Source organism: Urocitellus parryii, chromosome 8, assembly GCF_045843805.1.
Source record: "Urocitellus parryii isolate mUroPar1 chromosome 8, mUroPar1.hap1, whole genome shotgun sequence".
NCBI classification, from domain to species: domain Eukaryota; kingdom Metazoa; phylum Chordata; class Mammalia; order Rodentia; family Sciuridae; genus Urocitellus; species Urocitellus parryii.
The window spans coordinates 107,421,790-107,492,529 of NC_135538.1; the positions used below are offsets into that span (position 1 = coordinate 107,421,790).

At 51.5% G+C, this 70,740-nt stretch overlaps 1 protein-coding gene across 5 annotated transcripts; it reads right to left on the reverse strand.

Annotated features, from left to right (window-relative positions):
• Positions 1–27,712: 27,712 nt before the first annotated feature.
• On the reverse strand, positions 27,713–42,824 carry Vegfa (vascular endothelial growth factor A). Of its 5 annotated transcripts, none has more exons than XM_077801864.1 (8): positions 42,666–42,824; positions 39,609–39,657; positions 36,390–36,586; positions 35,536–35,612; positions 35,154–35,183; positions 33,222–33,275; positions 31,960–32,091; positions 27,713–29,693 (listed from the first exon to the last, which is right to left on the reverse strand). In XM_077801864.1, the coding sequence occupies exons 1-8, from the start codon at positions 42,729–42,731 to the stop codon at positions 29,672–29,674; spliced, it is 627 nt and encodes a 208-aa protein (XP_077657990.1). In that variant the 5' UTR covers positions 42,732–42,824; the 3' UTR covers positions 27,713–29,671. The 5 variants fall into 5 exon arrangements, with proteins under 5 accessions (XP_077657990.1, XP_077657989.1, XP_026250244.1 ...); XM_077801863.1 differs by having other exon boundaries at positions 33,204–33,275; XM_026394459.2 differs by lacking the exon at positions 42,666–42,824 and adding an exon at positions 40,599–40,949 and having other exon boundaries at positions 33,204–33,275.
• Positions 42,825–70,740: the final 27,916 nt, after the last annotated feature.

Consider the following 70,740-nt stretch of genomic DNA (forward strand, 5'->3'; position numbering starts at 1 on the left):
TCCCCCTCTTTTTGAAAGTCTGAACCACACCTTCCTTGTATTAGGCGCCCACGTCCCAGGCTTCCTCAGAGAGGACCAAGTGGACCCGCAGTCTTGTTCACAGGTTTCCATCTGCCTGAAATGTCACTTTATGGGGAGAGGTCGCTCGATTTCACCCCAGGCACCCAGAGCCCCCTGAGCCTCTTTCCTCTACTGATGTGGCCCTGTCCTCTAGGTCTAAAGGGGGACAGCAAGAGCCCCATATTTCTTCATTCCTCATTGCATTTACTAGCAGGTCCAACTTCCGCCTCTTCCTCCCTTGATCTTTTTTTTTTTTTTTTTGGTACCAGGGGTTGAACCCAGGGGCACTTAACCACTGAGCCATACCCCCAGCCCTTTTTTTGTGTTTTATTTAGAGACAGGGTCTTACTCTCGCTAAGTTGCTGAGGCTGGCTTTGAACTTGCGATCCTCCTGCCTCAGCCTTCCAAACCACTGGGATTACAGGTGTGAGCCACTGCTCCCAGCTTTCCTCCCTTGATCTTGACCATCTCTGATGGATGCTTGGGTTGCTCCAGCCTCTCAGATGCCCTCTTTCCAGGCCCACAGCCCCATCCCCTATTTGTCCTTCCTCCCCAGCTCAAGCCTTCTGAACGCGGCCATCTGGCACACATGGATTTCCTTGGCCGCCTCCCCTCTTTCTTCATCACTGGGACACAGAACATCCTGTGTGTGATTGCACAGTCTAATGTACATTTTTGGTGCTTCCCAGCCCTCTTGAGACATCTGTCCCTCCCAGAGGTTCGTGCCATGGAATCCTGCCTATCTTGTCACTGAAATATTGACAACCTGACTTTGGAAAGTCTCCCCCAGGCTTGCAGCAGCTTTCATCTGGAGGGCTCCCTGCTCCTGCCTGTGCTTCTCCCAGCCTCTCCCAGCCTTGAGTAATCTGCCTAGAATGTGCGGATAGTTGAGCCTCTCCTCTTCTGGAACCCATTAAGACCCTACAGGATAAAACCCAAGGATTGCAGCCCGGCTTTCAAAGCCCACGTGGGCTGCTTTTTCTCCACCTCTCTACCTCTATCTCTCCCCCTCAGTCCCTTAACTAAATATCCCATTGTGTATACTTCTCTGGACACACTGTGTTATCTGGCATGTCTGTGCTTGGGTTCCTGTTGTCCTTCTCTGTAGGATGATTTTCCAACTGGCCTGTTAGGGCTGTTCAAGACCTCACTCAGGGGTCACCTTGAAACCTTCCCTGATCGCACCCCGCCACCCACCACAACGTGGCAGACACCACTCATTCTACCTAACAGCCTTCCCCTTGCCACCAGAACCCCTACCTTTCCAGGTGACAATGTGTCCAGGCCCAGGGGCTGAAGCAAGCTTCCTCTAACCTCTCATGAGCATCCTGACCCTACCTGCAGGGCCCCCCTCTTCCCAGCCTCCCTGGAGAATTTTCTCAGCTCTGGCCAATGAGACAGGAGGGGTCGTTTTCAAGGGGACTTCTGGGAAACACTTTTCTGATCAATATGGAGCTCCTGAATAAAATTTCAGAGTCACCGTAGCAGCTATCTGGAGACCAGGAGGCCACAAGCCCACAGACAAAAAAATTAACGTTTTGAGGGTGGCAGAGCAGAAAGACAGAAAAGGCCTGAGCTTTGATAACATCATTGATGTTATCCTCTCACCAAATCTGGAACCCTCTCCCCTCCAGACTTCCTGCTGTGTGAACGTGATAAATGTCTTTATTGCTCAAGCCGCTGTCTGTTGGGTATTCTGTTACTGGAGACCACATGCCTTCCCCGCTGATAGAGCAGGTCATATGAAAATGATCCTGGAGTCTGTTAGCCCGACTGCACAACCAGGAGGAAGGCTGTGTTGTTCATTTCCAAAGCCCCAGAGCATAAAGACGCAAATGACGGTTCCAGGGAACTAAACCAGCCCCTTGCCCTTCCCTGACTATTATGAATAAAGGTACAGGCTCACATTTATTCCAGGTTTCCTTGTCACTGCCACTCTGTCAACCAACCCACCCCCCACCTTTGGAGAGACGAAGTGGTCCCCAACACCAGTTGACAGTTAGTCGGGTACTCTGCCCAGGCCCGTCCCCCACCAGCATGAAGACAGCACACCTGTGTCCCACCATCCTATGACCGGAAGTGGGACACACCCTGTTAACCCAGCACACGGGTCAGTGCCTCCCAGCATCTCCATCCAGATTTCTACTGTTCTGAGGAATCTCACCTTCACTGTCTTTAAGAAAAGATATTCCTTGGGGCTGGGGTTGTGGCTCAGTGGTAGAGTGCTCACCTAGCATGCACGAGGCTCTGGATTGGATCCTCAGCACCACATAAATGTAAAATAAAGATATTATGTCCACCTAAAACTAAAAAATAAATATTAAAAAAAAAGAATAGACCTTCCTTGAAGGTAAAATCTTGACATTCAGACCCACCTGCAGGCCTAGCCATGTGTAGACACCTTTCCAGGGCTAGGCTTATGAAAAATGTTAAGATCCAGAGTGAGCATTCACCTCATTCATCCCTTAGTCTGGCTCATTAAATAATAAAGCTAATCATTTAAGGTACAAAAGAGACTTTTTAAACCTAGTCAATGTTGAGCACTTAAACTGCTGGTAGCATTTCAAATTGATTACTGAGGGCTCCAAATATGTACACTAAACCCTGAACAAAGAACTGCAAAGCATCACCCAGCTCTCCAGCCTGCACTGTCATCTGGTAAATGACCTTGCTGGGGACTTAACGGGGTAACCCTTCAATCCCTCCTGAAGCCCACAGATCAAGGCCTCTCTCGTGGGGGGGCTTGAGCCAGGGCCGCCCCAGTGTTCTCCTGGGTTGCCCATTTCTGTTTCCATCAGCCAAGCCAACTGTGTCCCAAGAACCATCATGTCTGTCCCCCAACCTGTTTGCCAGTTGCGCTTGTTATTGTCATTGCGTAATTTAATAAAATGTGACACAGAACAATAAAAATGAAATACGACTATGAGAAGAAAGTTGTCCTTTCTTAAAAATCCAAGCTGAATGCTTTGAAAGAGTTTGGTAACAGCAAACCGCTGAAAAAAGTTGAATTAGGGAGAAAAGAGACCATAAGGAAGAGAGGGGGCAGGTGGGGTAAGAGGTCTGTTCTGGTTGGTTCTTCAGAGCCACGAAGTTCTTGCTTCACTTTAAATAAACTCAAACTGGAAGCTAAGAAGCCAGAGTGTCATACATTGGTTTATACAACACAACTATCTGGGCCTCGGGAGGGCCTGTGCCCAGGGGAAGAAGGCCTCAGCCATATACCACAAGATTTTAGCAAATGTTAGCACAGACCAGGTCTCCAATTAAAATGCACTGTAAGTCTTACTTTCTTTATGACCTCCCTTTTATTTTTTCGTGTGTGTGTGTGTGTGTGTGTGTGTGTGTGTGTGCATTTGTGTATATGTGTGGTGCTGGCAAACCCAGGGCCTTGCACATGCTAGGCAAGCACTCTACCATTGAACTTCAGCCTCAGCCCTTTTGATCCTCTTTCCAGTCGGCCAACTGCAGCCTTCATGCCATTGGCTGGGAGGGCTTCACTGCAACAAGCCTAAGTCCTACAGCTAAGGTCTGGATCACTCTGAACCTCCATTTCCTTGTGGATTATCATCTGCCCCACCTCGGAAGGCCATGAAGATTAACTGGGATGGCGAAGAGGTTTGCAAAGTGCCAAGCACCGGTGAACTCTCCACTTCCACAACTGGCGTCACCATCCAACCAATTAAGCTAGAAATCTCAGAACCAGCCCCAGCTCCTCCCTCTCCACCCAACTCCTTCTCTCCCCAGCCTATCACTGAAATCCTCCAAGTCTACTGCCCCCAAATCTCCTGACTCTGCCCTGGGAGCTCTGTTCCCACGCAACCTCCTTGGACCAAGTTGGACCAAGCCACCACCCTCCCTCTCTCACCTGAGGTCCCTTCTTGGTCCTGCTCTCACTCCTACCCCAGACTCCAGCTTCCTCCAGCAGCAAGAGAAGTGTCTGAGAAACATGAATCTGATAATGTCACTCCTTTGCTTAAAACTCTTTAGTGACTTTCAAAATTCCTTTAAATAACCGAGAAAGCCCCAAACACACAAACGCACACCTGGCACACCAGTTGCACCAGCCACCTGTCAGAATGCAGTCTGCCCCCTTCCTACCTCAGGACCTTTGTACATACGATCCCTGCTACCTAGAACAGCCCTGGCCCATTCTTGACCTGATTAATCCCAACTCTTCCTGAAGTCCCCACCTCAATGCCCTTTTCTCAGGAATGCTTTCCCTTTCACTTATACCAATATATACACCCGCTATATGCTGGAAGGCATTGCCCAGGTCCTGAGAGTACAACTGTGAACAAGACAGACATAATCCCTGCCCTCACAAAGGTTATATTCACGCTGGAGGTGTGGCTTGGTGGTAGGGCATTCATCCAGTGTGCCCAAGGTCCTGGGTTCAATCCCCAGGACACCACCCACAGATTATATCCTAGTGGGGTAAAAAGATAATAACTGATTAAATAGACATTATTTTCAGACAGTGGCATTGAAAGCATCTGATGGAAAGGATTCATTTTATTATTAAAAGAGGCAAATCATTACAAAAAGTAATGCATATTTTTAAGAAAATTAGGTTTCCACAGTATATCAAAAGCATGCATTTCTACTAGCAACTGTTGAAACTTAGTTCTAGAATTGTGTGTGTGTGTGTGTGTGTGTGTGTGTGTGTGTGTGTGTGTGTGTAATTTTGAAGACGTGACTCTGGTGCATTCCCCTAATTAAAAAATAAAATAGAATTCAATGACACTGCTCATAGACACATATAGGAACACACATACCTCAAAACTGATGTGGAGAACTGGTCCTAGGTCTACACACATTTGTATACACACAAAGATATACACGTACATGCACAAAAGATGTGAAACATTCTCTCTCTCTCTCTCCCCCTCTGTCACACACACAGTCACAAACATACAGAAACAAGGGCCAGGCTGTCAGCAACTCCACGCACATCCCACCCCATGCCTCCCAGGCCCCCCTCCGGCCACCACCTGACCCTGCCTGCTGGAGGTACAGTGGCTGAGGGTGGCGAGTCTCCCTCCTCTCAAGACGTCATCATTCAGATGATAATCAGCAGCTGGGGTGGCAACCGAGGCCCTAAATTCTGCCCCCACTCCTAACAGTTACCCAGCAACCTAAGCCCTGGAAGAGGCTGAGGTTAAATTAAAATAAAGAGAGATCAAGGTACATTGTAATTTTGCGGTCATTCTCTACTCTGACCTCTACTCGCCCCCCAAGTCCCAAGCCCAGTATCACACTCAAAACCCCGTCCCCTCTCGGCACAGACCAGCCGCTGTCCCTACTGTCCCCAAGCTCCCACACTCCCACTGGCCCTGCCCGGCACCCACCCCTCCCCCACACGGACCCCCTCGGATCTGACACGGGCCTGCGCAACTGGAAAGTCACAGGCTCACAGGGTCTCCCCGTGCTTCGCATAACCCCCATCTTCACACTCCTACACCCACACCCCCAAACCACACTCCTACACCCACAGCCTATCCCACAGTGCATGCAGATGCAGGTCAGCCGCCAGCTTCTCGGAAGATGGGAACATCTGGGTGTGAACCCTGGTTCCCAGCCCCCTCTACACCACACAGTCCCCACGTCCACACCCCGCCCTCTCTCCCCACCGCTACCCAAGGCGTGACTCATGGCACCTACATCCAGAGCCAGCCACACAGGGCAGAGTGGTACCCCTCCCCCGGTCCCAGATCAGCCTCCGAGCCTCCCCATGGTCCCCTGCCACCTGACACCACCTGCCACACTGACCAGAGCATCTAAGGAAAGGCCAAAGTCTTCAAGGACAAGGTTCCTCCTGTGTGGGGCAGGGCAAGTCATAGGACCTAAGGTGACATCACAAGACTCGGGACATCAGGAACCTGGGGAGGGCTGAGCCCTGGGCAGAGGGCATAGTTAAATGCCTGGGTCTGAGAGGGCCTGGCACCTCCCCCCAGGGCACAGCTGGCCTGGACGCAGTGACCAGTGGCCGGAGGGCAGTGGGGCAGCCCTCAGAGGTATCAGCTGTTGCCGGTGGACACGGGGAGAGAATGGGGGTGTCCCTCTGTCCTCACACCAGGGCTTGCAGGGGCCACAATGGCAAGGAGCCAATCAGAGAGTCTCTGGAGGAAGTCAAGGCCAGCACCCTTTCAGAATGCCTCTGTGTCATGTCTCGATCCCATTGGAACCGAGAGAGAATAGCTGAGGTCTCTCAGTGGCTGCAGAATGCTCTAAGCCTCTGTGTTTTCGTGACTTGGGCAGAGGAATATGAGGAGAAAGAAATGGGAGAGTAGCAATGGTCCTGCAGCCCCTACCCTCATGACCTGCCACCTCCACCTGAGTCCATACCTGGAGAGGTGGACAAGGTGTGGCGAGATCTGAGGTTATAGATCTATCACTGCCGCCACCACCGGCCCAGCCCCTATCCCAGCCCAGAGCCAAGATCTGTTTCTGAAGGCTAAGAATCAGCAGTTTGCCTTCCTGGAGGGCCTCTTGCAGGGCTGGGGACAGACAGACCCATCTGTGCAGCAGGAGACCAGAGAAAAAGCCCAAAGTAGCTAGAGTTACAACAGCAGAAACTCAGGGTGAAGTGAGGAGGGACTGTCTGCTTAGCAAAATGACAATTTAATTCAAATAACAAGTCAGGACTGAGTGCTGACTCTCTATCTGCTGGGGCCACAGAGATGCAGGAAATGTGTTCTCTGCCCCCAAACAGTTGACACAATAATGAAGTCATAACAATAACAGCCAGCTCCAGTGCAGCATTTATGATGTGCTGAGCCCTGTTGTCAGGGTTTTACGAGTCATTTGATCCACACAACCAACCTTCTAAGCTAGATATTATTATCATGCCTATGGCAAAGACATCGGGGCATAGAGGAGTCAAGTAACTTGCCCGAGGCTGCCCAGCCAGGGACCAGGTTATGAAGGTGCTCCTGCCCTCCTGCCTCCACCTCTTGCTGACAGTGGCAGATGATCACTCGCCCATCTCCATAGTGCTGGGACCCCAAGTCCTCTGTCCTCAAACTTAGGTGAAATTCACCCATTCACCAAACACACGCTGAGCACCTGCTCTGTTCCTGGACCTGTGCTGGAAATACAGACATCAATCAGTGAGGCTGCATCCTGGCCCCTAAGGAGCTCTCTGCCCTGCGAGTGACATTATCCAGGTAAACAGATGTCACACAAGGGGAAACAGGTCTAGAGAAGGCATAGGCACAAGACACTTTGGAGCCACGGGGGAAGGAGCCACAGACAGCTCAGGAACTAGGGCCATTCGTGAAAATCACCAACTCTTGCACATGGCAAGACTCCATCCACAGACAAAAAGGCAAACTGGAGAACCAGAGAAAATGCTCGCAGATTGAATATCTGATAGGGGATTGATTTCCAGAACACCCAGAGGGCTTCTAAAACTCAATAAGAAAAAGACCAGGCAACTGGATTCAAAATGAACACAGTAGACATTTTTTCCAAAGAAGATAAATAAAAGGCCAAGCAGCACATGAAAAGCTCCTCAATATAATGGATCATTAGGGAAATGCAAATCAGAAACAATGAGAGTAGGATGGCCACCACCTAAAAACCAGAAAACGAGAAGGGACGATGATGGACAGAAACTGAAACTCGTGCACCATTGGTGGGGACGTGAAAGGGCACAGCAACTGTGGGAAACAGGAGGTCGGCTCCTAAAAACTAAACACAGAATTACCCGTAGCACGCACCTGCCATCCCAGCGGCTCTGGAGGCTGAGGCACGAGGATCGTGAGTTCAAAGCCAGCCTCAGCAACTTAGTGAGGCCCTAAGCAACACAGTGAGACCCTGTCTCTAAATAAAATACAGAAAAGGAGTTAAGTGACCCTGGGTTCAACCCCTGGTACCTAAATAAAGAAAGAAATAATTTTTTAAAAAAAGAATTACCACATGACCCAGCGATTCTATTTACATATCTATATCTACATATATCCACATATACATATCTATTCAGAAATATTATATATATATATATATATATATATATATATATATATATATATATATCCTCAAAACAATTGAAAGCAGGGTCTCAAAGAGGCATTTGTACCTACATTCACTATATCTGAAAAGTAGATAGAATGCAATGTTATTCAGCCTGAGAAAGTGAGGGGATTCTGGGGCTGGGTTGTGGCTCAGAGGTAGAGTGCTCGCCTAGCACATGCAAGGCCCTGGGTTCGATCCTTAGCATCACATAAAAATAAATAAATAGAATAAAGGTGTTGTGGTTTTGTAGTTATATATATACACTAAAAAAAAGTGTGTGTGTGTGTGTGTGTATATATATATATATATAAAAAAGTAAGGGGATTCTGATACAGGCTACAACTCAGATAAACCTCAAGGACATTTTGCTAAGGGAGATGAGGACATTATAAAAATGCTGGGCAATTCCTTTTATATGAAATAATTAGTCAAAACCATCTAGAGTCTGGGGGAGGGGCAGGAGTCGGTGTTTCGTGAACACACAGCTTCAGTTTTGCAAGATGAAGAGTCCTGGAGTCTGATGGTGGTGAGGGTTGCATAACAATATCTGTGCGCTTTATACTCGAGGAACTGAACCCTTAAAGATGGGTGAGATAGCAAATTTTGTTATGGTATTTTCCCACAATCAAAAGACTTTCAAGAAGAAGGCAAAGCCAGCCTCAGAGGGGAAAGCTCCCCAGGTCAGGGACAGACAGAGGCATGGAGAAGGCGCCCCAGGCGAAAGCTGAACGTGTGTGAGGCACAGCTGGCCTCGGCCACCAAGTCTGGCTTTGGATGTCTCACCTCCCTGTTTGAAGGCTTGGCTTCCTCATCCGTCTAGTGAAATCAGTAAAACCTGCTCTGATAAACCCAGGGCATTCAATGCAGGAGGAGCCCTGAGTGTGTGGCATCATGAAACAGGTGGCTACCGTTACAAAGCCACAGCTGGGAACCGGGCAGACGTCTTCAGACTCGAACACCTGAAAAAAGACCAAAGGGCAGAGCCTGGGTGATCGGCTCTGCCGATCCGAAGCAGAAAAGGGCTTGCACACACCTGAGGACCAACCTTCCCAGAAGGCAACCCCCGGCCCACAGCAACTTTCCTGTGAGGGTCATCTTGTCCATCTCTTTGCCTCCTCCAGGTCTGCCAAGGCCCTTACCCTGCCTCAGAGAGTCCCCAGGCTGCAGGGGTCCACAGCCTCCAACAGACACAGGGCCCAAGGTAGTAGCCCCCAATTCAGCCGGCTCAAGCTCAGGGTCACTAGATTCTCACTGGGAGGAGAAGGAGGGGACATGAGCTGGGTGGGATAAACTTTGAAAGTGTTCCGGAGGAGCGGCTGAGCCAGACTAGTGGGGACACGGCAGGGACAGAACCCATCGCTCAGCAGCCAAAGGCACAGGACTCTGACGGGACACAGAGCAGGGTCAAGTCCCCTCCACCTCTTGCTGTGTCTGATGGAGCCATTACGTAAGTTTTCTGAGCTTCCTTCCTACTCTGGCAAAGGGAGTCTCAGAACCTAACAAAGGGGCTCTTGCGGTCACTATCAGTACTTGTCCCCGGCTCCCTGAGGCTGGGAGCGGTCAGCAATGAAGGATAGAAGAAAGACTGCCAGGATGAGATGGGGGGCTTCTGGGGCACCTTCTGTGTCTGGAGGATGCACGTGTATGTGGGGGACAACGAGGAGGCCCCAAGGCCTGTCCTAGCCCAGGCCTGGCCTCCTCAGGTCCTGAAATTGTCCCCCGCATCTCACATTTGGCTAGGAGAGTCTCCCCTCTAGTGGGAATAAGCTTGGCAAGATTTTCCTTCTCCCTCATTGCTCTCCTGTCAGAGTTGGGGGCAGCACCCTAGACTTTACCCTCCCTCTGGGGCTCACAAGTTCCCTGGGCCATTTGCCATTAAAGACACACTTTCTTCCTCATGGCCCAAGGCCAGCCAGGGAAGAAGCAGCCCCTGTGAGGATGTATTCAAAGGAAGCCTCCAGCCTCCTCGGAGGGCTGGGCCACCCTTTTGTCACCATCTCACACCCATCCACCTACCCTTCTCACACACACTCACATCTGGGTCTCTTAGTAATCATTAACTCTGGGAGAGGTGCTGGCCCTTTAAGTTGTCCTGGGAAGAGATGACAAAATCACCCCCACTGGACTTTGTGCCTGAAGCTGGCGGCAAACAAGGCCTGGGAGCTTGTGAGAGCTGCCCGGGCAGGCCAAGGTAGGAGGCCCTGCCCAGGCAGCACCTCCACAGAGCGGGCTCTTCCCGCTTTCCACCTCTGCTGGGCTGGCCCTGTGCGGGAAGATCGGCTCTCGGCTTTGCCCAGCGGGGTCCAGGAGCATGCTCCCTGCCCGGCATCCTCCCTGCCTGGTTGTTAGACTTTGTTCACACCCCTCTTCTTTCCAACAAGTGTCTCATTCTGGACCACTCTTGCAATGTCCATCTGTATCTATGTGAGGAGGGGGGACCCTGGTACAGACTGGGCCAGCTGTGCCCAGGATCCAGTCAGAGCCCAAGGTGCTCACCCAGCAAAAAAGGTGCTGGCTAGGGGAGGCCACAGGAATAGCAGATAGGTGGGAGAGAGCACAGGGCGGGAGTCAGGACCCCTGGGTCCATGCAGGGCCTCCAGAGCACCTAGGTCCATCCTCTCCACCTGGGGGGTGACAGGCCCCCTCATGGCCAGCTAGCATCTGCAGCCCTCGAGTCGTGGCGATGGAGCAGGGGTGCAGCTGCAGGCAATGGTCGCCCTCTCCCCCTCCCTGTGAGCACATCTGGGGCTAACATCAGTCATCGCTCAGGCTAAGTGAAATGGGCACAGCTCTTAAACACCTCACTCCCCAAGGGGGGCTGTGTAAGAGTCTCTGAGGTGCCCCCATCTAGAGTGGGCTTTCTGGGGCTGCCCCAATCTTTGGTTTCAGTGTTGACAGTTGCTCTGTTAAGTACCCACCTCCCTGATGGTTGGTGACTTACCTGAGGCCAGAACCTGTATCCCGCCAACCCAGAGCCAGAGTGAGCCCGGGGCCTGGAGTGCCAAAGGCACACAGCAAATGTCTTTTGGGTGAATAAATGAATGAGCATCAGTGGTTTTAAATTATCAGCGCTGCACACAGTAGGAAGCCCCAAATCCGAGGTATCATGGACTAGTCCAGGCAAGGGTGAGCCCAAGTTCTTTCACAAGAAGTAGGCGACCTTCAGAAACCATCTGACCTTCCTGGTTTTGTTTTGGCCCGGATCCCATAGGCGAATGAGTTGGTGAGCATCCATTTATGGAGCTGCTGTGTGCAGGGCATTGGGTAGGGTGTCAGAGGATCACAGGAGAGAACTAGAAGACACAGACTCCCTGCTTTGCTTATGGTGGAATGTACTCATCTGGAATCATCTGAGACCAATAGCAAGAAAAAATCAGGACAGGATGGACAGATCAAAGGTAGGAATGGGAAGACACAAGGAACAAGGTGCAAGTTATCTCAGGAGGTTCCCAGAGAAGGTATGCTCTGATCTATAGACTCAGGACATGAATCCCATCCACCCATTCATTGAAATAAATATTAAAATCCAGGCCATGAGAATACAGCAGTAAACGGTTACAACCCTTCCCTTGACTTGCCTACAGCCTCTCTGAGGGCCAGCGTCTAAATTCAGGTGACCATGGTATCAGAGATAAGACCTGATAGATATCGTCCACATGCCAGAAGCTGGAGGAATGGAGCATAACTCAGCAGGGCCAATCTTGAAAGAATTCTCCAAAATCTACCCAAGGATCTGCGCTTCTACAGGAGCAGCAGATACAGGTAGCCAGAGAGGAGGCAGGAGGAGCCTGCAGGTATCCGACAGGTAAACAAGGTTAATGGTGACCTGTTGTTTTTCCAGGTTCTTGGTGACCTCACCTTTGACCAACAATTTCCTGGCACTGGCTCAGTCTGCCAAGGGGGGAAGAGGGGGAGGAAGAAGAGGGTAAACAGGAGGTAGGGCCAAAGGTGGACCTAGAAGGCAAGGGGCACATTCCAAAAAGTCTCCCCAGGCTGAGGCCTGCAGCAGAGCCCAAAGTCCAATAGGAAACCCACACCTGTGTTCCAGCTGTCGAAAATACCATAAATTCTTGATTACCTACCAATTATCCACCAGAAAGGATGCTTTGGGCTGCCTGAAACAGCTTCCCTGTCCTCGGTCTGCAGCCCAGCTTGCTGCCCCCCACTCCAGCTCCCCAGGTGCCACCTGTGCAAAGGCCTGGACTGGCTGGAGGGAGCTGAGGAGTTCCACCTGGGCATGACCTGGCCTCCCACCACCTCCTCCTCTTTTCCAATAACATTAACAGCTCTTAGGAGATGCTCCCCCACTCCACAGCCCTCAGCCCAGACGGTCCTGAGAACAAGGCCTTGCTAGTTTGCCATCCTGTGGCACTGCAAGAGGAGGCCCTGAAACTCCTCAGCCAGAAGTCAGGATCCTGGCTCACTCTGCCACCCACAGACTGAGTGACCTTGGGCCAGTCACCAAACCTCAGTTTTACCATCTGTGAAATAGACATGTACACGAAGAACATGCCCAAAGCTTTTAAAAGGAGATCATGTAGATGGAATTAAATTAGGCCTCATTATTCTAAACTCTGGGTGTTATTAGAGATCACCCAAGCTTTCAATTTTACTGATGAGGAAACTAAAGTTCAGAAGATTCAGGGACTCTCTCTTCTCACCTACCTCCTGCACCTCCTGTGACCTATCTTCTTAGCTCAGTCTGAATATGGGTCCCTGAGCTTTGGGGGACACAGGTCACTTCGAGAATCTGACGAAACCCAAGGACCTCTCTCCCCCAAACACATTCACCTGCATACCCCAGGGGGTGGGGTTCATGTGCCCCAGATTGGGGAATCTTGCTCTATGTCATTGCAGAAATGGGAGAGGCTATCACAGTCTTTAGGACACAGCCCCAAGGAAGCAGAAAGTTGTCACAAGGAAAGCCTGAATTTCCAAAAGCAAACCTCATTTAGAGTCCCCAAAGCCCAGTCTCAAGCCCCTGAGAAGAAAGTCCATGTGACCCCCCCAACTCCTCATTTCTCTGTCCTTTCCCCCCACTTATCATCTTTCAATCCATCTAAACCCCTCGCCTACAGCTTTCTCCTGATCTGGCGATTTCCGTTCTGGTCTTCGGAAGTCAAACAGAATCTCGGAGACCATCTGTACAGACCTCTTTATCTCTGCAGATGAGAACTGTAAGCAACCAAAGGTATGCTGACTCGTGGAGGTCTCCCAGATAACCAGGACAGAAGTCAGCCTGCACAAACCAGCTCAGCCCCACGAGAGCATGCTGAGGACCTACTGTGTGATCCGTGCCCGGCTGGCAGGGGAGGGCCACCAAGAACCCATGAGCTATCACTAGATTGGCTGAGCACATCTAAAATCCTTGGAATGAAAGTGCAAACAGGGCCACCAGGCTCCTGATTGTGTAAGAAAGGTTGCAAAATCTCTAGAAGTTCAGCAAAGGCAGAGCCGATCATTCATTCACTCATTCATTCATTCAACAAATATTTATTGAACTTCAAGCACTAAGCAATAAGATAATCACCCAGACAAGCTTCCTGCCCTCCTGAAATCCTGGAGAGGGAGAAAGAGTCTCTAAACAAATGAATGGAATTTAGCTAAAGATAAATACTACGGGGAAAATAAAAAGGGAGAATTGCAAGCCACTTGGAGATGTCACTCATGTTGGTTGGGGGAATCAAGAGGTGACATTTGAATTGAGTCCTAAAAGGTGAGAAGAGGCTTCCATGCAAAGGTGCGGAGGTAGAATGTTCCTGAAGGAGGGAACAGAAAGTGCAAAGTCCCTAAGGCAGACATAAAATTGATTGGTTCAAGGAAGGGAGAGATCGGTGTGTGAGGCCTTCTGGGAGGCTAGAGCGAGGGTCAGCAGCGGAGCAGGCCAGGCCTCAGGCAGGAGAGAAAGACAGGCTTCACACGGCATGAGGGGAGGGTGAGGCAGACAGGAATCAGGGTGGTGTCAAAGACTGTCCAGGTCGCTGGGAGGAGCAAGAATCATAGAGGCCAGAGGGGCACCAGGGAGCCCCCGAGCCCAGGCCAGGAGGTCGAAAGAGGAGAAAGAGCGATGGAAATATTTTCAAAGCAGAATTGTTGATGGCGTTGCACGAGGGGGTTGAGGCAAACGGAGTGACCCCATATAAATGCTGGTCTCCGACTGCCAGAGAGGTGGCAGAGCCATTGACAGACTAAGGGAAGCTGCAGGTTCACCTGGGAAGCCAAGGCCATTGGTGTATCCGGGGGAAAGCTCAGTACCCTTTGCTCACAAAACCTGTCCCCTCTGAAGGGACCATAAAACAGTGTGTCCTCTTGACAACAGAAAGTAGAGCCACTTGAAGATTTTGAAGGAGGCCCTGAAGGAGGGTGGGGAAACTCAGCTCTCAAAACATCCCAAGTGTCCAAAATGTGACAATCCCCAGTAAAATCCCCCAAGGACTTTTGTGGGCCGTGTGGCAGGGGAGCAGGCCCAGGGTGCCTGTCACCGGGTGGTGGTTCTATGACTCGTGTGGTCCCCCCTGACCCATCTCTATGTTATGGGGAGAGTGGCCATTGGATGTTGTTGTGGTTCTTTTTTTACGAGTCAAGAGTTCCTTTTTATTGGAGGAAAGTCCCATCTGGAATCATCTACAGAACCACCCTCTCCGCACCACACTCTGTGGGGGTCATGGGCATTGGGGCACTGGGCACGGCAGCTGGCACACCCACTGGCACCTGCAATTACAGGGTGACACTGACCATCTGCCCTGTTTCTGTTGGTGTAAACTCCAGAGGGAAATGCAGCTGAGGCCTGTCTCCAGGGATTCTGGTTGAGCAAAACCAGACTCCCTCCAGCCCTGGGGCCTTCGGATCTCACCAGACTCCAAGGCCTAGGCTTTGGGCCTCCACCAGCCTCACTCTCAGCCCCAGCCTCAGACCTGCCTTTATCCGGCACCTCTGCCGACCACTGCCATATTCTCCCTCTTTTCTCTCCCCATCCTGGCTCCTCTGTTTGGTCCTTCCTTACTTCTGACGGGAGAAGGCCTAAACTTTTTCCTCCTCGCTGGCCTGTTCTGGGTGCTGTCTTCCCTGACATCTGCCTCACATCCCTTCCACCGACACAACAAAGTACCTTCTCTGAGCCAAACAAGTGCTGGGGGCACACCTGTGAGCAAGACACACGTGATCCCAGGTCTCAGGGACCTGTCACTGCAGCTGGGGATTCAGCTCATAAACGGGGAGTGGACGGGTGAGTGGAGAGCCGGCTGGCGGAGGAGGCAGAGACAGAAAAGACCGTCCAACAGCAGCGACAGGTGCCATTTCACTGCTCAGCTTCCAGAGTACCCACCGTCAGGGGCTGTCCCAGGGACACATCAGTGAGCAGCAAGGACACCAACACGGTGCATCTTGCCGTCCAGATGAGACACCCACAGAGGACAAATCAGTCCATTTTGAAAAGTGACAATAGGAGAAGGTGATGCGTTCAGGAGAAAAAGATAAAATGGTATAAGGTAAAAGGGATGGAAATTGGGGCAAGAAAACTATCACCAGAAAAAAAAGGATGCTCAGGGCAGGCCGCACCTAGGTGATGTGTAAGCAAAGACTTGAAGAAGATGAGAGAGTGAGTCCTGCAGATATCTGGAGACAGAACATTCCAGGCCAAAGGGAAAGGTTGTAGAAAGACCCGGGGGCAGGAGCAGGCAGGCTAGATTGGAGTCAGAACATTCCAGGTGGAGGGGAGAGACTGTGCAAAGACCCTGGGGCAGGAGCATGCAGGCTGTGTTGGAATCAGAGAATCACAGATCCAAGTGAAAGGTATGCAGAGATTCTGGGGCAGGCGCCTGCCGACTGTGTTTAAAGGAAACACTTGTATTTTTCCTGGAAAGAGATCATGTCGGACCTTGAAAGCCATTGGAAGAACTTTGGCTTTGAAGCCGGGCACAGTGGAACATGCCTGTAATCCCAGCAGCTTGGGAGGCTGAGGCAGGAGGATCTTGAACCTTAGTAACTTAGGGAGGCCCTAAGCAACTCAGCAAGACCCTGCCTCTAAATAAAACATCAAAAGGGCTGGAGATGTGGCTCAGTGGTAAAGCACCCTGGTTTCAATCCCTGGTACCCCCCCCACAAAATAATTTTGCCTGCCATTGAACTTTACCTCCCAGTCTCTATCCCTCGCCCCCTCATCCTTCCTCCCTCCTCATCTCCCTCCTTTCCCTTCCCTCTCCTTCAGCCTCATCTCACAGTGATAGGGCCCTGCCTCCCAGAGCTCTCCGAAGGCAGTTGGGAGAAGCTCTTCACCTCTGTGGTCAGGAGGGCCGCAGATTACAGTGTCTGGGCTGCTGTTGCTCTATAATCACCCCCGCGGTTCAGGTGCACCAGGACCTCGGGGCACACCCCTGCTGGGCCAGGACTTTCTATCCTCAGCCAACCCCCATCCAACCCCCAACTCAGAGAGAGGTGGGAGAGGACAGAGAGAAGGGACTTGTGGGCCTTGAACTTTGCCCAGCCCTCAAGCCCAATGAGGACAGGGCTAGAGGGGACCCATGGTGCAGAGGACAGACCCAAGGGAACCGTGCCTTCCAGCTCACATGGTAAGATTTGAACCCAGGAAGCTGTCCACACCTCCACACCACTGACTGCTTCATCTTCTGGTCCAGGACCTGGGGATCAAGCAGTAGGTCAGTGGTCCCTACCTCAGGCCCAAAAGAGAAAGAGTTGTCTGTGGACGGACGCTGAGTTACAGGATGGGGGCAGAAGCCATTTGCTGCTGAATGCCGGCTTCCCAAGGGCCAGGGGAAACACCCCAGTTGAGGGTGACCCCAGTCCTGCATCACTGGGGCAGTAGGGATGGGTCAGGGCTGTTCAGCGACAGCCCCTCTCAGGAACCACTCAACAGGCAACAGATGGCAGGCTGTGGAGGTCAAGCAAGCCACAGGCCCTCTTGCCAGCCCCACCCCAGGCTCTGAGCCTGCAAATGGGACCCCTCTTGTCCTCTAGGAAAGAAAGCTCCAGTGTCAGCCTCCCGGGTCATCACCTATCAGGACAGATCCGGCTCCCTTTGGCTGTCACATGTCACGCGTGGCTGTGGCCTCCAGCACCTGAGTCATCTGTGATTCATCGCCCTCTGCCCTCGGACCAAGAGGGCTGGGCCAGGTGGATGGGATAAGGCCAGTCTGATGTCCCTAGTACAGGTCTGTCCCTCCCCACTCCACCCTACACTGGGACATAGAAGCCGGGTCCTTCACCAGGGACACCAAGGTGAACCCAGCTGCTCCTAGAGGGCCCCCCCACCCCATGTGCACACACCCACTCCCTTGTGGTGTCTCCCACTCGCACATGTGCTGGGGGACCCCACATTCCCCAGAGCACCAGATTGGGATTTAGGCTCATGCTGTGAATTACGGGAGTTCACACAAGACCACCCCCCCTCATCCCTCTCTGGGCCTCCTGTGACCTGGGGCTCAATGGTCTCCACAATTCCTTCCAGCCCTTAATCTGAAGAGAGCTTTCCATAAAGGGTTTAAACACCAGGGAGAGAGACCTAGGAGCCCATGGCAGAATGGTGGCCGGGGAAGGAGGGGCTCTCCCGCACCCCCAGACGACACCGCACCTCTGAACACAGGTAGCACAGCAGGGAGAGACGGCAACACCTACAAGAGTACCCCCACCCCCCTCCCCCTGCCACACCTGAGCCACCACCTCAGGAGAAGGATGGAGAAGGAGAAATCCTACAGGGCTCCCCCTTAGGCTGGGGCTCCCGAGGCCGGGGCCATGGATCCTCAGACTTTCACAGGTCAAGAATTTCTGCTTCACTTTTTTTTCCCCTAAATCTTCCTGTCTTGAATGAGCATCATGGTCACCCCCACCCCCAAGGCCAGTTCCCCTTTCAACCTGTTTTATCCATGCACAGATGCATAGAGGGCAGCTGCTGGGGAAAGCAGTAACTGTGTCCTTCCTGCCTCGGGTCCCTTTCGTCCTCAGACCTCCTGTGGAAATGTGGGTCACACCTGGATCTGATTCCCCAGAGGAAAGACAGGACCGAGGGGTTTTGAAAGCTGGGTATTTGGAAGGAATCACAGAGGCCATGGTGATGAGCCCCTGGCTCTCGCTCCGTGTGAATCTACTCACCTAGGTCCCTGGTAAGTACGGCCTCTCTGGCCCCAGGAAGGGGTTAAGGTGCCTAGGTCCTCCTAGGTTGGAGGGAAGTTGGGAAAGCTCCGGAGGGAGTATGTTTCTCCACTTGGCCTGAGCTTTGGTTTCCCAATCCATTATGATTACTGTGGGACAGAGCCAGGCCAAGCCTCAACTCTGTGACCAACAGACAGTAGGAGAAACTCAGATCAGACCTGAGGAAGAACTTCTTTCTCTCCAGACTACAGATCCCTTCACTCAAGCAGTTGCCTTCTCCCCTCCAAAGGAGGAGAAAACATGACCTGGGCTGGGGAAGGTGAGAGGTGGCCTTTGGAATAGGCATGTGACAGTGGGCAAGGGAGCAGGTGGCTTCCTTTCCTCTTCCCAACAACCATGTCAGGCCATTTGAGAGAAGCCAGTCTTTGGGAAACTTCCTGTTAGGCCAAAGCCAACAGCTGGCTTCTGGGGCCTGGGCTAGGAGGGGCAGCTTCCCTGAAGTTATGGGGCCTGGGGAGTCCTTCCTTCACACCTTGGAGCCAAGCAGATCCTCCCTGCACCACAGTGGACGCCCCTTTGGGGGTTTTAACGTGGCTGCTGTATCGGGGGGTGCCCAGGGTGTGGATGGGGTGGCCCCAGCCAGCCACGGTAAGAGGGCACCGGAGCTCTTTGGCCTTCATGGGCAGCACGATCCCTTCCCTGGTCCCAGGAAGGAGTCAAGCGTGGGGCCTGGACTGGGCAGAGGGTGAAAGCCAGGCGAGGTTGCATCTGGGAGTCAGCCTGCAGTCACGTGCTGGGAGGGGACTAATGTAGGGCCCCAGACTCAGGGCCCTCGCCCCGGCCAGCAGCTGACCACTAAGAGGGAAAAAGGCACTTCTAGAGGAAAGGAAATGGCTGGTTTGTCCCTGTGCTTGTCCACACACCCTCGGAGGGACGGGCCATCTAGAATGCTGAGCCTCTTTGATTCTGCAGGTCAGACCCCAGGGCCGAAGCACAGAGTTCACCCGCACCTCAGGGAGCACACAGCCGAGGCAAGAGCCCCTGCGCTGCCCTTGACACAATGAGGCAGCTAATTTGGTTCAAGTCACCCATTCATTCATCAACAAATGCCGTTTATATCGAGCACCCCTCTTTTTCCGTCGTGCTGGGGGTCAAACCCAGGCCTCTGCTCCTGCTAAACCAATGCTCTGCCACTGAGCTACACACCCAGCCCTACTGAGCCCCTCGTAAGCAGCTGCCACTGTATGTTCATTGTCTAATCGATACCTGGGAGGGAGGGAGGACCATGTCCGTACTGCAGATCAAGACCATGAGGACCAGGGAGATCAAGCAACTTGCCCAAGGTCACAGAGACAGAAAACTCTGGACTAATGTCAAAAGTAGAGCTCAGCTCTGTCCCATTTCAAATTCTCTCTTCCCACCACTCTATACCCAGTCACCTGAAAATAGCTAGCTTTGCCTGGGCCCACCCATGTGCCTTGGGACATCAGCATTCATGCCTATGATGGCAACACTAGAGCCCATGTCTGGTACTGGGAGGCCTCGACATGACCTGAAGCACACAAAACGCTAAAGATATCAGGGAGCCTGTTTTACAGATGACAACAGGGATTCAGAAAGGTAATTTTGTGCAAAGGTATAATTTAGAAACTGTCAGGGTCAGGACTGTGTTTGGGGGATGTTCAACCTCAGGGCCCAGAAGTAGCAGTCAAGATTTGAACCCCTGGTCGGGTGTGGTGATGCAGGCCAGTAATCCCAGCAGCTCAGGAGGCTGAGTCAGGAGGATCATGAGTTCAAAGCCAGCTTCAGCAAGAGGGGGGCACTAAGCAACTCAGTGAGACCCTGTCTCTAAATAAAATACAAAATAGGGTTGGGGGCGTGGCTCAGTGGCTGAGTGCCCCTGAGTTCAATCCTGGTACCCCCTCCACAAAAAAAAAAAAAAAAAAGATTTGAACCCCTGCAATCAGGTGGGCCAGAGTGTGGCAGGGTGTTATCAACCCGGCAGCTGCCAGATAGAGGGTTATTAATAGCCACGAGGTGCTTATTACTGAATAGTCAGCAGTTCCCAGAGGGCAGCTTGGGGTCATGGGACCCCAGCCAGGTCATCCCTTTCCCCCCTGCCCCCTGGTCCCAGGGGGGCTCGTCCTGAGAAGCTGGCTCCCCCAGCTGGGCCTCACCCTGCCCCTGGGAAGCCTTACCCAACCAGATAGCCACCCCGTGACTGGGCATGGTGACCCCTGTCACACTTGTGTGCTTGGGAGCCCTGTGGGTGTGCTCATGTGGAAGAGCACAGGCGACTGGCTCCAGGAGGAAGGATGCCTCAGGAGGGCAGCTGTGTGGGGTGGGCTTCCCCCACCTGTAAGACTGGAAGACCCCGCACCCCACGACACAGATCCCCAAAGAGGTTCTGATTTATTACCAAAGGCTGTGTGTTTATGTAGGTCTCAGGAGAGGCCGCAGGGCTGAGGCAGATAACAGGTCGCCCGTTTATTGGCAAGCTCTTCCAGATGTCAGTTCCGGGGCCCAAGAAGTGAATTCTAATGGGGGCTAAGGCTTCCTTCCCACCAGCAGGGTTTGAACATTGGCACCAGCGGGAACGTTCCCACCAGTGAAAGAAACAAAGAGGAGAAAGAGGGTCGTTAGACGCCATGTTGGGGTTTTTTCCTGGGGTGCTGCCTCCGATATATGTTTTCCCAACACCACCCAGTGCAAGGCCTCGAGGCCTCGCGGACCCAACAGGCCCAACACCAGCCCCGCCATCTTGTTTCTTTCTTAAACTGGAGAGGAGAGGGTCAGGGTAGAGCAGCTGGGAAGGAAGTCCCAGGGAGGGACTGCAGGGAGGCCTGGGGTGAGGCTGGAGATCCCTGTGATCAGCAAACAGCCTCCCTGAGCATTTGCCCTGGAGCTGCAGTTCACAGCTTCCCAAGAGGCCCCCGCCTCAGTCCCCGAGGCCTGCCCCATACCTGTGCTACAACCTTGTTCCCCCAGAGACCCAGAAACAGCCAGATTTTTATCTGGATGGAATTTCTGAAGATGGAATTTCTGAAACTGACACCCTGAGGACCTTCCCTTAAGCCCCTTGGAGGCAGCTGGCAGCAGGGCCCGCCCAGGACGCGGGTTTTCTATCCAGAGCCCACCTGTGTGCCAGGCTTCCTCCCTCAGAATGGTGTGCTTGGGGTGACAGGAGAGAAGACTGGCCTGGCGTCCTGGTTCTGTTTCTTCCCCGTTGACCCCACAAATGCTCATGTCACCCACTTGTGCCTGGCCCTGGGCTCAGAGCCACGGCTTCCCCAGCCCCACCCCTTCCCTTCATCCTGGACTCCAGGGCTGAACCTGCCCTGGCTTGCCTGCCCCCTCAGCACGAGAAGGGTGTCGACCCAAAAGATGACTACGAAGCCAGCCAGAGGCTAGGGGCCGGAGGACTGCTGGTCTGAGGCCAGCCTGGGCAACTTAGAGAGACCCCGCCTCAAAATAAGTGATAAAAGGGATTCAGATGTAGTTCAGAGGTAGAGCACCCCTGGGTTCAATCCCCAGTACTGCCAAAAACCCAAATAACAAACAAACAAACACAAAATAGCCACAGTATTTCAGTTTACAAAAAAAAAGTGGGGTACAGTCAAATTATTACAAATAGAGCTCAGAAAAGAAAAAAATACCAGGATAACAGCATGGTGATAATGACCATCGTGAGCCTCCCTACACACAAGTCACTTCACAGGCTCTTTCCATTGTCCCCCGCCACTTCGACCTCTCAGGCTCCACCTGTAGCTATTACCGTGCCCATTTCAGAGATGAGGAAGCTGAGGCCCAGGGAAGTAATTCATTCAGCAGTAGATCCAGAATTTCAACCTGGGTCTGTCAGAAGTCTCAGTGGGACTTTGAGTGGCCCAAAATGGACTCTGCAGCAGCACAGACAGCAACTGAGGAGAGGTCCCTTGGGGTTGGGCCTCACAGGCCTTCCCCCCATCCCTGGGAGACTTCCAGTCCCAGGAGACTGGTCCTGCTGTAGATGGGTTGGGAGTGGGAACAGAGGCTTCCTGCGGGAAGTCTGAGGTGATGAATGGGATTCTCAGACCTCAGAGAGGGCAGGAGGAGCATCGGGAAATGGGCCTGCGTTGGCATCTGCCCCACTTGGAGTCACACAGGGGGACGAGCAGGGGGAAGTATGGAGAAATAGCAGGAGCAGTCTGGTGAGCCAGGCATGGCTCATGACAACGGGAGAGAGCTCTGTGGGGACTGTAACTGTAGGAGAGAAGGGTGGGGATGGGGCCCTGCGAGGGCTTAGAACACCAATATCTCATGGTCCCGAACTCCCAAAAAGCCAAGCGAAGGCAGATGGCACCTTCCTAAGGCTGGTTCCCAATGGCAGTGTCGGAGAGTGGGGTTTCTCCATCCAAAGACTAGGAACTCCAGGGGCAAGGGCCATGGCACTCCCTCAGATTGGGAGCTCCCTGCGGGCAGCATTCCCACTCCCTTCATGGGGAGAACACTCTCCAGAGCCTTTGAGAATCTCTGCTCCCAACTCTTTCTCATCCTGGGGAGGCCCAGGCCCAGCTGGGCTCCTGTAGCACCTGGCCTGATAGGTCCTCTCCTTTGAATTACTACTCCCCGTGGTTCTAGCTCTTTCCCTGTAGAATTGCCCCTTCTGTCCCCTCTGCCGCGCATGCTCAACCCTGTCTTGCATTTTCCATTTCCAGGCAGATTATAAATATTTACTGTTTCCTTCCCTGTTCTGCCCTCATCCTGTGGATGTAGCTGAGCCAGCCTGGTGGAGCCTTCCAGAGTTCATCTCATCCATCCTCTGGGTCTAAGCTGGCATGTGACAAAGCCACCCTAGCACATGAGAGACTATCCTACACCAGGGCTTAGCACATGTGCCTGGTGTTCAGTCAATGCTGGATGATGGGAGGGAGCAGGGAAGGAAAGGATTCCACACATTTCCTGCAGATCCCACCTGCCTCTCCCCCTGGCAATTCTTCTCATCCTCTGTTCTCTTACCCACAGTGGGCTGTAGGTAAGGCCCACTTTCTCTTGGAGAGACTTCAGTAGAGCTAAGTCACTCTCCTCACTCAAGAATTTGGACAAACTTGTTCTACCTGGGTCAGTCCCTGCCCTGAGTCTTCGTACCAGATACTGCCAGGCAGACCCGGGTTTCTAATTATCTTAGAAACATATCCTTCCTTTTGGAACCTCTCTCTATCCCCTGAGACTTTCATGTATACTGTAAAACCTTGTGGATGGAAAGGGACTATGTAATTCAATGGCTTAGTATTTATTTCTTCTGGGTAGCAACCATTCCAAAACTTAGTAGCATTAAACAGCAACCCACACACTTGCTCACCACTCTGCAAATTCAGGCAAAGTATGGCTTCTCCCTAGTTTACATACTGTTGGCAAGAGTTACTGACCAGGGACCGGAGAATCCCAGTTCCCAAAGACTTCACTTGCATGTGTGAAGCCTCAGCTTGGGGTGGTTAAAACAGCTGGAAGCTGCCTGAGACTTTCTCCCTGACCCCCTATCCTACCCTACAGCAGGGTAGTTGAACTTCCTGATAGTATGGCAGCTGCCTTCAGAGAGGGCAAAAAATACAAGCTACAACGCCCCCTATGGCCTAGGATTGAAAGTCCCAGAACCTCTCTTCTGCCACATTCTTCATCGAAGCAAATCACAGGCCAGCTCAAATTCAAAAAGGAGGAAAAACAGAACTTATTTTCCATCAGGAGGAGCAGCACTTGGGCACAGGGATGGGAAGAACTGTTGGCAGCCATATTTGCACATGAGCCGCCTCAGTGGTCCTAACACAGGAAACAGACCCAGAACCACCAAGTTCCACAGAGATCCATCCCCCTCTTGCAGGAGGAGCTGTGGGAGGGAGGCAAGTAGGCAGGCAGGTTCCCTGGAGAAGTAGCAACTTTAAGGACCTTTGAGGGCCTTGAGCAGGATGGCAAAGAGAAAGGGTCCCAGGCTGAGCAGAGCAGAGTTGAAGGCGGAGGAGGACTTGGATCTCAGTTATGTCTTCTCTGGGCGTTGAGTGATCCTTGGGAAGGTTCCAGGGGGCGTCTGCCCAGGTCTTCCATAATTGGGGGAGGTAGCATTTTCCTTTTCTCCTCCTTTTCTCCCTGGTCTATTTCAAGACTGTGTCTCTCATCCAAGCCTGCATGTTGCAATCTCTAGCGTGCTTAGGTTTCCGATCTTCCACTGACAAGCCCCAGCCCCTGGAGACATCTCTTGCCTTGCCTTACTTTACCATGCATGGGGAAGTTGGATTTCAGCTCTAGGTTTGGCCACCACTAAATCCTCCCCCTGTCCCACTTTTCTCCTGCCTGTTTGTATTCAGTCTAGACAATTCATTTTTATTTGTTGATTGTCCTGCCCTAGCCTGGGGCAGCTGTGGTGTTGGTGGAAAGAGAGCACTAGAATCGGAGTCAGGAAAGCTGGTTTAAATTCTGGCTGGACGGTTTACTGGTTGTGCTTGTTATTCATCCTCTCTGGGCCTCCTGCTTCGCATCTGCCCAGCAATTATAATGAGCCCCCCTCTCCAAGGTGGCTAAAACGGGACAGTACCTAGTACTGACAAACCGTCCTCTGCTCCCAACCCAACCAGCTGGCTCTATGCACTTCTGGTCATCAGGACTCTTCTTGACCCACAAGTCCACTACTGATCGCTCCTGGTATCTGCAGAAATCCTGTGCCATCTCCATAGTTTTGAGATGGAACCCTCAGCCTCCAGGCCTCAGTTTCAACAATGTCATGCATTTAACAAATGTTTGTGAAGCGTACACTATTCCAGGCATTGTTCTAGAAGTTGGAGAAACAGTGAATAAGGTCAACAAAACTTCTTCCCTCACAGAACTTGCTTTCTAGTGGAGACAGAAGAGACAGAAATTTATTTATTTATTTTTTAATAAGACAGTGTGGATTTTTTAACCTTTGTTTTATTTATTTATATGCAGTGCTGAGAAGTGAACCCAGTGCCTCACACAAGCTAGGCAAGCGATCTGTGACTGAGCCACTACCCCAGCACCCCTCCCCCCGCAAAGAAAATTTTAAAGCTATGCTGTTCAAAATGGTAGCTGCTAGCCATGCATGTATACCAAATTCTTGACACCTGCCCACAGCTAATTATAATATATGGTAGGTGCAAAATACACAGAGATTCAAAAATTACTGAAGAAAATTAAAACCTCTCATTAATAATTTTTATATAGATTAAATGTTGAAGTGATATCTTAGATAGGTTTGGGTTTAAAAAACCCCATTACTTTACCTGATTCATTTTCCCTTTAAAAATCTGACCCTTTAGAAAAATCTAAATTACATATGTATGGACTAAGGATAAGACTCAGTGATAGAACTCGTATTTAGCATGTGCAAAGCCCCAGGTTCAATGCTCAGCACTGTGAAAAAAACAAATAAAATACATGTGTAGCCTACATTCTACTGCTATTGGCCAGCACTGTCCTAGAGTAGGCTAGAAGGTGGCATTGCTATGGGGAAAATGAAGGGGTTGTAAAAAAGAGGGGGCCCGCATGCAGAACTAGAAGGGGTGAACTGTAAATGCAGTGTTCAAGGTGAGGCAGACTGCGGTCAAGGTGAGCCAGACTGAGAAGCTAAGGAGACTTGAAGGCCAGGAAGCCGCACATGCCATGAGTGGAAAGGGTTGGGCCAGGAGAGGGAAGCTGTTGTAAAGACAGAGGAGGGAGCATGCCCACTGTGTCTGAGGACACAGAAACCCATGTAGCAGGACCCAAATGACCAAGGTAGGTCTGAAGTCACTGAGTAGGCAGGAGGTAGCGGCCGTAGGACAGTGCAGGGTCTTTTGAGGGCATTTGACTTTTTCTCTTGAGTAAAACAGAATCTCTGGAGGGTTTTGAGCCCAAAAGTGACATGACTTAACTCCTATTTGAACAAGCTCACTCTGACTGCTGTGTGAGAATTAATCAAAGGCAGGCCAGAGGAGAACCCGAGAGCCAGTTTTAAGGTTCCAGCAAAAGTCCCAGTGGGATGACAAGGGCACATGGCTCACGGGACCTCGTGCAGATTTAGCATCAATTTGGTGGTACAGGACCCGGAAAGGCGGCTTCCTGGAGCACGGCCGCCCGTGGAGGGGGGGGACCTCACCTCCCGCCTTCTTCCCACGTGGACTCAACTCTGAGCACACTGCCAGTCACCTGCACACCTCACCGCCCTCAGGGGATCTCCCAAGAGGACAGCAACAACCTCCCCCTGGCCTCTCTGCCTTCCAAGCTGTTGCCAGGCACCACCAGAAAGCATCTCTAGCCAGGCACGTGGTGGTGCATGCCCACAATCCCAGCAGCTCAGGACGCTGAGGCAAGAGGATTGTGAGTTCAAGGCCAGCCTCAGCCAAAGCGAAGCACTAAGCAACTCAGTGAGACCCTGACTCTAAATAAAATACAAAATAGGGCTGGGGATGTGGCTCAGTGGTCAAATGTCCCTGAGTTCAATCCCCGGTACCCATCCCCACTCCCCCTAAAAAAGCATCTCCAGCTGGGATGCTCCATTTAAAACCCTTTAAACTCCGTTCCTCCCTGACAGTCCTCTTGGCAGGGTGCTACAGGCTAAACTAGCCCCTGCCCATCTCTCCAGCCTCCACCCCACAGCCACTCCTAGCCTGAGTCCCACCTCCAGGCCTTTGCTCCTGGATGCCCTCCACCTACTCCTCCCTGTTCTCTGGCTTCTAACGGTCCTTTAAGGGGTAGCCTAGGTCATGCCATGGGAAGACACCCCTTATCCCAATCCACCACCCACAAGCTAGATGAGGTGCCCCATCACATTCGATGAATCGTCCACAGCTTTATAGCTGTCTCCCCACACACCAACCCTTGCTAGATCTTGGAGTATAAATATCTGATGCATACAGCATCAAATTGGCCCAATATTTAACCAAACCATTGTGGTTTCAAAGAATAAATGAGAGGTTCAGGAAGTGGATCTGGGAGCACTGTTCAGCAATGCCAAAGACCCAGGCAGGTCTCCCCTTCCCCAGGACCAGGACACGGGGGAAGCGCTTATGCAGTAAGGGAAGAAAAGGAGTCCCCACAGTGTCAACCAGCGCTCCAGAGATCTTTCTGAGGGTCAGAAAACTCCAAGACATGTTACGTAAAACTAAATTAAAGAAATTATACCCTTCTCGCTCCCAGCAGGCTATAGACAACAAGACCCCGCAGCCAAACACGGCCCATTCCTGTCTCCAGTGCAGCCGGGTGGAGACAACCAGTTCCTTTCTTGACCGGGGCCAGGGGCCTGGAGGAGCTCTTTTCATTGCAAGGGAGTTGAGCCCCCTCCACCCGTTCCCAGAGCTCCCCACAAGACAGCAGGTGGACCTCCAGGGCCAGCCCAGCCAGAAAGCAAGACTCTGGCCCCCAGCACAGGACATGGGTTTCCCCATATGGTACATCCCAGTGACCCCTTTCCTTAAGACAGACGCCGCCGTGTTCCCCAAGGGAGGAGGGTGGGAGGAAGTCTGAACAAGGATTCAATGGAGAAGGAGAGACCAAGAGGAGCTTTGAGATCAGAATTAAATTCTTTAATACAAAATGCTTTTTTTTTTTAAGATATATCTGTATTTCTTTGTTGTTGTTTAAAAATAAATATGTACTACGGAATATCTCGAAAAACTGCACTAGAGACAAAGACGTGATGTTAATATCTTTTTCCCCCACAATTATTACGGATAAACAGTAGCACCAATAAATAAATGATAACAAATATTAAAATTAAAAAAGGAGAGAGATTTAGTATGTAGAATTCTCTATTTTTTCTTGTTTTGTTTTTACATATAAAAAACAGAATAGCAATGTCTATTTTATCAGAATCACATATATACATAAACATATATATATATATATATATATATATATACACACAAACACAAGTTGCCAAATATATATATAGTATGTAAATGTATATTGAAACCTTATTTCAAAGGAATGTGTGGTAGGGAACTAGGGCACAGGGGAGGGCAGGACTGTGTTAGCAAAATTAAATATCTGTTCAGGACAAGCTAGTGACTGTCACCGATCAGGGAGAGAGATTGGAAACATGGATTTTACACACAAAAACCAATACAAAAAGAGCGAGAGAAAGAGCAAGAGATACATCTCATAAATAGTTGAAATTAAATATTATCCAAGAATACTGAAAAAAAAACCCTACTCTTTTAATTAAATTAACTGTTTTAATTTCTAATTAAAAAGGGATATTAAATAAGTACCGTATATAAAAGACTTTCTCTTTCTCTGCCTCAGTGGTGGGCATGTGGATCCTGCCTGGTCTCTCTTAGCCTCAGGAAGGGACAGGTCAGGGGACAGGGGAAAGATTAACCACTCACACACACACACACACACACACACACACACACACACACACAGCCAGGTCTCCTGGGGACAGAACTAGTGGTTTCAATGGTCTGAGGACCTGAGGTCCTCGGCTGCACCCCGGGATGTGGGGTGAGGAGAGGAGAAGGGGAATCCCAGGAGGAGGAGCCATCACCGGCCGCTTCTTCCACCAATGTCTCTTCTTGAGGACACCTCTTGGTGGCCTCCTGGGTGACTCAGAAGCAGGTGAGAGTAGGTGAAGACTGCCCCGGCTCCTGCATCTTCAGGCAGTGCCCCCCGGGGGACAGAATGCCCTTGCAGCATTGATGGGGAGCCACAAAGCACACCCAGTCCTGAGGCTCCCCAAACTCCTGGTCAGAACCAGTGTCCTTGTCCCTGTACCTGTCTTTAGGTTTTCTGTTGGTTTGACTCAAGGTAGAGGCTTGGGGCCAGGGCTGGGTTTGTCGGTGTCCCCAGAAATGAGCCAAATTTGCCCCCACACCCTGGCCTTGCAAGATCCTGGGCAAAGGAGAGGACCCTGGCTTCCCTAAGAGGGACCCCCCCCAAAAAAAAAAAAAACAACATGCCAGAGTCTCTTGTCCCATCCTCTTCCCTGTCGGCATCTGGGTAGGGACATTCTCCTCCCAACTGAAGTCCACAGCAGTCAAATACATCCAGTGAAGACACCAATAACATTAGCAAAGTTAATTTAAAAACAGAATATATATATTTTATATATATAAAATATATATATTTATTTTCATATATATATAATATATATATATATATATATATATATATAAATGTATGTATGTGGGTGGGTGTGTCTACAGGAATCCCAGAAATAAAACTCTCTAATCTTCCGGGCTCGGTGATTTAGCAGCAAGAAAAATAAAATGACAAATCCAATTCCAAGTGGGACCGTGCTTGGTCACCCGCCCGGGAATGCTTCTGCCGGAGTCTCACCCTCCGGACCCAAAGTGCTCTGCGCAGAGTCCCCTCTTCCTTCATTTCAGGTTTCTGGATAAAGGACTTCTGTTGATGGCGACGGTGTGGTGGCGGCGTGGTTAGTCTCAGTCATTCTGTATCAGTCTTTGTTGGTGAGAGGTCGGGTTCCCGAAACTCTGAGGCAGGTTCCTTCCTCCAGCCTGGCTCACCGCCTTGGCTTGTCACATCTAAGGGAAATAGCAAGACAAAGACTAGGTTAGGCCAGGAGGGGAGGCCTGGGATGAGGCAAGCAGCTTCCCCGTTCCTGGGAGCCCTTGGGTCCCTGTGTTGTCGTAGGAGCTGATGACAGGGAACCTGCAGTCCTGGGACAGGAAGCCTCCATGGGAGGGAGACACCCAGCCCCACCCTCGAGAAGCCCTAGTCCAAGCAGCAGCCATGCTCAAGACAAAGACATGGAAACACCGCACAAAACAACAAATGAGCAAGTACCAACAGACAGCCCCGCTTGACATTTCTTTCTTTCTTTCTTTCTTTTTTGGCACTGGGGATTGAACCCAGGGCACTTTACCACTAAACTACATTCCCAGCCCTCTTAAATCTTTTATTTTGAGACAGGGTCTTCCTAAATTGCTGAGGCTGGCCTCAAACTTGTAATCCTCCTCCTGCCTCAGCCTCCCATGTCACTGGGATTACAGGTGAACACCAGGCTCTACTTGGCACTTCTAGAGCCGATGGGTGACCAAGTTGGGCAAAGTTAGCCAGGAGGACGTTTGTGCAGGAGATTTTTCAGTTCAGTCTCTTAGGGCTAGTTTGGGGCACAAGAATACCTAGAGCCAGGGAACCAAAGTGGCCAGAGAAAGGGAGCCTGCTCTGGGGACAGGAAGTCCCCAAGGGAGGGGAGTGGAAGGGCATGGGGCCCTAGGAAGCCAGGGAAACCCCTCCGACCCCATGCCCTGTCCCGGCCTGGGCTGCAGGCCTCTTCTCTCTGGAGCTGCAGGCCTAGGTGCGGGCTGCTTGTCCTTTCCAACAGGCTGAACAGAGACAGCTCTGTGGCTTTGCTTTTCTCACTGAAGCAGAGGGGACCACCAAGAACTTTCTCATCGTGTCTCTGCCCTGCCTTGTCTTTTACTCTCCTCCCTGGGTGAAGAAGACAGAACACACGCTGCCCTGAAAAAGCCCCAGTAGGGCTTAGGTCAAGTCCTAAGCCTCCAACCTTGCGAACCGAACTTCCCAGACACAGCCAGCTTGGGCATGGGGTAAGGTCACCTCACATATCTCCCTCCCAGACAATTCCTCTGCAGAGGAATCACCAGGAAAACCCCCAAATGCCAAGTTCCTTATCTTCCTCAAGGCCTCCTGAAGAACTGAACCCCCTCATCCAGAGCCCCCATCCAGCACTAATATACTCTTCCTGCTTTCACACAGCACCGAGACACATGGAACTCCTGCCACGAAGGCCTGGTCCCCAGCACTGCCTGAGTACCCACCAGTCACAGAAGAGACTGGAGAAGGAGCAGCGTACACTCCAAGGAGCCTCTGGACCAGCTGGGGAGTCTGGCCCCACCTAGGTCACCCCCCCAAAAAGCCCCCTAATCCCAGACCACTTGGGCATAAAGAACTCCAGCCCAGACATCAGACCGCCAGCCGTCCCTGTGCTCCTGACTTCGCCACTGCTGAACTTGGCCAGGTCACAGTCACTCATGCACTGCATGCTTCCTTAGTCCCCACCATGGACTTAGTCCCCACATGTGTCCCAGGAAGATGTGGACACATATTGGGCCACAGGGCCCCAGACACCTGGGGATACCCCATGCTTCAGGAGTTCAGACTCATGTGAGGAGAGTGAGCACGGCCCCTCCCTCCACCCTTCCCAGGAGCAGTTAGAAATACGTAGGCTGTTTAGGGTCCTCGTGAGTGGTGCAGGATTAAAGCATCCTTGGATCCTAAATCTCCTGCACTGCGTAAGAACTGCAGCATCCTAAACCACAACAGATCCCTCCAGGGGCCCCAGTCTGAGCGGGAGAATCAATCCTGGCCCCATGGAGACACACTGGGGGAGAGAAGCTAGCCGTGATGACTGGACCGTCAAGGCCCCACAACAATGCCTACACTTGGTCGCCATCGTTCCACACCTGGAAGGGCTCTCTGTGTCTCGGCATTAGCACAACCTCAGCACCGACGGCCAAAACAAGCAGCAGGACCACAGGACACAACACACAGCTTGCGTCCACATCACCACGTCAAGCCACACCAGCCTACCCGTTCAGGCAGCCAGGGCAACCTCCAAGCAGGCCCCGCCCGGCAGGCCCCGCGTCCTTGGCCCCACGGGTCCTTGACAGCAGAGGAGGCAGCAGTCGCCAGGCAGGCAGCTAGAAGCCCAGCCAGCATCTGGCCCCTCTCAAGCTCACGCGCTCGCTCTGTCTCTCTCTCTCTCCCCATGTCTGCGATGTGATGTCCCTCTCTGACTCGCTCGCTCACCCTCTGGGAACCAACCTGCAAGTACGTTCGTTTAACTCAAGCTGCCTCGCCTTGCAACGCGAGTCTGTGTTTTTGCAGGAACATTTACACGTCTGCGGATCTTGTACAAACAAATGTTTTCTCCTCTCTGAGCAAGGCCCACAGGGACTGCAAAAAGGCAAAAGGAAAGACATCTAAGCTAGAGCATCAGCAGAGAGAGAGAAAAAAACCCATGCAACACCCCCTGTCACGTCCGCAGCAGCACCCCTCCCGGCTCGCCGGCCCCGCGTCCTTCCACGTCCTGGAAGGATCTGAGCACTGCAGCAAAGACAGAGAGAGCGGCGGAAAGAGGCAGCACTGGCTAGGACGCCCGCCTGCAGGAAGAGGAGGGCACAGGCCGGCAGAAAGTGCAGGGAGAGGGCTGCCATATGGGGCGGGGCTGTGTCCCTGGAAGATGTGGACACGTATTGGGCCACAGGGCCCCAGCTGCAGCTGCCCCCCGCAAAACACACCTTGACCCTTCACCTGCTAAAGACAGTGGGCAAGGGCTCAGACCCAGGCTTTTCCAAAGGTGGCTTGAATATAGGGCATGACGGGAAGTCAAGTTCAGAGGCAATGTCCAGGGGCTAGGCCACCATCAGCTACAGGGCCCACCACAGCCTCCAACCCAGAGGAAGTGGCCCTACAGGGAGACTTCCACATGTGGGTACCATGGGTTGGGCTAGAATTGAGGCCCCAAGTCCCTGAGAAACCAAGGTACTTCTCCCAGACCAGAAGGGGCCACCATATGGTGCCTGACCCTCCTGAGCTCCTCCTTCAGCCCCCAACAAGCCACTTTCTGCCATCGCACCCCCTCCTCACATCGTCTCTGCCCTCCCCACCACCCTCAGCTTGCAGACATGTTCAGAAGCCTAGAGCAGTGGAAACCAGTTGGGTGAGCAGGCCCCAGTGCCCAGCCCCTGTGCCAACATGGGTCCACCACCAGTGCCCCGTGGGTGAGAGAAAGTCGGTGCCCAGCCAAGCCAGAGGCCCCTCCGTGAATCCTCCAGGCCCACTTGGCCAACCCCCCACCCCATCCCTGGACCAGCAACACCACCACAAAGTCTACCCGTTGGTGCCAATTAGTGGAATGAGAGTGAGAGAGAGACACTGGGTCTGGGAGGGAGGGGCAAGAGCCAGGGAGGGGCGAAGGGACGAAAGCAGGGTTAGGGGTTACTGCAGGCAGGGGTTTGATTGGGGGCCAGGGGACTCCAGGGAGTTAGCAGCGGGCACCAACGTACACGCTCCAGGGCTTATACCGGGATTTCTTGCGCTTTCGTTTTTGCCCCTTTCCCTTTCCTGGAACTGATTTTCTGGAAAATAAAAAAACAGAGACAGACCAGAGAAAGAGCGAGGGGGGAGAGGAGAGCAAAGGAAGCAGTGAGGGGATCACGGATGGGAAGGAGCGAGACAAAGCCAAACAGGCCCGCTCTCGGAAGCAGGCGGCCAAGGAGGCATGCGACCTCAGGAAGGTGTGTAAGTGGCACTCCTATTTAGGGCCGCTTTCCCCATGGCTCTTCCTCCTCACTCTGCCCACGCTGGGGTGGCAATCTCAGCCCCTGGCAAGGCATGGGGTAGGGAGCAGAGACTGGAGGGCACAGGATCCAGATATCTACAGGATCATAGGGCTCCTGGTCCCAGGCAGGGCATCTGGCCCTGAGGGCAGGCTCTCAGCTGCCCTGTACAAGTCTGATCCTGAAGGTCAGGCAGGGTATAAGAGCCAGGCCAGAGTTTGAGAGAAGGTCAGATTCCTGACCTGATGCAGAGTGAGGGGAAGGCCGTGTCCAGCACCGCCTGCCTTCCTCCCCAAATACAATAGCAAGGGGGTCTCTCCAGGGGCTGTGCTTCTGGGAATCCTAGCAGGTGGCGGGCGGGGACATTACCTTAGGAGCTGGCACAAAATTCAGAGCAGCTCATGAAAGGCAATAGCCCGCTCAGTAACCTGGGCTGGGAGTGGGGCTGGGTGTCTGAAGAGGGGGCAGGAGGTGGCAGGGTCAGCGGGCAGGGAAGGGAGGCTGGGGGAGGGGCCTAGCAGTGCTTGGCAGGGAGTTCTCTCCCCAGCTGCACCATCTCGCCAGACTCTTCCGAGCCCAGGCGAGCCCCGGCTCTCCCTGTGGGCAAAGCAGGCGTTTGGGGAACGGGCAACGGGGACAGGCTACAGCTTGCCCCCCTCAAGGGAGCCAGCACTCTCCACTCCTGCTAACCCCAGAGAAAACACTCAGCATGTCTATCACAGCAGGGAGAAGGGAGGGGCAGAAGGGATGGAGGAGAGGGCGAGTCTGTTCCCCTTGGGAGAAAGCACTAGAAGAATGGAAGAACGGTCTGCAAGCTCGCTCCGTGCTCTCACTCCCTCTCCCTGAGCCTCTTCTCCCAAATCATTCTAGTGCAGCTGGGGACTTAGGGAAGAGGCAAGGGGTCAAGGCTTAGGAGAATTCCTGTCTGTCCCAGAGTGGCAGGGCAGACAGGAAGGTGCGGGTCAGGGCATGGGTGCTCTCTCTCAGTCTCTCCTCCCTGCATGCTCATTCCAGTCAATGCCCACTGCCCTCCTCCAAAAGCTCACTGCTCCCAGACTTTGCCCCCCAACCCCATCCTAACCCAACCCTCCATACTGGGCCTCAGAAAATGGCTAACATGGCACTTTTCCTGCCCAGCCAAGAGGGCTTGTGTCTGCTGCCAGCCCCACTCCTGCAGGAAGGCATGTACTATGAAACCCCCCAGTGGCCCCAAATCCAACTGCACTGCCACAATAGCCACCAAAAGAAACTGCTGCCTCTGACACACAAAAGCTGGCCTGTCACCCACTCTCTCCCCTACTATGGATCCCAGGCAAGCCAGGAAGCCAGCATCCACACTGGCCTGAGACACCGAATCAGCAAGGACTACCCAGGAGAGACCTGGACACCTGACAACACTGGTTTTGTTTTTTTGTTGTTATTGTTGTTTGTTTGTTTTTTTGTTTTGTTTTTTTTTTTTTCAAAAGAAACATCAAGTTCCAGGCTGGGTTTTCTCACTAACCCTGGAGCCACAAGCCTGGAACTGGCTCCATGTCCCTGCTTCCACCACAAGACCCCCAAGAAACGAACTCCCTGACCAGGGGAGGCCATCAGAGCCCCCAACTGAGGAAACCAGAAGCCCCAAACCAAGACAACCGGCCAAAGAGCAGGAGAAGTGCTAAAGTCAAAACCACTTACTTTTCTTGCCTTGCTTTATCTTTCTTTGGTCTGCAATGGGAAGAGAAAGAGAAAAAGAAAACACAAAAACAGAAGAGTTACAATGGTGCGAATAACAGTAGAGATTATAGTAGTAAAAACTTAACATTTATGATACAGCAACCGTGTTTTAATCCCTTCACATGTAATAACTCCTTTAATCCTTGCAACAACCCTAGGAGGTACGTTCAATTATGGTGCTCATTTTACAGATGTGGAAACTGAGGCACGCCGAAGTGAAATACCCAAGGTCACACATCTGGAAGGTGGACATGGGTTAACAAGTACAATGTGCTTCACTCCGGTGGGGACCATGGCTGTTTGCTGAATAAATTAATGAATGAATGGGCACCTTGGTCCTCACCTGCATTCACACTTGCTATGCTGTAGGAAGCTCATCTCTCCTATGTGTTGGCCTTGGTGAGGTTTGATCCGCATGATCTAGAGGGGAAGGAAGCAGATCACAGAGGTTAGTGACCCAGCCAGCCATACCCAGAGGGGCACCCCAGGGCTCCTGCCACTTAGCACCCAGGGGCTCTACAGAGCAGGGATGGGTGGTGGAGGCAGGGGGACCAAAGGCTCTAGTAGAAAAGAGCCTCCGGCCACCCCAACTCTCCCAACCCTGCTGGCCTCAAGGAGCCTCTCTTCCTCTTGAGGGCAGACGTGGCTGCAAGGGTTGGCTAGGCTGGGAATTCGGGTCCTGGGTTCTTATAGGTTCCCATCCTCTCTCCTCCTTCTTCCCTTCTAGGCCTCACCCTGATGCACCCCTAGCAGCTCCCTGAGAGCCACCTACCCCCAGTGTCTGAGTTCCCTCCCACTCGCAACCCAAAGGTACCAAGAGGTACACAAAGACCACCTTTTAACTCTTCACAGACCAGGTTCACCCAGCTCCCCAACAAGGTCCCCAAGGAAGGAGGGCCCCCAGGCTCTCTCCAAGGAATAAAGAGAAGGGCTCTTATCAAAGGCAGCAGCCCCCTCCTGAGCCTTGGGAGCAAAGGCAGAGGAGATGGTGGGAGTTTGGGGATTTGGGCTGGGAACCGAGGTAGATAAGACCCCACCACACCACACCTCCCCACCCCAACCCCAACTCAGGGGCAGGAGCCGGACAAGGCAAGTCTAGTTCCTCCTACTACAAGCTTCCAAGGAAAAGGCCCAAACCACCTGTTGCAAAAAGTAAGCCCCCGCCTCCTCCCCTCCCCCACCCCCACAGAGGCTCACCTGCATAGTGATGTTGAACTCCTGGGTGGGCACGCACTCCAGGCCCTCATCATTACAGCAGCCCCCGCACCGCATCAGGGGCACACAGGATGGCTTGAAAATGAACTCGATCTCATCTGGATACTCCTGGAAGATGTCCACCAGGGTCTCTATTGGACGGCAGTAGCTGCGCTGGTAGACATCCAGGAACTTCACCACTGCATGGGATGGAGTGACACGTGAGCCCAGCAGGTGACTCGCCCAGCTCTGTAAGCCTCTCCTTGGGGCTTCCATGAGAGGTATTCACTATCAGGAAAGTCCTTCCAAAATCTAACTTAGATCCCTTCTCCTGAGTTGAAGCCCTTCCCTAAGCTGCCCACCATCACTAGTGAAGTTTGTTTTCATTCTACGGATTACATGAGCTTTCGAGTTCCAGGGCAGATGGCCTGCCACATCGAAATCCCTGCCTCACCGTGACAGCCAAGCAAATTCCTGAGCCAATGTTAATGCCAGAGGACAGTGTGAGTGTGGGTACACCTTTTGGGGGTGTGCTAAGCTTCACCTGAGAGGAAGAACAGCCGGCTTTGCCAAGCTGCTCTCCATTTTCCTATATCCTCCCGACAGATAGGGCCATAACAGACAACCCTAACCATTTACTCACTCCTTGTCGGGCACTCAGCACAGGGATCATCCATAGCTATCTAAACTGTGCTCCCCTATGATATTACTACTACGGGGGCCTCATCTTACAAATGGAGAGCTGGAGGCTCAGAGAGGCTATGTAACCTGCCACAAGGCCACACCACTAATTAACAGGACAGTTAGAATGGGCCCCAGAGCCTTCCCAAGCCTATGGCATGCAAAAGAGAAGCTTCTGAAAGCACCTAGCCAGCTGCTGGTCCCCCCCCCCAAGAAATGGACTGAGAAAGTACCAGCAGGTGGCAGTGGGCCGGCACGGTGTGCCAGCCACTACTGACCCCGCCCAAGAGGGCAAACTGCTTGCATCATGGAAAAAGCGGTGCTGCCACAGCCACGGAGCATTTCTAGATGCTGATCTGGAGGGAGACCAGGATAAAGACAGTTTCCCAGGCTGACCACAGAGCCTGGGGTGCACTGGAGCATGAAGGGGTAATTCTGGGCCATAGGGGCGGGGCCCTTGAGAATAAATAAATGCAGGACTCCCGGCATGACTACTTCAAACTGTGGCCCAGCCTGCCACTCCCCATCACAGTTCCACTGCCACCACATAGCAAGCCTGCCCGCGCAATGAGCTCCCCTACACGGGAAGGAAGAAGTAATACCAGCCAGCAAGGAGGCTTAGGCTTTGGCCATGACTTGAGGTGACCTTGGGCCTGTCCCTCCCCTCTCTGGGCCTCCAACTCTGCTCAACTGTGTAAGTGGGTTGGCCCGATCTCTAAAGACACTGAAACAGAGGCTGAAATGTGGGGAGTTGGCTTCCCATTTCCAGCACTGAGAACAACTACTCTTTTCTCATTCTGAGTGGAACAAAGTTTGGAACTTCACCAAGGCTTCTTAAGTGCACACCCCAATACACTACTGCCCCCCACCCAGGGACTAGAGCAGCCCCCCGAACACACACATACCTCTAAGGCTTGTTATTTATTTTTTTTTCCAGAAGGGTAAAGGAAAATGAGACCCAGGGGTATGTACACTGTAAGTTGGTTGGGGAGAACTTGGAGTATTGAGGAGAAGGTGGGGAGAAGGCCAGGGATATCAAAAGTGAAAGAACAGTGGGGGAGGGGGACCAAGACAGCCTCCTACCTTCCCTGGGATCTCTACTCATATCCAGACAGAATTCTTCTCTGTCCCCAAAGGATTAAGGGAAAGCATGGTCAAAAGAGAGTAAATGAAACCAGGGGTCTGAAAAAGTCATTTTTTAAGCCAAGTCTATACTGAAGAAGATGACTAATCTAGAATTTGTTAACTAATCCTTCATCATGCATGGGACAGAGGTGGCCCAGGCCTGGAGCCCCACCCAGGAGGAGACAGCAGACAGGTCTGGCCTGGGCAGTGGTGCTGATAGCTAAGGTACAGACCCAGGCTAGGCATGCCTTTGAACAGCTTCTCTTTATAATCCCCAAGGCCCATGCATAGGAGGTGAGAGGGCAGCTCCAGCACCCCTGCAGCCCAGTCCCTGCTGCAGGGAAGGCTGTCCTCTTTTGTCTGGGGTGTATGCACATGCTCTCCAACACCAGTCTTTCGTGGTTTTCCTTATTTATGGCAGACAACCTTTTCTCTAACAAACAAAGACCATTTGTCTTGCCTCTCCCAGACCACAGAGACCACTAGGAAACTAAAGGGGGTGGGTGGTGCACTGGGAGTGGGGGCCTGTCAGTGGCACAGGACAGGGAGTGGCAGAAAGCCAGTCCCTGGGCCAAAGGAAAGGGCTCCTGGGGTTGGGAAGGAGGAGGCAGAACCGGCTGGGCATCACCACCCCTGGCGGCCACTGCAGCCACACTGGATTTGAGTCACAGAAACTCGCCCAGGAAGAAGACCCCAGGGCCTTCCCTCCTCAGAGGAGGGGAGCATGGGGAGTGGCATCAGGCTGGAGCAGAGGCCACACTCAGTGGTGGGGAGAGCCAGGGCGTCCCCAGAGAAATGGGAGGCTCCCCGTACTCCAAACCACAGTGGAACAAAAGGCAGGCAGACTCAGGGTTGGGCAGGGGGGCGGGGCGCCTGGGAGTTTCAGCCAGCCCTCTGCTGGCCTGGCAGGGAAGTTCACAGCACCCATACAGACCAGCAGGGCTTTCTCCACCCCTGAAGGAATGCCAACGGCAGGAGGGTAGCAGGGTGTCTATTAGCCTGGGCCCCTGGAACCTCCAGCTCACACAGGAAGGGCCACAGCCCCCACAAATGGGCCCATGGCTGGGTAGGAAGTGACATGGAACATCCATCCTCCCCAGGAAAGGGGGGCACAAGGGACACCTCCCTTGATATCAGGAATCCCCAAACGGGCACTACCTTCCTGGTCTGTGCTTACAGCTCCTTCTGCAAATGAAATTTTACTAGAAGGAGCTGAAGACAAAAGCAACAAGTCTGACTTCCAGCACAGACCTGAACAGAGAAGGGACCTTAAGAAACCGAAGGGCTAACCTCATGGTACCCACCTCTGTCTTGCTTCTCATATTCCCGCACCCCTCCCCCCCCCAAGTCTGAAAAGGAGGATTTGGACCTGCCCCTGCCTCCCGGGGACCCCATCCAAAAGCCAGAGGGACTCACCTTCATGGGGTTTCTGCTCTCCTTCTGCCATCGGTGCAGCCTGGGACCACTGAGAACAACACAAAACAGCAAGGCATTGGCATGGGCATAGGGAGGGGCAGGGGTGCAAAGGCCCAGCCATGGGGCCCCTCCCCTCCCTTGCTTTCCTCCCAGTCCACAGCCTCTATCTTCTCCAAAGCTTCTGGGTGGAACAGGAATAGCTGGGGTCCCCACAGATCCAGAGCATGCCCACCACCCCTGGACTGCTCCAATTCTAAACCCATGTAAGTTAAAGACTAACCAGATGTTGGGGGCTGGGAAGCTCACAATGCAGGAAGAAAACACCAAAATCCTGTGCTGTTCAGGCCTCTGTCCTTTCCCCACAGGGCCCTCACCTCACTCTAGCTGCCCCCGATTCCCTGGTCCAAAGCCATGGGTAAGTATTAAGGTCAAATAGGAGGACAAATTTGGACTGGGGCAGGAAGGAAAGACTGGGGGCGAGAAAAACAACATGGTGACCTTCTCCTGCTGACATGACAAATACCAGGGTGAGCTGGTGTTGGAGAGGGAGGGGGGTGCAGAGGACCGAAGGGCACCAACCACCCTCCCCCAGCCAAACTCTTCTAGTCCTCAGGAAGATTCAGTATACCCATAGGTTGCTTAGAGTAGAAGACTGAGAGGAAGTCTTGCAGGGGAGAAAGAGACCCATTTCCTTTCCGGCATCAGTCTCTCCAGAGCTGCATGTACTTCCAAAGCCCCACTAGCTTCCCACTCCCACCTACTCTCCAGGCCCCTCTGGCCTGGGTGCCTTCCTCAAATGCATCCAGGGAAGCCTTTTCTTCCTTAGCACTCCCAGGGGGTGCCTGGCTCTAACCCAGCCTAAGACCTCCTTGCACCCCCCACTCAAGAAGCTGTGAAGGTCAACAAGCCAGACAGTAGACCTGACAGCAGCTGCAGGGGAGGCTTCTAGTCCTTCCTGAGGTCTCCAGTGCCTGACAACTCCTCACCCACCTGCCTGCTCCTCCTGTAGAGCAGGTCCCCAGCAGCAGAGCTGTACTCAAGCCAGCTTGAAACTCCAGACCCCTCTGGGAGGGAATAACTAACTTCTTCCTTCTCTCTCTCTCTCTCTCTCTCTCTCTCTCTCTCTCACACACACTCTCACACACACACACACACACACACACACACACACACATCTCCAATGTACCCTAACCCAGGTTCCCCACACTTTCCTTCAGGGCCAAGGTCAGAGGAAGCCCCTCTCAAAGGCAGATAACAGTTTCCAGGCTCCCAGCTGGATAGCCTCTCACTGCAACCCCTTCAAGGACCCCCCTAGATTCTGAACCACAGCCCCCTTAAAACCTCTGACATTCTCCCTAAGCTCTTGACTCCTCCTGAACCCCAATAATGAAAAGGAACAGAAACTTTAAACCCCCTCCAAGGCCAGGGGGCACAAGAGGGGAGGTTCTAGGCAGGGAGGGGCCAGGTGCCCTTCTCTGGGGGCCTCTGAAGGTCACTCTGTGGCCAGGCAGTCACTCCTCCCCCTCCTCCCCACTTGGAGGCCTGGAGCCAAGGCCTTTGTGCCAGGGTTTGAGGAACTCTGGGTGATGACAGGGACCCCTGCCCATTTCCTTCCTTCTGCCACCTCTCCAAGGGGACACTCTCTGGCTGAGTGAAGGCGGAAGGGAGGAGCTGAAAAGGACCCCTTAAGTGGTTTTGAGAAGCAAATTGGGTGGGCAAATTTGGAGTTCCAAAAAACCACCTGCTCCAAAGCCCAGATTTGCCAGGACAAAGTGGGTATGCAAGGCTGGCAGGAGCTTTTGCCCAAGGTGCAGGAAGGGCTAGTCCCACGCTGCCCATGTCACAGCAAATTTCAAACCATTTTTCCAAAAAGTAGAGTGGGATGATGATAGTCTTCAGACCCTCCCTGAGCCCACCCCATAAAAGCTAACGCACAGCTCACTTAAGGACAGTTGGGGAAGGGAGGGAAGCAGCCGGTCACCAAGTCAGGACTTTGGACACAGTTTCCACAAAGCACCTGGGTGGGCTCTAGCACCCCGACTTCTGACAGTTACCCTTCTTTCCCTGGACTCTGGGGCCAGAAAGGGTCAGATGGGTCCTCAGTAAAGAGAAGTGAAAAATAAATGGGTGGTGCGGGTTTCTCTCCACACTAGGAGGACAGGAGGAAAGGGGGAAGGGGCGTCAGAAATTTCCCCCAGCACAGGACAAGCGTAGGGGCCAGGGACTATAGAAAGGGGTATGGATGGTTCTCTGAGTCCCCGGACTGGGGCTACCTCGAGAGGTCACCTTCCCGCGGAGGGCCGGCGGAGGGAGGGGCTCGCTTGCTGCCCGGGGTTCCCGGCTCCAGCAGCCGTGGCTCCGGGAACACGAGGCCGGCCAGGCCCGGGCTGATGTAATCGGCTCCGCGCCGCGCGCGCCCGGTCGGGCGGGGGAGGGCGGGCACCGAGCGGGACGCGAGCAGGGACGGGCGGGAGTGGCGCCGCGCAGGTGGCCCAGCAGGCTGGGGGGTCCCCGCAACAATCCATCCCAAAACTTTTCCCAAACTCGAAGCGAGGGCCGTAGAGACGGAGTGGCAGTGACAGCAAGCCCCCTGTCTCGCCTGCGCCCTGCCCCCTCCATGCTCTCTGCCCTCCCGCGGTCCAAGGTCCGAGCACCCCCCTACCCGCTGTGCTCTGGCTCCCGCCCCCGCTGCCCGGACTTCCAGTTCGTCGGGAACCCGCGGCCGGGAGCAAACTTCAGCCGCCAGCCGCAGCGCAAGCCCAGCCCCCTCGGCCTCCTCCTCTGGCTCCCGCCCTCCGCTGTTCGGCCCAGATCGTACGTGCGGTGACTCTGGTGGGTGGGCAGGGCCCGCGTGGGCGGTGAGACTATCCTGGCGCCCTCCCACCTAGCACGCGCCCCCTCCCCCTACACGTACGACGACAGAGGGGGACGCCGCGCGCCTGGTGCCCAAGGACCCGCGTGGGTCACGAAGCCCCCACGCGCGCGCTCGCACGCACGTCCCCAACCGGGAGAGGCGCTCGTAGCAGCCCGCGGCAGCCGGCGGGCACAGTCGCTTACCTTGGCATGGTGGAGGTAGAGCAGCAAGGCAAGGCTCCAATGCACCCAAGAGAGCAGAAAGTTCATGGTTTCGGAGGCCCGGCCGGGGCCGGCTCTGCTCACGCTCCCTCTCCGGCTCGGGCTGCGGGGCGGCCCGCTCTCCTCTGCGCCTTGGCGGGCTCCTTTTCCTCCTGGAGCCAAGGCCCGCGCCAGGGCCTGGGACGCGCGCGCGGCTGTAACACTGTCTGCGCACACCGCCGCCTCACCCGTCCATGAGCCCGGCTTCCGAGAGCCTAGTGGCCACCGCGGCCCCCTCTCCTCTTCCTTCTCTTCTTCCTCCTCCCCCTCCTTTGGCCGCGGCTTCTCCCGGCCGGAGCTAGCACTTCTCCCGGCTCCGCTCGGCTCGACTCCCCCGGCGCGGACCACGGCTCCTCCGGAGCGAGAACAGCCCAGAAGTTGGTCGAAAAGTTTCAGTGCAATGCCGCGAACCCCGAACCCCTCCACCCCGCCTCCGGGAGCGGGCTCCGGGTCCTGCCCGCGGCTTGCCGCCGCGTCCACTGTCGGCCGCCTGCCTGGGAGGAGGTGGGCGCTGGGGCTGGAGGCGGTGTCTGTCTGTCGGTCAGCGCTACTGGTCTGATGCGGGATCCTGAGGGGGAGGGCTCACGCTGCGCTCTGGCGGTCACCCCAAAAAGCAGGTCACTCACTTTGCCCCTGTCCCTCTAGCTGCTCGCTTGCTCGCGCGCTCTCTGACCCCGTCTCTCTTCCTCGACTTCACTCTGGAGCTCTCGCTACCTCTTTCCTCTCTCTTCTGGTTTCCAAAATCCGAAGTGATTTGGGGGAGTAAAGAAGCAATCTCCCCCAAACCGTCGTTCCGATTTAAGTGGAGAACGGGAAGCAAAAATAAATTAAAATGGGAAACAATAGTTTAAAAAATGTTTAAGAAAAAAAGAGGGTGGTGAACCCTGGATAAATGAATATCAAATTCCAGCGCAGAGACCCCTGGCCGGTGAGTGCTCTGGACAGTCCGCCTCGCTGCTGCGTCTCGCGACAGAGCTCCGCTGCCGCCAGCTCGGCTCGCCCTCTGCGCCGCGGCCTCCTCGCAGCCCGGCTGCCCCAAGCCTCTGCGCTCTTTCCTCTAACAGCCGACTGGAAAAAAAAGGGCTTGGCCCCGCCCCACCAAGGACCCGCCTCCAGACCCGCCCCGGGGCGGGGCAAGGCCGAGCCTCTGTCCCTCAGGCTAGGCACCGCCTTCCCCAGGGACGTCTAGTGAAGTCTGGGCCCCTAGCCCACCACCGTGAAGGGAAAGCTCGACCCCCACTAGAGTTCACAGCCTGAAAATTATCCATGTGTCCTCCACACAACTCTGCCTAGACACACATACACGCCTGCGGGGTGTTGAGGGGGGAGAAAAACAGGAAAGTGAGGTTATGTGCGGACAGGCCCTGAGAGCAATCCTTTGATGGGACTATTAGAGGGGGAGGGTGGGAAGCTGGACAGGGACGGGTGGGGAGATGGGCACAGGTCTATTGGAATCCTGAAGGGACTCCTGGCCTTCTTCCCTTACACACACACACACACACACACACACACAAGCACATTTTCGCTCTCTCTCTTTCTCTGCACGCCCCCCACCTCACTCATTGACATACGCATCCTCACGCAGACTAGGCTCGCCCAAGTTCACGAGTTCCCTGTGGTGGCCGAGCGCCCCCTAGTGACTGACGTCTGCACACCCCAGCTCTAGCTCAAGGGAATGGGTCTTGGAAGAAGGATAGAAGGAATTTACTCCTGGACATCCCCCTCCCCCACCTCCTTTCTGACCTCCCAAACTGTTGCGTGTTTGGGACTGGAATGCCCTCGTGGGCAAAAAACCCAGTACTGTGTGCAGGGGGGAACAATGTACTTATCTGGAGTCCCTATCTGACCTGAGAACATTAGAGGGATCTAGAGCCCTGGGGTGAATGGGGTTCTTAGAGAAGTGTCCAGGGAAGTTGCCCTGGGGAGAATTTGGCACAAAACGTGTAACTTTGAAAAGGACAATCTTTGTGGTTCTGGGGTTAGTCAGTGGCCTAGAGGGAAGAGGACCTGTTGGAGCCCACGTATGCACTGTGGAGTCTGGCAGAGCCCAAAGGGAGAGGCAGCTGGGCAGACAGAGGCCCTTGTTCCTCCTGCACACACACCCCCCACAGATGTTGCCAAGGAACTGAGGCCAGGGGGCTGATGGGGGCGGATGAAGGCCAGGGTTTGAGTGATGATTCAAACCTACCCCCCAGTACTCAGAAACGTCCTAGGCCAGTTGCCCAGAGCTCCCACCAGGCTGGGGGCCAAACCCCAGCCCAGGCTCACAGCTCATCTTCTGAATAGTATTGGGGAGTCTACTTAGCCCCCCATTCCCTCCAGATCCCTTGGCTATTAATCCAGGCTTGCAGACTCTCCCCTCTCTTCCTCCTCTGTCCCCTTTCTATCCTCAAAGCCCCCCTCTCCCCCAACTCCCCACATCTTCCCTAAGTGCTCCCCAAGGCCCCCTACCCCACCCTTGGATATAGGAACCAGCCTGGAAAAATTCCTGGTTGGGCTTTGGCCCAGCTGTTCCCAGGCTCCCCCAAGGGAGCAAAGAGGGGGCTCTGATACCTGTGGGAAGAAAGGGACCAACCAGTTTCATTACCCACCCAGATCTGGGTCTGGCCTGGGGCTGAGGTAGCCTCTGTGAGGGCCTGGGCTGAGAAGGGAAATGCAGCAATTTCTCCCCAGTTTGCCCAAAACATCCAATATTACTTTGCCAGCCTACTCCCTCTGCACAAAGTGCTGTGATTTGATGGGGGTGATAGGTCATCTCTTGGGTACCCTAATTCTGCTGGAGTGGTGTCCTGAGGGCCCTAGAGGAGAGGAATTGGCTTCCACTCACTCCATCTTGCCTTTTCTATCATTCATGCTCTGGTCCTGTCTCCACCTCCTGGCCGGCTCTCCAGCAGCAAGGACAAGGTCTTTTTACAGTTTGTAAATGTTTATTTGCTGGCTCAGGGCCCCTTCCAAGCACAGGCCTCCTCACCTTGGTCCATGCTCCAAGCTGCTGAATGAAACATGTAAGAGAAGCCACTAAACATCCTCCCTGTCTGCCCCTTGCCCCCAAGGATCACAAATGTGAACACTTTGGCAGAGCACCCTCCCGCATCCCTACCCTGGGCAGGGCAGAGGCTCCAGATACTGAGGGCTCACTGTGGCCCCCTCCCCTGCATCCCTCTCATCTCAACCTTCTTCAGTCCATAGAGAAGCAGTGAGCATTAAAAGGAGGTCTCAGCAAAAGACCCTGAAGTTATGCCAAGTGCAGTGGCGCATGCCTATAATCCCAGAGGCACAGGAAGCCGAGGCAGGAGGATCCTGAGTTCAAAGCCAGCCTGGGCAAGACCCTCACTCCAAATAAAATAATTAAAAGGGCTGAGGATATGGCTCAGAGGTTAAGTGCTCCTGAGTTCAATCCCCGCTACCAAAAAAAAAAAAAAAAGACCCTGAAGTTGGAAGGAGGCTGGAGGAGTTCTAAGGAAAGTTAGCCATTAACCATCACTTTGCACCCAGCCCCCCACAACCTGAGCCTGCCAAGCCCTGTGGGATATACTGCAAGGAGTGTTAAAACCTCCTATTCCTATTCCAGGATCACCCTGTGGGCCCAGGGCAATGACGATGCACAATTCCCTTTAGATAGAGCTAGGGTTGCAATCTGGCCTGAGGGGGTTTGAGCAACCTATACTAGGGAGGGGAGGGGCCTCCCACCTCCACCCTGCTTTTTGGAGACAACCTGATGGTGAGTCAGAGGAGGACCCAACTCTGGATCCCATGTCCCAGTGTGGTGTCACTAGCTTTCACAGGGATACATATAACATGGACCCAGCCAATGTCCATATTGTCATCGAATTAAAAGTTCAAGTCACTTGGGTCTTTAAAAAGGGAGGAGAGAGACAAAGTAATCTTAAGACTCATGAGACTGTCTCCTCAAGCAGTGACTCTTCTAGAACTGAACAAGCTTCATTCCACTCATTCTCCCTCCCCAGGTCACAGCAGAACAAGGGGCATCAGGGTAGACTATCTTCCCAGAGAATCTCCCACAGGCCCAGAAATGGAACAAGAGGCTCAAGGTCACCCTGCGAATTGGGAGAGAGTGGATTCCAGAGCAGCTCAGACAGAGATCATGGGGGCTCCCAGTGGAGGGGCAAAGACAGCCCCACCTGAAGACCCCATGGGTGGCCAGGCCTGTGACTCCGGAGGCAGTTCAGAAGGCACCTAGAAGGAAGGGGAAGGTGTTCGTGGAGATGGGAAAGGGGAAGGAGGGACAGAGTGGGGGTGGAAAGGCAGCCGGGAGCCAGCAGTAGCTCCAGACAAAGGAAGGAGTGATCAGCTCAAAGCGCTATAGTTGTACTTTGTCCTAAAGTCCTGTCACCTCTCCTGTCACCTCCAATGTTCAGGGAAGCTCTCACTACATGGATGTGGGAAGTTAATCTGGAAACCTATGGAGGAACAGACAGAGGACCTCCTGGGGGGTGAAGAGGAGGGGGTCATTGAGTCCTGCTATTGCCTACCCATTTTTCCAAGTGGTTTACGGTGATGGAAGGTCTTCTCTTCCGCTCCATCCTCTGACCCCCAGATGCCTCGCTAGTCACTGATCTGCAGGAAGGTCAGCAATCCAAACCTGCTGAATTGAAGGGAGGACTAGGTTTTTTTCTCCCCCAACCCTCCCCTGTCTTTGGTTGTAGGTCACCCCCCCCAGCTTCCTCCTCCCCCATCTCTGTCACTAGGTGTTCCTCAAACACTAGTTATTTGCAACAAAGCAACAGAAGACAAAGGAAAAGCAAAGGAGGAGGGTCTCCCTGCCAATGTCATGGCCCCATGTGGACCTGCAGGATTGACTGGGGTTCATGAGAGGGAATGACTGTCAGTTGGTAAAGAGATTGCTGCAGAGGAAGCAAAGCGGGTAACCTCCCGGAAGGATCCAGTCAGAAAAGCGGGGAGCCAGCCGGAGAGGGGAGGGAAGCAACAACCCCCCATCTCTCTTTCACGAGCCTCCATTTAACCCCCTAGCAGTAGGGTGTCTCCAATGGATTGCTTCTCCCCAACAGCCCCGGGCATAACCACTTCCTGACACCACAGTCTTTGCTGCCCCTCTACGCCTACCCCTCATCTTGTCCACTGCTGCCCCATTCACATCCACCACCCCACCCAGTATTGGAGACGGTCTCTCTGCTGGGAAGGTGGCACGCGGTTTCTCCTAAGGTCTCCAAGCTGTGCCCTCCCTCCTGACTTGACTGACTGCTGTCTAGGAGCTGAGCTTCATTTCAATGTGTGAATATTACTGGAGGTCTACCAGGCACCAGCCTCTGTGCCGACACTATAAGAGATTCGGGGACACCTAAGTAAGGCAGTGGAAAGCATAGTGGCTATGAAGCCAAACACAACCAAGTGGCCCTCCTGGCTTTGTCACTCTGTGTGACCTTTATGCAGGTTACTCAACCTCTCTGAGCTACAGAGTGAAAACACCTTATCTGTAAAATAGGAGTGAAAACACCTGTCTTGGAAATTCCTGCACACAGAAAAATGTGTACACAGCGCCCCTAAAAGGCAAGATGGGGAAAGGGCTCTGGAGGAGGTGCAAAGTGTTCCAAAGGTATGGAAGGAAAGCAACCAAACTGGCCGGAGTGGACATCAGGAAGGGCTTCCTGCGGGTGGTGGCACACAATATTGATTCCATGAGTGATTATTAAATTTATCCTGCAAGCCCTGTTTGGGGCTGGGTCCTGGGGCTTCCACAGTGCGGAAGAAGCTCCTTGTCTGGAAGGAACCAGAAGAACTGAGAATAGGAATTCTCTGGTGGGGGCTCCTCTCAGTAAGAATTCTCTGATGAGCTCTCATAACTGCTGAGTAAGCAACAGCTTCCTGGAGAAGGTGACCCTTGAGTTGGATTGTGTTTTTTTAATATTTTTTTATTTTAGTTGTAGATTGACATAATAACTTTATTTTATTTATTTATTTATTTATGTGGTGCTGAGACTCGAACCCAGTGCCTCACACGTGCTAGGCAAGTGCTCTACCACTGAGCCACAATCCCAGCCCTTGAGGGGGATTTTGATGGAAGAGCAGGGGTTTAGCTAACTGAGTGGAATGGGGACAGAGAAGAGGCAGAGGATTCTGGAAAATTCTGATGGCTCACAGGGAGCCCTCCCAGGGTCTAGGCAAGGCAGGGGATTAGGACTTCTTCCCAGCCAGAGCCCACAGGGACAATGCTACTTCCTCAGGGGGTGAGCTACACTTTGCCTTCCCCGCCCTCTGGGACAGCATGTCTCTGCCAGAGACTTTAAACAAACAAGCAGACACTAGAGGTAGGTACAGCTCATACATTGAGCACCACTATTATTTGACTCAGGGGCAAGGGAAGGGCAGAGGACACCAGCCTGTGACAAGCACCGGGCCATTCAGCTGGAGCAAGCCATAAAGCAGAAAGATATTTTCTCCAGTTTTACTCCCTCCCTGTCCCCACCAAGTACCCAGAGCCTCCAGCCTCCATGTCACTGACGTGTGAAGAACTGGAAACAGCACTGACCAAAAAAGTCCAGAGGCTGCTGCATGCTGTGTGACCTGGGCTAAGTCGGTCTCCCTTTCTGGACCCCAGCTTCTCCCAGGTAAAGCATAAGTTTCTTAAGTTTGGAAGCTCTCAGAGAGCATCCAGCTCTAACTCTTCATCTGAGATTGCTGATTCCAAATGTCCATCCTCTAGGTGACTATGTCCTTAAAAGGCTCTTGAAGATGGCAATGCTATGCTCAAAAAAAATCTAGTACTAATGGTGGCATCTGGGACCCAGCACCAAGTAATGGAGGGAAGATACCCCTCAACCCCCAGCAGATATGTTACCTGAGAGGCCAAAATTTCTGTCCTTTTTGAAAACTGCTTGGTGAATCTCACTGTGGAAAGCCTTAACTCCCATTCACACCCCTGACCCACCCCTCTACCCTCACAGCAAGGAATAGAAAAGACCAGATAGGCAAGGGTCAAATCTTGGCTCACTTCTTCTGTGAGACTTGGGGCAAGACACTGTGTCTGTCTGAGCCTCAGTCTTCTCATCTGTAAAATGGGAGTTGTGGCATTTACCTGCCAGGATTTTGGAAAGATAAATGGAGACAGTGAATACAAGCTAAATTCCTAGCCTAAAATGGAGCCGTGGGGGTGGTCACCAAATGCTACTGCCCTTTCTCCTGTCCCTACCCACCTCGAGTGAGCAAATTCTTAAGAGAATGCAAACCCACAAACATCTGGCCAACAGAAAGGACTAGGGGAATGGGCTTACTGCTCCTCAAACCCTAGGAAAAGAAATAAAGAAAGAGGAAGAGAAAGAAAGAGAAAGAAGAAAGAAAGAAAGAAAGAAAGAAAGAAAGAAAGAAAGAAAGAAAGAAAGAAAGAAAGAAAGAAAGAAAGAAATCACACGATGCATGCCAGAGATGACTTGGGTGGGGGTATATGTTGGCTTGGTTCCTGCTTTTGCCTTTCTTTAGAGCAACTATGTCACCAGTTTGTCACCAAGTTGGCTACAATGCAGTTTCCTTCAGGAAAATCAGGGAAAAAAGAGGCAGGGACTATAGATGTCCCCTGTCAGCAAGAAGGGTTCCTTCCCCCAGTGGCCCTCTGGGCCTGGGCCAGAAGCCTGGCCCCTGCCCTGGACCCCCCAGGATGGTTCACAAAGATAAAGTCAGTTAATGATTTTCTCCCTGAGTGGGTCACCCCCGCCGTCCTGCCTGCCTTCCCAGACCCAGAATTGCAAGGGATTGGGGGGCGGGGGTTTCCTCCCCTCAGCTTCCAGAAACTTCCTGGCCTAATATCCTTGAGATAAATAGTGAAGCAGTTAATCAAAGGATCTCTGCATCAGGAGAACATCAGACACGTTCCTAGGAGCCTCAGGATCTTTGGAGAGAGCGGGGCAGACACAGCACCTCCAGTTTTCTCTGCTCCATTTATTGGCATCTCACTTGGGATTTCGTTTGAAGAAAAGGCTCCACCACTCAAGAAGAAATTTGAAAACCCATTCCCTGGCCAAATGAGCGGAAAGAGGCCCAGAGTTGGCTGAAGCCGTCGAGAAGCGAGACCTAAACTCAAATATCTCATCTCACAGCCTGGGGCTCCTTCTACCTCTCCAAGGGCCACGTGAGGGGCCCAGCACCTTTAGAGTACACAGGGCTTCTGTCACCAAAAGCCGACTGACTGGCTGTGGAGCTACTCCGCGTCAGGGAGGGGCGCAGAAACGAGGTGTCACCCCACTGGAGCACATCAGAAGCTGAGCTTCCCTCCTAGCGAGGCTCACAACTCCCTCGCTCCAGGTGGGGTTCCCCAGAGGACACAGCTGGTGTGAGCCATGCCTGAGTGGGGTCCTCGGAGGAGCCCATCCTGCCTACCTCTCCCTGCGTGCCAGTCAACTTGCTCAGACCCATCTCCTTCCAGAACACGGCCTTAAGCCTCAGGAGAGGCAGGGCAGGGCACTCTCAGGGTTGCCCGCCTGCTGCTGGCTTCCCCAAGATCTGTGGGGTCCCATCCCCCACTCAGCCAAGGACGATGGCCAAAACATTTCACAGCTGTTCTGCGTCGGGCACAGTACACATAGAGCTGTGGGCATATGTTTGGCCAAGCATAATGGCCTTCGTTTCTGGATTATGGGAAGGCCAAGGGAACTCAGGAAGGGACAGGGTGGCTAGAGCTGATGGCCAATCAGGTGGTTATGCACAGGCGGTGTCCAGGCTAAATGACCGCCCCAACCCAGTCCACTCTTCACTCCAGGATGGAATGTGTGGTTCCCAGGATGAGGCCTGCCTTGGCCCCTGGTCTGCTTGCCTCCATGTTCCCTGCATTCTTGGAAAGACTAGGCAGGACTCTCCCCAACCCTCCATAGTCCTCAAGTCCAGGCCTGGGGCGATAGACCCTCGGGTTGCAGCCATAATTGAAAACATGGCCGACAGGGCCTGTCCAAGCCCTGGGCTGGAATTCCAACCCAAATCTCAAACCATGGACAGTTAGGAGGAATCGGGACATCTTCCCTTCCTCCCTCGCCTCCTTCTCTCTCCCTAGGCTCCTTCTCTCTCCCTCCTTTCTTCCTGAACCTACTGTCCCAGGGGACCTCCTGGCCAGTTCTGTTGACTAAATGTTTTTCTGTGCCTGTCACAAGCCTCAGCTTCTCCGGAGTCCCCTGGGAAGTGATTGCTCCCCACTTCCCATTCACTACTGAGGCACAAGCCTGGGCAGTGAGGCACAAACTAAGGGAGAAGGTGTTCCCTCCATCTCCCCAGTTCCCACTGGCCCTCCAGAAGCTAAGAGACAACTAACAGAAAGAAAACTTCTGAGAACGAGGGGCACAGTCCTGCCCGCCCAGGTCCCCGGGGAGCCAGCAGAGCAGCTCTGGGGACAGCAAGAACACAGTAAGGAGCACCAGGTCTCTAGGCCCCGGCATGGCCTGTAGCGTTAAGGGGGACAGAGGTAGGTACAAGGAGCCCACCCTTCACCCACCTCTAACCTCTCCCTGCACAACCCTCTCCTCCCCCATCCACTCATCACCACCCCTCCCCAATGTCCCCTCAATCTCCAGGCTGAAGGCCGGGGACACTAATAAACTACACGTATACACACATGCACAAACAAACCCACCGCCACCTGCCACCACCCACGACAGGGCCCCACAGAGAAGAGGAGTGTTCCCAGAAATCCAGCTGTTCCAGGCAAGCTGACCTGGGTCACAGTACCCTCCCCACCGAGGCTGCCGAGAGGCTGGGCGTCCCCTCAGCACCCCCTCCCAATACCACCTCAGAGATTACCTTGCAAGACCCTCTGACAAAGGGTGTCTGTGACATCCTGTCCTTAGGTGCTGCTGTTTCCTGCCAGCTCCTCAGCCTGTGTGGACCTGGACTAGGAGACAGGACCCCTGGGTTCAAAGCCAGGCTTCAAAGGCTGCCTGGCAGAGTGGGACCTGGAGCCAGGTACTCCCCTCCTGGCCTCAGCACCCTCCTTTCTGGACCCAAGGGGCTGGATGGATCCCTAAGGCCTTGTTAGAACTCCAGTGCCCTAAGGACAGGGATGGGGAGAAGGCAGAAAGGATTAAAACGGGGTACACTCTGGCCTCTGTCCTGGCTGACTGCAGGAGATAGAGGGAGGACTAGGAAAAACAGCTCAGGACCACTTTTTAAATATACCATAAGATTACTCAGGTACCAGTGGGTGGGGAGGCAGAGAAAAGCAAACTCTTCTGTCCATTGTCTGACCCACAGCTTGAGTTTGCCCATTGCCACCAACTAGAACAGTAGGGACTACAGCAAGAAGGACTTAAGTTAGATAAGCAGAGATTTACCAAACTCATTTTCTCTGGGGGATGTGTGGGATGAGAGCAGCAGGATGTTTATCTAGAGACTTCTAGGTCCATTACTGGCCAGGAAGAAATGCCAGGGAGTTGGAGGAAGGAAGGGGAGACAAAGAAGGAGAAGGGAGATAGGGCACCCCTTTGGGAGACGTGGTAGGTGGGGTGCTCCTGTCTCAAAACTGGTAGCTGAAGTGGGGAAAGGAATGTATCAGGGGTGTGGCGGAGTTGAGAACAGGACAGCAGGGGAATGGAATGAGAAGGTTGTCAAGTGGCACAGCAAGTGTTTGTGGGAAATGTAGAGAAAGACCCTTTCCCGGTGGGAGGAGGTGAGAGGGAGACTTGGCCCAGGGACTTCTGTCCTGGGCACCCTCAACCACACCCCAGGGACCACAGGACCTCCAAAGGCAGACCCTGGGCTCTGTGCTGTGACATCAGCTTGGGCAGAGGATCCCAGAGACACTGTTTAATAGAGATGACACCCAGCTAGCCTGGGCGCAGGCACTGGGGCGGGCAGGGCTGAGGTTGTCTACAAAGGGGAGCAGGGGGCTTCCTTCCCCACAACAGCTGGGGTACCCAGGCCACTCCTGCTTTCCCTGAGTGTGACCTTCACCTGCTCTTGGGACAGCTCATGAGGCTCCAGGGAGATGGTGTGTTTGCCCTACTCCTGGTCTAGCCCTGGGCAGGTGGAATAGTTTTGTGACTCATTCTGTAGTCCCTCCTCCTTGTCTGTTCCAGACCCAGGAACCTCTAGGTCTCCTAAGCCAACTGAGGCTGAGAAGCTACCCAGAAAGGAAATACATCTTTTCCCCTAAACACCTGCCTTTTTGCTTTTACCAGTTAAAAAGAAGGGTGAGCAAGAGAAGGGGGTCAAGCCCACAGCCCATAATTCAGTCAAATAACTGAATATTGGAAGTGAGTCCGGCTTCCTTGATGGAGGCTGGGTGAGAGGATGTGCTGATATGCAAATGAGCTTATGCATATGTACTAAGAAGAAGCTGGGTCTGCTCCCCCCTCACTCCCCCCCACACTCCTGAAGTCCAGGTCCCAGGACCCAATCTTCCAGCCCAGAAAGGTTTGTTGAGCAATTCAGTGGTTTCTGTCCACTTTTTTCCATCTGTGTCCCAACCAGGAAATGAAGATTTCTCCTCCTGTCCTCCCAGGTTCCTCCACACCAACCTCCCCTGGACACACTGCTCACACCTTCTCACTCCCAAAGCTCTAGGGGATTCCTGGATCTCAGAACAGAGCCACCACAGTCCTATTCCACTCCCCCTCCTCCAGGGCTGCCAGGGGCGCCTCCAGCCTCCTTGAAGCTGCCCAGGAAGAAGGTGAGAAGCAGAGTCCTGCTGGGCTAGCCAGGCTCAGGCCGGAGCTCCTTCACCAGGCCTTCTCACCATGACCCAGGCAGGGGCCTTGAGCCCCTTGTGCCTGAGTCAATGTGACAACCTTGCTGGGTGCCTTCCAACAGCAGGCTGAGCTGTTCCCCAACAGTGGACATCTTCCAGACATTTTCTGGAAGCCCAGGCCCCTCATCTCAGTCAGGCCCCCTCCTGGGTACCTTACCCAGTGCCACCCCAAGCCTCTAGAGGGCGTGGGAGAGCAGTGCTCGACTTCTTAGCCCCTGGGGCCTACCCAGGTGGCTCTGTGCACAGGCTCTGACCCCTGGGGAAGGCACCCCATGCTGAAGACCATCCAGCCAGACTTACCCTCTAGGGGAAGAAAAGTGTGGAGGATGAGCCAGGGCTGGGATTGGGGTTCCTTGGAGGATGCAGGGACAAGAGAGGTAGCCTGGGCTGTGGGGGACTCTGGAGAGGAGTGGATTTGGACAGGGGAAAAGATTATCGGCAACCAAACCCTGTCTCACTGTTAATTTGGGAACAGAAAGGACAGCATATAAAAAAGGGCTGGAAATGTGGCTCATACATGCTAGGCAAGTGCTCTACCACTAAGCTACAGCCCCAGCCAACTGGATCTGCCCATTTCCAGCTATGTGTCCTTGTGCCATTTATTTAACCTCACTGAGTCTCAGTTTCCATGAAAAACTGTGATACTAATACCTATACCTCAGGGTTGTTGTGAGAATTTGATGAGATGTTTATGGAAAATGTACATCATAAGCACCAAGTCTGCACACAGTAGGAGCCAAATAAATGGTGCTTACTCTTCCCATTGTTATGAACAATATTATTCTTGCATGCGGCTCCAGCTGATGTTGCAGCATTATTCTCCACTGCCTCCCTACACCTCCACCCCACTTCAGCCAGGCAGGTCCTCAGACGGCCCAAATGCCCACATCTCATTTTCTTATCCTGGTCTCTGCACCACTAGCCACAAAGTCTTGTCTTTTAAAACAAGAAACCAGGGACTAGGGTTATGGCTCAGTGGTAGAGCACTTGCCTAGCATGCCTGAGGCACTGAGTTCGATCCCTTATGATGTACCCTTTCCATAAAATAAACAAATAAAGTAAAGGTCTTGTGTCCATCTACAACTACAAAAAAAAAAAAAAAAAAGAAAAAGAAAAAGAAAAACAAGAAGCCATCTGCTCAGGAGTCTCCCCAAAGCTCCTACAGCAAGAGCTATCCATGCCTCAACTTTGTGAAGAGTGTGTGTGTGTGTGTGTGTGTGAGTGTGTGTGTGTGATCTCACCAAGCACACTCACACAGAAGGGACTGTATTTTTCCATATCCCCCCATCTTACCATGAGCCTAAGGACAGATACAGGCCTGCAGGTGTAGACATCCACATGTAGACTTGGATTTTGTGGAGTATTGTTTGTTTGTGCGTGTGTGTGTGTGTGTGTGTGTGTGTGTTTTATTTTTTGATGATACTGGGGACTGAATCCAGTGGTACTCTACCACTGTGCTACATCCCCAACCCTTTTTTACTTTGAGTCAGGGTCTCCCTAAATCACTTAGGCCAGCCTTAAACGTGCAATCCTGCTCAGCCTCCGGAGTTGCAGGATTATGGGTGCGTGACACTTGTGCCAGCTGGGCTTTTGTGTTTGGGTTTTTTGTTTTCACAGGTTTGGGGATAGAGCCCAGGGCCTCCCTCATGCTTGGCAAGCGCTCTACCCCAGAGCTACACCCCCAGTCCTGTAGACTCTTATGAATGGTCATGATAATCATGATATCGACTGCCTTTGACTGCATTGCTTCTGTGTGGCCTGCATTATCTCATGATTCTGCACAAAAGCCGTGATGTAGGTTCCAGCCGTAAACCTAAAACTAGAAGAGTCTAAGCAACCTGCCCGAGGTCATTCAGCAAACAGGCAACAGAGGTGGGACTTAAACACAAGATTATCTGGCTCCAAAGCTGGCACTCTTAACCATTGTGGTTTGAATAAAAGAACAAACCATCAAGAAACCAGAATTTTCTTTCTGTGCTCAAAGAAAGAAAAAACAATGAAGCAAGCAAAAAATCAGAACTTCGCTTGAGTGCTTTCAAGCTTTCAAACCAGCTTGTCAGGGCTCGAATCCCATCACACTCTGCTCTTAAGAAGTCCAGAGCCTCCACCACCCCGGAGGTCTTGTCTTACCCACAAAGGTTTATAACATTTTCTATACAAATGTCTGGAAAAGTGCTTATCCCAGAATGAGAAAAACCAGTTACCTTGATCATTCAGTCCCCAGAGCGTTCCCATCGATCCTAGTTTTATTTCAACTATCTATAGGAGAAACTTTTATTTTCTGTCCTGTTGCTGAACAACAATTTAGCAACTCTTTAGTATTACAGTCTTCCCTCTACTTACTCACAGAGGATTCATTCCAGAACCCTAGTGGGTGCCTGAAACCACAGGGAGCATCGAATCCTATATTTACAACGTTGTTCCCTCTGATAAAGCTTAATTTATAAATTAGACAAAGTAAAAAGCTAACAATAACTACTAAAATAGAACAATAATAACAATATGCTGTCATAAAAGTCATGCAAATGCAGTCTGTCTGTCTCAAAATGCCTCAGTGTGGTCACAAGGGTAACCTCTTGTGAATGACACAGTGCCTACACCATGAGATGAAGTGAGGCGAATGACACAGCTGTTGGGACGGTGTCAGGCTACCCCTGACCTTCTGACAGTACACAGGAAGGAGGCTCATCAGGCCGTGATGAACCTAGTAAAATGAAATTGCAGTTAAGGGGGAACTGCTGTACCGGAAACCCACTCACTACTGATTCTCCTACTTACCCCATCAATCCCACTCTCGTTCCAGGAGCCAAATCCCCTTCAGGCCTCCTTCCTTTGCTGCCTGGCTTTTGTTGTGCAGGGACTAAACTGACTTGGAGTCTCTACGCTAAGTTCCTCTCTCTGTGTGACTCAGTTTCCTTGTGTGGAAAATGTGGATCATAAGAACACAGCTCCCTAGGGCCCCGGTGCGGACCCATGAGGCCATGTGCATCAGGTGCAGTGGCTGGAGGCTGTGTGGGCATGCTAAGTGCAAAGGTTGTGGGTACTGTCATGTCCAGCCTGGCAGAGGTGCCCAGGCACCTGAGTCCACTCTGGCCACAGGGAAGCTGCTTCTCCCAGCGCCCTTTCCCTCCTGTCTCCTCGGAAGCCTGTCCCTGAGAATCAACCTGGACCCTCTCTTGGCCCTGTGGTCAGATCTAGCCACACTGAGAGGTGGCATCAGCAAACTCAATGGCTTAGAAGGCAGGGAGAGCTCGCCCAGTTCTGAGAAGGAGGTGACACTCTTTGCAAAGGACAGAGGTGTCCTGAAGCGCATACTGCTTTCCTCCAGATCAACTACAAAATTCTACTTAGTCAAAAAGTGACCCTATCCACCTAAGCTAATGAAACAAACCAAGGTGGCTAAAAACATTTTTAAACTTTACTTCTTTTTGTGACTTGACCTCAGCTTCGTTTTACACCAAACAAGGAAATCAATCTCATAATTTGGTGCCACACCTGTTTAAGACAAAAAAAAAAAAAAAGTGCTATTATTACCTACTCGGCTTGCTCACTCTCCTGGGTCACACGGCTTGGCACTAGACAACTTTTGGTTATTTCCACATGCAGTTTGGTCCCCAAGGATGAAGCCATAGAAGTGCTGAAGACAATTTTTTTTTAATGTGCTGAAGAGTTTGAAAGCAAATTATTTATTGATTCATAAATGTGGTAAATATGTACTGATACTTACCAACAGGCTCTGTGTTGGGAGATGGAAATATCACAGTAAGCCCAAGGGGTGCAAGTCCAGAGGATAACTGGTCTGAGCTTTGTTTTTTGTTTGTTTGTTGTTTTGGTTTTGGTTTTTGGTACGACTACACCTAATTGGTTATAGTAAAAGCGTCTAATAATAGAGTAAAAGACTTCCAGGAAAAGATGGCAGTCTGAACACCTGCATTTACTTTTGTTTCTTCCTGAAACTCCACTAAAGCAAAATTGAAGTCTTTCTAAATTTTTCTTTCATTTTGGTTTTGTTTTTTGAAGGTATAACCACAAGGACAGGAAGAACAGAAGGGGAGGTTAGTAGAACAGAAGTTTGGAAGCTAGAAAGCAAGTAAAGGGTGGTCAGAACATGGAGCCTGTGTTGAGGAAAGTCACACACCCCTCCCCCAGTCAGCAGCCCAGAATCCTCCAGGTTTTCAGGAATCAGTCACCTCTGGAAGTGGGGGTGAAAGGGATACAGCAAATAAAGATTACCAAGGAAAAGTCTTTTATTAAAAAAAAAAAAAAACCGACAGGCATAGTGGTATATGCCTGTAATCCAAGTGGCTTGGGAGGCTGAGGCAGGAGGATTATGAGTTCAAAGCCAGCCTCAGCAACTTAGCAAGATCCTAAACAACTTAATGAGACCCTGTCAGAAAATAAAAAATAAAATGGGTTGGGGATATGGCTCAGTGGTTAAAAGCCCCTTGGGTTCAATCCCCACTACCACCAAAAAAAAAAAAAAAAGCAATCAAACACCAGATTTGGTGTCACATCCCTGAAATTCCAGCTACTTGGGAGGCTGAGGCAGGAAGATCCCAATTTCAAGGCCAGCCCAAACAACTAAGTGAGCCCCTGTCCCCATCTCAAAACAAAAAATAAAAAAATGTCTGAGATGTAGCTCAGTAATAGAGCTTTCCTTGGTTAATCCGTAGTACTGCAAGGAGGGAGAGTAGTCAGAGCCTGGAAAACCCCTTCTGTACCCAGGAAAAGACTGGGGCTGGGCTGAGGTTGTGGCTCAGCAGGAGAGTGCTTGCCTCGCACCACATAAAAAATAAATAAGTGAAATAAAGGTATTTTGTCCAACTACAACTAAAAAATAAATATTAAAAAAAAAAGAATAAAAGACTGGGGCTGTGTACCTGGTGAGGGGAATACAGGTCCTGCACCTTCGGGCATTGAAGGCAGGGGGCCTTTGTTGGAAATGTTCAGATCATGGATGCTGAGACCCAGCCCTCTTCCCCTCTTGGAAGCCCAGAACACTTGCTTTGGTCCTCCAGGCAGGACACTGAAGGGTCTAACCAGTCAGAAATGAAAAAGATCCAAAGACACTAACATTGGAGGCTTTGAAATGAACCATCCCAGCCAGTTTGCCCCAGTGTGAGGCTCATAGAGTACAGGACACACATGTGCATGCACACACGCACGCATGCACACACACACCCACACAGCAGCTCTCCACACCTAAAAATAAGCAAACAACTGAGGATTATGAGACACCTGAGGAAAGCTTCTAACATGAAAGATAGAGGCCAAAATAAACTTTAAAAAGTGACTTTGAGGAAGCTGAATCTACATAGCAAGAAAGCTTAGAAATAACAACACATACCATATCTTGAGAATGATAAAGAAAAATATTGCCAAAATGAGATTAAAACAGAATGGTATTTTTTTAAAAAAAACAGAGAACAACAGAGATATCTTAGAAAATCCAATGTGAAAGCAAAAATTTAAAGTTCAGTAGTTTAGGGCTGGGGTTGTGGCTCAGTGGTGAAGCACTTGCCTAGCACGTGTGAGGCCATGGGTTCGATTCTCAGCACCATATAAGCATAAATAAAAGGTATTGTGTCCATCTACAACCAAAAAGTTTTCAAAAAAATAAAATAATGTTCAGAAGTTTAGAAAGTAAAGCTTGGGAATGTCCATAATGTAGAAGGGGGAAAACAAAGGATAGAAAACTCTGAATGACTACACAATAAACGTAGAGGCCAGTCCAGGCAGTCCAACATCCAAACAGGACAAACAGAAGAGAAAGATCATCAGTGACTTAATTTTAAGAATTCCCAGAATGGAGGAATTCCTGAGAGTCCATAATAACAATGGATAATATTTGTAAGTATTATTTTTAAATTTCAACTTCTAATTGGATTTTGCTCATATATAGAAATATAATTAGTTCTTTAATATCAATCTTATGTCTTGCAATCTTACTAAATTCATTCATTAGCTCTGCTTTATATATTCCATCAGACTTTCTACATCATCATGCCAACTGCAAGTGATGACAATTTTACTTCTTCCTATCGCATCTGAATGCTTTAAATTTGTTTTTCTTGCTTTATTGCACTGGTTATATCTTTCATACAATGTGGAAGAGAAATAACGCTGCGTGGACATCTTTGTCTTAGCTCCTGATCTTGGGGGAAAAACACTCTGTCTTTCCTCATTATGAGTTTGTTTGTTTGTTTGCTTTGATTTGGGTTTTTTGTTTGGTTTGGTTTGGTTTTTGGTACAGGCTGTTTATTAATTTGTGGAAGTCCAATTTCTAGTTTGCTGAAGGTTTTTGTTTGTTTGTTTGTTTGTTTTGAGGTGGGGTACCAGGGATTGAACTCAGGGGCACTCAACCACTGAGCCGCATCCCCAGACCTATTTTGTATTTTATTTAGAGACAGAATCTCAATGAGTTGCTTAGTGCCTTGCTTTTGCTAAGGCTGGCTTTGAACTTGCAATCCTCTTGTCTCAGCCTCCCAAGCCGCTGGGATTATAGGCATGCCCCAGCTGAAGTTTTTAAAATCAAAAATACTTATTGTATTTTGTTGGATACTTTTTTTATATCTATTGAAATGATCCTATGGGTCTTATCTTTTCTTTTTTGACAGGATCTTGCTTTGATGCCCAGGCTGGTCATAAACTCCTGTCTCATCCTCCTAAGTAGCTGGGACTACACTCATTGTTAGTTTTTTCATTTTTAATTTGTTAATGTGATAACCTACATTGATTGTTTTTGAATTGTTAAACTAAATCTTGCATTCCTAGGATAAACTCTGCTTGGTCATGATGTATTTATGTGAAATATATATAGATATACAGATATAGATATAGATATAGACATAGACACAGAGAGAGAGAGAGACAGTAGATTCAATTTACAAGAATTTTTACATCTGTGCTCATGAGGAATATTGGTCTTCAATTTTTTTGTTCTTGTGATATCTTTTTCTAATTTTGGTACCAGGGGTAATGGTAGCCTTATCTAATGAGTTGGGAAGTATTCCTTTTTCTTTTTTTTAAAGACAGAATGAGAGAGGAGAGAGGAGAGAGGAGAGAGAGAGAGAGAGAGAGAGAGAGAGAGAGAGAGAGAGAGAGAGAGAGAGAGAGAGAGAGAGAATTTTTAATATTTATTTTTTAGTTCTCGGCTGACACAACATCTTTGTTGGTATGTGGTGCTGAGGATCGAACCCGGGCCGCACGCATGCCAGGCGAGCGCACTACCGCTTGAGCCACATCCCCAGCCTGGGAAGTATTCCTTCTTCTATCATTTCCTAGAAAAGTTTGTACAGAATTGCTATTATAGGAGTTGGGGATTGGAGATGTGGCTCAGTGATAGAGTGCTTACCTAGAAAGCATGAGGCCCTGGGTTCAGTCCCAGGTACTATGTAAGAAGAGAGAGAGAGAGAGAGAGAGAGAGAGAGAGAGAGAGAGAGAGAGAGAGAGAGAGAGAGAGAGAAAGTTAAATGTTTGGCAGCATTCATCAGTAAAATTATCTGGGCCTGAATTTTTTCTTGTGAGAAGGCTTTTAACAAATTTGATATTTTAGAAACAGATCTATTCAGGTGATCTATTTCATCTTGAGTAAATTTCCATAGTTTATCTTTCAAATAATTAGTTTAACTCACCTAAGTTTTAAATTTGTTGGAATAAAATTGTTCATAATATTCCCTTATACTCACAATTTATGCTGAAGATGCCACTTTCATTTTCAATATGGTAATTGTTCTCTCTCTCTCCCCCCATCTCCCTCCACCTTTTCTTTCTCTCTCTTTTCCTGATCAATCTGGCTGGAGGTTCATCAATTGTATTTATTTTCTTGAACAGAGAGCTTTTTGGCTCATTGATTTTCTTTAATGTGTTTCTGCTTTCTATTTGATTCATTTTTCTCTAATCTTTATTATTGCCTACCTTCTGCTTCTTTTGCATTCAATTTGCTGTACTCAACAAGTTTTTAAAATTTTGTTTTAAAATTAAAACTATTAAACAAAAATGGTCCAGAAGTATACTTTCATGTATTTTGTGCTCCAGAGTAAACTTTTCCATTTCAAAATTTCTCAATAGGTCTAAAAATACATTGAGTCATTGTCTGTCCTACCTACCCCATGCTAGGCACTAATGAGATTGAACAGTGAATAAAACAAAGTTCATGCCCTCATTGAGTTTATATTCTAGGTAGAGGCCATGGACAATAAACAAGTAGACAGATAAATATTTAAGATGGTGGTTATGAATGCTATGCACACAAATAAATCAAGGGGCAGGGATAGAGACTGAGCAGGTTGGGGAGAGATTGTTTCTATTTTAGATAGGGTCAACAGAGGGAGAATGTCATGGAAATATCTTGAAGATGAACATTCCAGGCTGAGACAGCAGCAAAGGCAAAGTCTCTGATGCTGAAATGTGCTGGTCTTTTTGAGGAAAACTAAGAATGTAAAAATGGCTAGGGAAAGAGGTACCTGGGGACCAGGGTATGTTAAGCCTTGTAAGACACTAAAAACTTCATATTTTAATTCTAAGCATGGCAGGTAGCATTCTAAGATGATCTCACAACATTTCCCATCCCAGGGCATCCCTCATATAATTCCAGGACTATGAATTTGATAGGTTTTGTTCCTGTTATTAGGTTATGTTCTATGGCACGGTTGAACAAAAATGAGAAATTGAACCAATGACCCTGACCTAATCACATAAGCCCTTTAGAAGTAAGGGTTGATGAAGAGGAAGTCAGAAATGTAAAGCATAACAAGGATGTGATGTGCCCAGACTGGCTTCGATAGAGGGGACCACATAGCAAGAATACCAATGCCTTTCGGAGCTGCAAGCAGACCCTGATGATATCCAGCAAGAAAATAGGATTCTATCCCTATGATCACAAAGAACTGAATTCTGCTAATGATAAGAATGGGGTCCAAAAGCCTCTTGGTCCAGATGACAACTTGATTTCAGCCTGTGATACTCTGAGCAGAAAACCTAGTCACACCATGCCAGACTTCTGACCTGCAGAACTACGGTCCTATTAATAGGCATTGTTTGGAGGTGAAAAGTTTATGGTCATTTGCTACACCGCCATTAAAAACAAATAGACTCCATATATTGGGAAACCATTGTACTTATGACCTTTAAAAAAATCACTTTTACTTTAATGTCACCCCAATTAGATAGTAAGCTCCCTGAGAGTATCAACCCACCACTCCACACATTTCCTACACTCGCTGTGCCAAGGGCAGAGAAGACACTCAGGAAACATTCCACAAACAGGTGAAAAGTTGTCATCAGGGCTGGGGTCGTGGCTCAGTGATAGAGTGCTTGCCTCTCATGCGTTAGGCACTGGGTTCAATCCTCAGCCCCACATAAAAATAAAGATATTGTGCCCACCTAAAACTAAAAAAAATTTTTAAAGTTGTAATCAAAGCCAAGCTACTTGAAAAATTGTCTATCTCTTGTACTGACCACTTTTTTGAAGGACTGCTGATATTTGTATAAGTTCTTTAAGAAAAAAAAATGACATTAGAGACATGCCCAAGCTTCCTTAAGTCTTGCCCTCCTTGGGGGAGAGGTAGCTTCTTCTCAAATACAACGTGTTAAAACAGAACTCACCCTCCACCCAACCACAGCTTCATCAGAATTCCCGTTCTGCTGTTACATCTCCCAGGTCCCTGAGCTCTGATCTTGGGCTGATACTCGATTCCTCCCTCTTCCACCCTCTGCAGAGTCAGGAAATCCTGGAGATTGATTTTCCAAAATGCCTTTCCATAAGGCCTAGTTTCCATGTTCCCACAACTATCAGTCTGATGGCAAAGGCCTTCCCAGGGAGATTTGAGGCAGGGAGGAAAGGGATGCAGAAGGGTCTTCTCCCCTGGACTTCAGTAGGGAGCAGAAGACAAATGGAGTAAGGAAAGACCAGTGATCTGGAAGCTTCCCTTTCCTACCATCCACACCTGGGGGTTGGCTAGGCATGTGGAAGTGGGGTCCATTAATGACCACGGGTTTATCAACTTTCCCTGTCCTTCTAGAATGGGCAACCTCCCTGCCCAGCCTGAACCTTGGGGGGGTATAGAGGAAGGGTCTCAGGTGGGGAAGACAAGGGGTAGCTTTTCTCTTGTTCTCATCTTCTCTCTGCCTCAAATCCGCTTCGGATACCACCACCTACCTAATCTCCTAAGATATCACTTGGTGCATGAAAGTCCTTTCTCTAAAACTTTCATAGGCTCCTCTCTCTCACTGAGGTGAGCTGGGTGCTCCTTATTAGGCTGTGAGCACTCAAGACTTGTATCTTTGCTCCACATTCATATGATGCTGTTGATGATAACGGTCATCACTATGACAATGAGGAGGCTTTTATTTTTCATCCTGGGATGTCAACCCCTCAGAGCCTGAAGACTTAATCTGAAGCAGGAGAAAGTTGTGAAGTGCATCTGCCCCCTCTATAAACTCACTTCCCCCACCTCCTCCCCACCCCTGGGAATCCTGGCCCGCCAGCCTCCCACCCCTCCCACCCTGGGTTATCAATATCAGCTGTCAGATCTTTTGTGCAGGCTGCAGGGGTTCCCTTCCCAGGGATGTTTTCAGTTTAATAAGGAGACAGGCTTAAAGGAAGCAAATATTCATGGCAGGGTTTCAAGTATCCATTGGTTGGTAGAGTGTGATGTTTGGACAAGGATATAGAGTTTTGCTCCTGCCTCTCAAACACACCCCCCTCCATGTGGCAGGACTCAGGTTAATAAAAGAAGAGCATTGAACATGTGGGCTCTCCCCTGCCATACCTGGGGACAGAACAAGGGACCACACAGTGGGCAAGATCCAGCGGATTCTGCTGGAAAGAACCCCAAATGAGATAATGGAGAAGAAACCAAAAGATGTTGAATGTCCTGGAGATCTTAACAGAATAAGAGAAAAACTACTTCTTGTCCTCCCCACCTGAGACCCTTCTTCCACACCCCTAAGATTCAGGCTGGGCAGGGAGGTTGCCCATTCTAGAAGGGCAGGGAAAGTTGGTTTGCCCGTGGTCATTAATGGACCCCGCTTCGACACGCCCAGCCCAGCCCCAGGTGTGGATGGTAGGAAAGGGAACCTTCCAGATCACCGGCCTTTCCTTACTCCATTTGCCCTGTGCTCCCTACTGAAGTCCAGAGGAGGGGGCCCTTTTGCATCCCTTTCCTCCCCATAATAACAGCCCACAGCTTCCTGGGCTCAGGGAGGGGAAGACTGGGATGGGGGTGGGTATGGAAAAGGAGGAAGGCAGGAAGTTGTGTGCAGCTTGGGGGGCTGGCCCTCTGGCATCCTGGGGGAGTCTTCCTCCTTAATTGCTTGACTTCTACAGCTGTTATCGCTAACGAGAAATTAAAAAGTACCCTGACCCCTGCCCCGGCTCCTGCCCCCATGGCTCACAAGTGCTCACTCAGCACGTTGCTCTCCAAGGAGCACCCCATGGAGAATGCTCAGGCTGACTGCTTCCAGCCCCCAAGGGAGGAGGCAAGAGGCCTGGCGGGAGGAGAGGGAGTGGGCCCCGGCCTTCTTCACTCCTCCCGCTACCTTCAGGCTCTGGGCTTCTTTCTGGTCAGCCCTGATTTTGTCTCCTGCCTCATAATCCCACAGCTCTTCTGGGACTCATTAGGGATTCTGGAAGTAGGACGCCTGGAACTGCAGACTGAACACCTACACTCAGCTGCTATGGGTCCAGGGAGCTATTTACACAAAGTAGAAAGAAACAGAGAGGAGATGGGTCAGAACCACAGTCAGAAGGATTTCAGTTAGCACACAGAAGAACTTCCTGGCTGCCTCCCCATCTTCCCTGTCTGAGGATAAGGAAGACCTGAACAGTATCATCCTTGTAGTGTGGGTGATGTGCCCCCTGCCTGCTCTCAGCTCTCTCTTCCCACTTTCCCAGCACTCAAGGGCAGACATCAACTTTGTCTCACAACAGACCTCCAGCACCTACAGATTTCAGACTATCAACATACCTGCCTCCATTGCTCTCCTTCCCCCAGGGCCACTGAATTTTCACAGGCAAAATACAGTGTTCTAAAATGTTTCTTACCCATTTTTCACACACACACACACACACACAAACACACCAACACACAAAGTTCTATACAGTACAGTGTTTCATGTCAAATCACAAACCCAGATAAGGGAGATTCCCCCAATGAACCCTCGTTCTTTCACTTTAAATTATAATGATATTTCTGCTATTTACTATTGTTCTTTCAAACTTATGTAGAAAGTATGGAGATTAATAATATACAATTTCCCTGCAAGTTATTCCTAACTTTATCAACTCTTGTTGCCTTCACAGATTTTTCTTAACTACAATATCTGCCATTCAACCACTGTCTTCCAGAGTTCTCTTAAGTTTAATCATGTTCAAGTAGGGTTTTCAGGACTGGGATTGTGGCTCAGTGGTAGAGTGCTCACCTAGCGCGTGTGAAGCACTGGGTTCAATCCTCAGCACCACATAAAAATAAATAAATAAAACAAAGGGGTTTTTTGTTTGTTTTTAAATAGGTTTTTCAGTTCAAAACCAACTGGGACCAAAAGAAAGAAAGAAAAAGAGAGGGGAAAAAAAAAAACACCAACTGGGAGTCTCTACGTGAAGACAACCAACCATTGTCACAAACGCTTGGTCCCCAGATCACATTAATATTCTGTTCTGGCAAGTCTTATATAAGTCCATTTTTACATAAGTCAGAGTCATTTCAAATCAGGGAATAAATGAAGCAGGTATCCGCTTGGCAGCAATGTCAACAGAGGGGAGGCTTGGAGACCTGCCTAGAGAGGGTGTCACCGGCTCTCCCTGCCTGCGAACAAGGGTTACTCCAGAACGAAGGAGCCTGACACGCGCTCACCCAGCGGCTGGAAAGCCTGACTCAGGCTGAGTTTACATAAGTCATACTTACGTAAGCGTATACCTAGGAAGACTCAGGAAGGTACACCGAGAAATGTAAATAGCCAGGATTATGGGTGTGAGTTTAATTTGGGGTACCTGATATTGCAAGACCGCTTTTAAAAATAATATAACCATACTCAAAATTAAGCTTAGGCAGAATGCCTGTGTGTGCCCAGCCCTGTGGAGGGGTTGGCTGTCAGATAATTAAGACATGTTATGAGACAGTCCCTGCCTTAATGAAGCTCAAAGTCAAGGTGCAGAGAGGAGCTCTGGGTTCTGCTCCAACAGGCTGCCATCCACCTCCCACCAGCCTGGCGGGACCCTGGGTTCAGGCCCCTCCTTCCTCAGTCGGTTCCATTGTCCCCTAGCCAGAGGGCCCCTCACTTGGTCTCCAGTTCCCCACAAAGGAGTGACCTTCTTCTAGTTCAGACGTTTCTTTGCATGTCACTGCCATTCCGAGTTATGACCATGTCAAAAGGCATGGTCTTCTGGGTCCCCTCTCCTCGATTCCTGCCTTGCCTCCCCAATATCTTTGAGGGGACTTCGGTGTTTTTGAGTAATTGTCTGTCCCCAGTACTCCTCCCCAAACAACCCAGGGACACTGGAGTGTGGGTGGGGGAAGGGTGGTGGCAGGGTGGACACTGCCATCTGTATGTTCTCAGCAATCAGTCCTCCCCCATTGCCTTTTGGAGCTGGGAGGGGGGGACTGCTGAGTCAGGATATTCTTCACATTCCCTCCCTTCTCCCCTGCCTCTGAGTGACCAGCCAGAGCCGAGCAGCCGTTCCATCCGCCTTGACCCCTACGCCCAGGACCAGCCCTCCTTCCTTATACCCCAGGGAGAGGCTGCAGGATGCAGGAAGGAAGTCGTCTGCCCACTGTACTCTGGGTCCCTGCTGGGAGCTGGGATGCCACACTACCACTGCTGTCCTCGTCTCCCAGCCTCACTCCTGGCTGCATCTCTCCAGCTCACGGCTCTGGGAGGGCCGAGGAAGGTGATGAGAGAGGAGGAGTAGGCCGCACCACGTGGGGTATGGTGGGCCCTCCAGTGCACCATCTAGGGATGGCCAGTGCACAGAGATGAGCCCAGAGGGAGCCCCAAGAAAGGCCTCAAACCCCATCTGAAGGGAGAGCCTGCCCTGTACTCAGGGAGCTCCTAGTCAGATGGGGGAGGACCCCAAAGAAAGGTGAGCACAGGGGAAGGAGACTGCTCCCGCACACCAACATGCACTCATGTGTCACATACACAAAGAGTAATTCAAGGGCAAAGCTGTGAGTGGCCTGGAAGGGGGAAGAAGTATGGGAATAGTCGGTCTAAATAGGAAAGGAAGTCTTCCTGGAGGAGGAGGACTTGGGGGACAGAGACGCTTTCTGGAGGCTCAGGAGTAAGCAAGGAGGGAAAGACACATAGGAAGGCCCAGGTCAGAAGCAAGGCCTGCCTCACACAGCTGGGCAGGTCTGAGGCCTGAACAGGGAGCAAGGGGCCTGGCTCTGTCCCTAGTTGTGACATTGCTTTCCAGGGTGGCAAAAGCCAAGGCTTGTACCTCTCTGGCCACAGACTCCTCTTAAGCCAGTGTGGGGTTGACCTCAGGACTCTTTGGGTGTCTCCTAGTGAGATATGTGGCCTGTCCAGGGGCACAGGGCCCATTATTAAAAGTGCCCCATACTTGCTTTAACACTGTCAAACAAGGGACCCACGTTTTCATTTGCTCTGGGCCCACAGATTCTGGTAGCCTGTCCTGCCCGCAGCCTAGAAGCTCTGTTTTCCCTGTGTCTTCTCTTCTACAGAAGCCTTAGTGGGAAGGGAAGCAGGAGGTCGGCCCAAGGGCCCTGACTCCCCACCCTCCAAGATGCGGTAAGGGAGGAGACTGCCTTCCTGGAGGCTACGGGCAGCAGCTGACTCCCAGCACATGCAGGCCCCCAGCCTGACCCTTGGCAGCCTGAAGCGGCCCACTCAGCCCACGAATGGCCTCATCCCTTGGAGCCCAGCAGGAGCATTTCACAACCACATGCGCTGCTCCACGGAGCCTGTTCTTGGAAAGCTGAGAACGGGACAGCTCAGTTCTGGATGTTAGAGAGGCTTCGGCCCCTGGGGTCTGCACTTGAACAATAAACAACTGTGGGCCTGCGCGGTAGGAGAGGGAGTGAGGTCAAGGTTACCTAGTGCTCTGAGGCTGGGGTGAGGGGTAAAGGCCCCCCATGGGTTTCCCACACAGCATTCACCCTGCAGGGGGTTATCCCAATCTAATGAGGGGCACACAGTCAGTTCCCACAGGAGGGATTGGAGGCAAGAGGAGTGGGGTAGAGCAAGGAAAGATACCATAGCACCATAGGCTGAGGGGACTGAGGCCACCTCCAGAGACCTCCACCATGCTTGACTCCCTACTAGCAGGCCTTATGAATTAGGGAGCTGAGACACTCAGAATTAAAGTCAGGGGTGGCAGGTGAGCTGCCCTTTTGCACCTGGAAGCTGGCCATGTAAGATGGGACACTGAGGCAAGAGAGAAGTCCAGAACACAGGAAGGTCCAACTGGAGGGTACAGTGTCCTAATGCTTGGCACAGATGCCAAGCAGGACTGGGATTTCTCGGAGCAGGCCTTCAGGAGAAGGGGCCCGAGACCTCTTTGGAAAGAAGAGAAAGACAAAGGCTTTGCCCTGCACAGAATGGGGAGGGGGATCATGGTGAGGAGCCTCTGCAAAGGCCTAGCTGTGCCTAGAAAATAAAGGTCCCATCCCTAGTGTGAGCCTGGGGGCAGTGACAGAGGGAGAGGAGCTTCTGTTTCTTCAGACTGATCCATGGAAAGAATCCCCTAATGGAGGATCAGAGCCAATCCCCCTTTGATGTGCCAATTCAAATATCTGAGCTAGATGCTCCTAACAGGCTGGGGCCAGGCCGGGCCAGGTGGGGGATGCTGGAGGAGGGGACTTAACACAGTGGCTGTCATGGTGCAGGTGCTCACTAAATGTCTTAATGAATGAACTGATTGATTGATTGGTTAACCAGGGGAATGAGTCAGGGGCCTGGCTTTCCTGGGAGATTGGCAAAAGCAGCCTTTGTACTCAGCCCCCTTCTGATGTCTCCGAAGGTCCCGGGGATGCTGCAGATTTCAGCCGTCCATTTAGCTCCTTCGAGCTGCTTCTGTGACTTTCTTGATTCCTCTATCTCAAGCCACTTGCCTTCTCCAAGACCTTAGCCTTAGAACATTATTCGATTAGAGAACATCTCTGTACATACAAAATCCATATTCGTACAACAATGACAGCAATAATAGTTAACATGTAATGGTGGTTTACGGTGTACCAGGCGCAGCGCCCACAGCTTTACACTTCAGTCCAGCTCTTCCAAGTAAACCAACTCTTCTCTGTAAACACTATTAGATGTGGGGAATAAAAAAATGTGTATCCAAGAGAAATGTTGATAGAA

Coding starts and splice junctions, on each gene's coding strand:
- Vegfa (XM_077801863.1), bottom strand. CDS start 42,731: ATGAACTTTCTGCTCTCTTGGGTGCATTGGAGCCTTGCCTTGCTGCTC. Junction 35,613..36,389: donor AGTTCAACATCACTATGCAG/GTGAGCCTCTGT, acceptor CTTCCCCTCTAG/ATCATGCGGATCAAACCTCA. Junction 35,184..35,535: donor CATAGCAAGTGTGAATGCAG/GTGAGGACCAAG, acceptor TTCCCATTGCAG/ACCAAAGAAAGATAAAGCAA.